This window comes from Notechis scutatus, chromosome 2 (assembly GCF_049901735.1).
Source record: "Notechis scutatus isolate UNSWTSFEM ecotype Mainland chromosome 2, rNotScu1.2, whole genome shotgun sequence".
Lineage (NCBI taxonomy): Eukaryota > Metazoa > Chordata > Lepidosauria > Squamata > Elapidae > Notechis > Notechis scutatus.
In genome coordinates this window covers 43,936,831-44,008,919 of record NC_142010.1, presented here as the reverse complement: position 1 = coordinate 44,008,919, position 72,089 = coordinate 43,936,831, and positions in this window count along the sequence as shown.

Below are 72,089 nucleotides of genomic sequence, written 5' to 3'. Positions count from 1 at the left end.
TCTTGTTATTATCTGCTTTGCCTGTATATTTTTTTAATGTACTGATCATGTAATGCTTTGGCTTTCTTTGCTTCCTTTTTGTACTTTATTTAGTTTTTTTTTGTTTTTTTTTTTGTAGGTTAGTTTGATCTCTGCAGTACTCAATAGGCCTTTGTGGTATACTAGCTTCAGTGCATTTTCTTTACTGTCCTTCAGAAATTCTTCCAATGCCTTTTTTTCTTCTTCAACTGTCTGGTGCATTTGCAACATTTCATACCCATCTATGCTCCTTGGTAAGTAGAGTCTGTCAACATCACTGCATGGATGAAGGATTCTCATTATTTCTTTGGTCTTAGTTTTGCTTTAGTTCAGCCCACTATTCCAGCTACATATCTAATGACTGGGAATGCCCAGGTGTTAATTGCTTGATAATATTTCATCTATTGAATTTGGATTCTAAGATCCCTTAACTTTCATGATGTATTTTCTTCTGACCTTCTTCTTGACTTCAGTGTGCTTGGTATCAACCTAAAAAATGTAAAGAGTCTTGATCCAGACTCTTGATATTATTTCTATAGGACATTTTGATCCCTTCATTTTTACTGTTTGCTCTCCAGTCCAAATTCAACTGCAATATTCTTGACCTTTATATACAGACAGTATTGAGCAGTAATTCTACTTCAAATTGTGTTTTCCCAAACAGCTTCAAATTGTCCATGTAAAGAAGAAGAAATAGCCTGGCAGATACTTTTGATGTTTGATAGCCAGGGCTTGACTTGTTCAATACTGTTGACAGAGGAATCAATGCAATGACAAACAGTAATGGTGATAGTGAGTCTCCTTGAAAGATTCCTTTCTTGATATTAACCTGTGCCAGTCTATCACTACTGACCAGCAATTGTGTCTTCCATTGCGCAATTGATCTTTGCACAAAGCATCTGATATTTCTACTGACTCCTGTTATTTCCAAGTAGTTGATTATACAATATGTGGCGGAGAGCCAAATGCCTTTCTATAATCCATCCAAATTTCATTCAAGTTTATCTTCCTTCTCTTGCAGTTTTCAAAAACATCTTGTCAGTTTGGAGCTCTACTGTAGCTGTTATTTTTTATTATTTCTTAGTGTTTCTTTAATTTTCTTTGTTTCTAGGTCATATTCCTTGATTAGTTCTCGACTTACAACAGTTTATTTAGTGACTGTTCAAATTTACAATAGCACTGAAAAAAGTGACATGACCATTTTTCACACTTACAGACACTGCAACATCCCCATAGTCATGTGATCAAACTTTCTGCAATGATTCACTTAACAGTGGGTAAGAAAGGTTGTAAAATGGGGCAAAATTCACTTAATAAAAGTTTCACTTAGCAACAGAAATTTTGAGCTCAATTGTGATCATAAGTCAAGGACTATCTGTATTCTTTGATCTTCTTGTTCTTCAGCTTCTTTTATTTCGCCTCTTCTAGCTTGCTTGCATCTTATCTTAACGTGCTAATATTATTCTCCCACCTGATCTTCCATTTTGGTGATGCACTATCTGTTTGTTTTTTGCCTTGTTTGTTAATTTTGCATGCAAAGTATTCAGTTATAATTGTAGCTATGATGAACACATTGCATTATTATTATTAATACGTGACATTATTCTTATAAAACTTGCATTGCAAAATTGAGAGAAGTTAAGGTTTGAAATGATAATTAAGTTTAAGATTATATACTAGTTCCAAAATGTGAAATCAGGTAAACTCACACTCTGTTGGGAACAAAACAAATTTCTTTCTCATTGTTAAGTAAAACAGAATGGCAATGAAACTATCATTGGCAGTAGTACATTAATATACTGGATATTCTAAACAATCATTCAGTGTTATATTTCACTGAGTGCAGAAAGATGTCACATAAATTACTTTTCTTTTCTGCTTTAGGGAAAGATAACTAGTAAAAAGTATTGAAAACTGGAATATATTTCAGTCCTTAATATTTCTGCATGTTTTTGGACAGGCCTGTTTAACTACTTACTAATAGGGCTGTCTTAACAGCATTATGGGCCCTGGGCAAAGCAGTGTACAACTACTCACAGGAATAAAAATGTAAATGGTCGATAAAATGAAACATATATTGATTTTATTGGCACTTCCAACAAAATTGGTGTTGAAACATTAAAAACATGCTGTGCAGCAACAACTAATCAACATGATAAACATTTGAACAATATACAAGTCTTGAAAAACACAACAATACTCACTAAGCCATACACTTGCTGTATGTATATGATACAAAGTGCATTGAAGGATTAACATACAGAGGTTAGTATGGGGCCCCTATATTCATGGGGCCCATGGGCAAGTGTCCATCAGGTCCATGTGTTAAGACAGCCCTGCTTACTAAGATTAGGAAACCAAATTATCAGTTACACAAAACTCTATTTCCTTCTCTCTTCCTCCTCTCTGCTTTATCTGCTTTGAAATGCTCTTTATTCAGAGAGCTGTTTCAGAAGAGCTTACTTTAATTCAATATCTCCACTTTTGTCCAAATCAGAATTTGGAAACCCCTCAATTTTAACATCCCAATTTAAATAGACAAAAATGATCTTTATTTTTAAAAGCAACATTAATCAACAAACCTGTTTTTTGACCGGATCTTTCCCCATACATTCACACATTAGGAAACTGCCATTGTTTCCTTGGAAAATGATGCTCAACAAAATATTTTTCAGTGTGTTTGCTATACCATGCTTCTATGTTTAGAAGCATTTCTATGACATCACATGCAAATAAAACCCCATATGATATGCAAAATGTGAGGGAGAATGTATACAGCTGACATGAAGCTACTTCAAGGAAACAACTAACATTGGTTCTTGTATTTTTCTTTCCTTGTGCTATTTTTCTGTCTTCTTTGTCTTCTACATTTTCAGACTGTTTTCTAAGACTCCCTTCTGCTGCAGTTCTAAGATTTAATACTGTACCTGTATTAAAACAATACCACATCAAAAATTAGCAATTTTCTTCAACCCTTTTACATCAGCTGTGTGAATTTATCTCCCCCTCTCTGAGATCATTAATGAGGTAAACTCACCCTATGAGCCTCAGGCAGAAATAGCTTAAGTTTCATGTGCTGGCAGTAATTAATTTATGGCAAATCTGTAGCTAGGTGCACAAAATATGTGAGCTTCTTTGCCTGACAAGTAACAATTTCACTCAGAAATAGAAAAATGGGCCTGCTGGGGTATGAATAATGCTAAAGGCAGCATTTTCTATAATCTCCTCTGGGAGCTGTGGCTTTTGTTCAACCTTTAGTAGCTCAAGTATGGTATATTTGGATCCCTTTCACTTCTTCCTTGTAGGGAGTACCTCAGACTATATTTTTCTATTACACAGCCTAATAATTTAGAGGATATTAGGGTCACAAAGATTCTGCTGGTAGAGTTGATCTGAAGGTATCACACAGTTCTTAAATTCTACAATTTTTTGTCATTGAAATAAGTAGGTGCAACTTCATGCATACAATTTATGACCTAATCCAGGGGTGTCAAACTGGTAGCCCATGGGCCAGATGCATCACACGCAGGCCATGCCCATGGATGCATCATGTGCAGGCCATGCCCACGCCAGCTCCGCGAATGGGAAAAATATTGTGACGCAGAGAATTTGATATGCAGGGAGTATGACTAGTCTTTAAATTTCCTGAGTGCTGAAAGGCAAACCATTTCATAATTGATTATTCAGTATTCAACTTCAAAGATAGGATATAGGGTTAGAAGTTCGGTTTGAAAAAGAAACTAGCTTCAGCCTATAATTGATCCAATAGAATATTCTTAAAAAATTTAGTTCAAGTTTCAGTTCAAAAAGAGATTGACTAGGTTAGAACGTCATGAATATATATTCAAAGTATGAGCACTAAACTACTGAGCTCCAGTTTCTACTTAGAAGAAATGAAATACAAAAATTCTTGGAAGAAATCTGTACCTGATAATCATAGAAATGGTTTGGTTGGATATTGGGAATATTCGTCACAAGAGTTCCAGCAATTTCAATGTTTTCAGGAACATATTTCATACTTTACATAAAGCAGGATTATGTAGTATTATTCTAGCAGAATGGTCCATCACAAACATAAAACATTATCCTATGAGATCATTTTCTGTGATCTTCTAACTCCTGTTTCCTGAGTTTTGGAGGATCTGGATGTACGGCTTCACCAGAGATCAAATGTGTAAACACATTTTTCTAAAAAGAAAAAGAAAAGTGGGGGCCCTACCCTGTTACCTGGAATGGGGAAGCACAGATATCCCAAGGCTAAGATATCTATAATTGCAATATATAAATCACCAATTGTACCAATGGTTTTTTAAACTTAGATTGTGTTAGTAATAGTCCAGTAAATTCAGACTAATGGCAAGCTTAGAACTATGCAGCTATTAGTCACCAAATAAATAAGGAAGGGTGAGAGAGCAATGGAAAACTTGATTTTTTCCTGCAGCAGTGTTTTTGCTGTTTTCACAACAGAACAAAGAATGTTCTTCCTGCACCAACTCAGAAAACTCAAACTGCCAAAGGAACTGTTGATAAAGTTCTACAGAAGAATTACTGAGTCTGTTATTAGTACTTCTATAACTGTCGGGTTTGGTATTACTACCAAAGAGGACAGGTGCAGACTTCAATGGATAATTAGGACTTTTTTAAAAAAAAAAACCAGTTGCAAGCAGTCTGCCTTCCACTGAGGCCTGTATATTGCACAGGTCAGAAAGAAGGCTGAGAAAATAGCTACTCCTCACTTCCTGGCCATAAATTGTTTCAACTCCTCCCCTCACGATGCGCTATAGCAGTGATCCCCAACCTTTCTTATGCTGCAGCCCGGTATCCCCAACCTTTTTTATGGCGCGGCCCGGTACCGGCATTAGCTGGGCACCGCCATCTTTTTTTGATGAAAAAGTGCTTCCGGTGAGCTTTCTACCCGGAAAAGCTCACCGGAAGCACTTTTTCATCAAAAAAAGATGGCGGCGCCCAGCAAACCAGCGGCCCAGTAGGACTTGTTCCACGGACCGGTACCGGTCCGCGGACCGGTGGTTGGGGACCCCTGCGCTATAGGGCATTGCATGCCAAAACAACTAGATACAGAGATAGTTTCTTTCCTTGTACCATCACTCTACTGAACACCCAATTACCATAGTTCTGTATTATGTTTAAGTATAATTAGTATGGCTGTATTACTTTTATCCTTCTCATCCGTTCCACTTCTTTTTTTACTTTATCATTATTATGATTATTATTACTTTAATATTATTATTATTACTTTGTTGCTTTACTTGTACAGTGAAAGCTTATGCACCAGAGACAAATTCCTTATCTGTCTAATCATAGTTGGCCAAAAAGTATTTTATCTAACTGGAGTTTGTGCTAAAGTTTCCTACTCATTAGCCTGCAGGATATAGACTAATGCAGAAAGCATTACAATATATCTAGAAAACTGAGGAAGTTTTCTACTGAAGGCTACCTCATATAACATACAGTAAAATATTAAAGGTGATTATAATTGTTATATTCAGTGCTTCTCAGTGAAACAGAAAGACATAACAGAGAGATATTTTTCAACCCCACAAAGACATATATCTTAAAGAGGGAAATGAATTATTCATACTATTTAATATAATACATTGTTTAATGCATTGTTTTAAACAATCTTGTATGCATGTCATCTTCAGCTAGATTGGTTATCCTTTTACAGTAAATTCAAAAGGAGTTTGTAATAGTTTAAAAGTAACCAAAATGAGTTGCAGACCACTCGTGGCTTGTTTCATTAGATATGCAGAATATCATTTTCAGTTAGGTGTATCAATTTAACTGTGGTTGGGAAACAGGGAGAAATGAGAAATGAGGATGCAGAGATGTCAACATTAAGAGTCAAAATTAAAGGTGGAAGATGGAACAGTGTAAATTATCTATTGATAATGGACACTCACAATTTGTTAGTGGCTAACGCTCTCAAATTAGAAAGGCCAATCAAAAATTTTGGCAAGAGGATTCATGATTTTGCTTTCTTCATTCTTTTTACTTTGCAGTACTAAAACAAAGAGGAGGAAGAAAAGGAGGAGGGTTACACTTACAAAGGGTATTCCAAGCCAAATATTAGGCATGAAGGTAGTTTTCAACTTACGACCTTTCATTTAGGGATTTTTCAAAGTTAAAATCAGGGGTGCGATTCAACTAGTGTTACTACCAGTTTGGTACTTACGTTTTGCGTGCGCATGCGTTCTGCGTGCTTGTAATACAATGAAAGCTGTGCCACCCGGACAGCTGATAAGTACTGCGCGCGGGTACGCAGTGTTTGAAAAAAGCCTTTTTTTACTGATTTTTCAGTCTCAGCTGTGCCACACAAAGCATCTGAGGTTGAAAAAGCAGGAAATAAAGGTCAGATAAGAGCCCAGGCGTGTGGGTGGGCCAAACAGCAGCAGACACAGAAACGGTTCTGTGTCTGCTACTCTTCAAAGCTACCGGTTCTACAGAGCCAGGCAGAACCGATAGCATCCCACCCCTGGTTAAAATGGCATTTAAAAAGTGACTTATAATTAGTCTTTGCACTTACTACCATGCACAGAATTCCCATGGTCATGTAATCAAAATTTGAGTGCTTGGAAATCAGCACTTATTTATGATGGTTGCAGTGTCCTGGGGTCATATGATCATCATTTGTAACATTCTTAGCCATCTTCTGACAAGTCAATGGGAAAGCAGGACTCACTTAGTGACTGTGTGGTTTCACTTAATACTACGGTATTTTGCTTAACAACTGTGGAAAAAAGGTTGTAAAATCAGGCCCGGCTCATTTAACAATTGCCTTGCTTAGTAGTGGAAATTCTAGTCCCCATTGTGGTCATAAATCAAGGTTTACCTGTAACCTAAAGCAACATCGAATAGCAATTGCACTGAACTAGATTGCAGGAATTTTCTGCATCTATTTCCATCCAGCAGCTATTTCTGAGTGTTATTAGGTTGCTAAGAGATAGAAGGATAAGAGAACATTGAGTTTCTTTCAGATACGTATAGATGTCCAATTATTTAATCATTTCCTCACAAGAGCTGTTCTTATGAAGCATAAATTTAAATAGGAACAAACACTACAGAAAGAAATAAAAGGATAGCAGGGGGGAATGAAAAATTGTCCTTTATCTGCCTTTTTGAACAGCTAGATTAAAGAACTGGCTGTTTTAAAATTCATATCAGTTACACTGAATTCTATCCAGATTTTTCAAAGATGGATTGTTGCATATTAATAGATTGAGATGGGGGAGGGGGTCGAGAATGGAATATAATAATAACCATGTTATGATCTTGTAAGAGGCTTAAAGAGCTCTTGGAAACAGCCAGCATAGGTCTATATAACTACATAAACTATATATAAGTATATATAATGTGGGAAAGTAACAGGAGTTTGGTCATAGATTGTACAAGCTGAAACTCTGAAAAGGAAAGAAAAATACATGATACTGTTTAACTGATAATGCCTTATAAACAAAGGTAAAAATAAATGAACCCAACTCTGAGATCATGACTTGCAGTGCTTGTAGCATGTTTATACTCCTGCTTAAAAAAACAAACTGGCCTAGATTGACAGGAAGTACTATCTGTAGTAAGGCTTGGAGAAGAACAAATAAGGTGGATCAAACAATGGCCATACTTTAATTCATAAGGGAAAAAAAGATTTATCAGATAATGGTTGACACATAAGACACATAAAAACAATCTCACACACCCAAACTCCAGATAACTTACACATCATAAGATGTGTTGAAATGTAAAAAATTAAAAGTCTCAGAAAGAAATACACAGCCCTAGTCTGAGAGTTTTACAAAACAAATTTGAAATGATACCACATTTTTTTTTAAACCAAGCATTATTACAGGACATATCAACAGCAACAATTTACTAAGATACTATGGCTATGAGGATAAACCTGATATAATGCTGAAAATGAGATAGGTTACTGACTATATCAGATTGGAAACTTTAACTTGAACAATACAACAATGGCAATATATATATATAGCAGAAGTTTGACTAAATTTAAAGAATGGTTTCCTTTTACATGAAGCAGCATGGTAAAGTGAAGCTCTTGGAGTATGGTTTATAAGAAGAAAAATAATTGTCCAAATAACTGAAATTATTAGCAATACATGAAAAATGTAAATGTTTATTGATATTGTAGATCAGTTGGATTACAATAAAGGAGATTAGAAAATTCTTCATCAATAAATATATTGAGCACTAACCTTGCAAGTTTCAGGACTTCTTTGTGTACTTATGGATATTATATCTTTGCATCAATAAACAAACAAAGTAAATAAATATTTTTAAAATAATTGAAAAATATCACAAAAGTTATCTGGTCTTAGCTCCTGCTTAGAGAAGGATCCATTAGATACATCTAGCCTCTCTTTCAAGAACTTTATCAATGAGACAATTCAGCATACCGTGTACATTTCCCACTGGTTGGCAGGTCATAAGATCAGGAATTTCCTCCTGATGTCTCCTTTGAACCACTTTCCTTGTGTCTTTAGGCCAACGGGTCTGGCTCTGCTTTCTAAGACCATGAAAAATAGCCCTGGTCTGTGTGTTGTATGTCAGCATTTCAGATATATGAATTATGTTTCTTTTTATCTCCTAAACCATTTCTCATAAGGCTTGGTTTCCAAACTCTTCATCTTGGGTAGCCTTACTATGTACTTACTCCAATTTGTCATTGCCCATTTTGAACTGCAATATTCCATATGGGATTTGATCAGAGCAGAATATGTGAGATTACTTCCCACAATCTGTTGTTATGATTGCTAATTGTACCCTATGACTATTATTACATGTTATACCTTATGATTTTTGACTCTTGACAAATGTATCTTTTCTTTTATGTACACTGAGAGCATTTGCACCAAGACAAATTCCTTGTGTGTCCAATCACACTTGGCCAATAAAGAATTCCATTCCATTCCATTCCATTCTTTTAATCCTGCAAATTCTTCTTAATGGATCCTGTTATGATATGAACAGAATAACCCTTGAGTAACAAGGATATGCACATGAAAACGTTTATGAGAGTAGTTATGAATAATTATTCAGCCACACACAACTACACTGAATTGAGTTAAAGTTTACTTTAAGAAATAGAACAGTCCAATAAACAGTCCAGGTCATATACGTTTTACAGTCCAAAGAATATCCAATTATAAAGTCTTCTTACCGGTTGCCTTTTTCATTTCCAGTAAACAAAAATATCAAAGTATAAGCACAACAGAGAACCTTAGATAGCAACAGAATGTCAGAGATACAGAATGTCAAAGAGAGAGAATGTCAGAGAGAGCAAGCCATGATCTCTAGCTCCCTCTTATAGCAATTCGCAACACAATCAAGCAATCAGAATATAGTACAAATCAACACAGTAACTTTGTCTTAAAGCTACAAACATACTTTGTTGGTTTATATATTGCCAACTCAACTAATTGGTGGACAGATTCCTAACATCCCATGATAGTATTTACTATTTTTAAACTATTGGCTCATTTTTAACTTATGGTTGGCCAAGATATTCCTATCCCTTTCATACTGTCATGTTCTGTCATATTCACTTTCCTCAAGTCTCACTGGTTCTTCATGAGTTCTCATAGATTACCAATAATAATTCTACAATCACTTTTGTTAGTTCTTTTAACTTTCTGGGATCTAATCCGTCTAGCCACAGAAATTTGAATTCATTTAAATTAGTAATTATTTTCTCTTTTACCCTCTCTTCATCCTCAACTGCCACTTCCACATTCCCTTACTGGATTCCACATTCATAATTATTTATGAGACCTTCTGAAAAAATGATAGAACAAAATAGGAGTTAAGGAGTTCTGCCTTCTTCCCATCATCCATTGCCACTTTGCTATTTTCTTTCCTCAATGGACCTATGTTCTCTTTGACTTTCATTTTCTTTCTAATACCCAAATAATCCTCTTTGTAGCATCTCTCCAAGCCCCAGGGTATTTTAAGCATTAGCTTAAAATACAGAGTTCCTATAACATTTGGAAACTACCCTGTGTTTTATTTTGGTTATGTTTCCCTCCTTCCAATTTCTCTGCATGGCCCTTTCCCCCTTTAATGGTTTAAGACATTTAAGGCAGCAATTCTCTGTCTCCCTCCCTCCCTTTCTCTTTTTCTCTTTTCCCTCTGAGGAATTGTTTGTGACTGTAGTCTCTCATTTTGCAGAATGCTCCCCTCCTTCTTGGACTTTTTCTCCTTCACAGTTTCAGGCTGTTAGATTTAATTTAATTTCTCTCATAGGTCATCAAAATCCTTTCTTCTGAAATCCAGTATTCACCCTGCCTTGCCTCAGTTCCTAAACTTCTCAACATCCAAAACTGAAATATAACATGATCACTTTTTTCCCAAGGGGCCAGTGCCTTCAGTCTTCACCAGTTCCTCCCTCTTGGTTCATATAGTACACACATAAACCCACACATCCTCCCCTTTTTACTTCTACTTTCTGAAAAATGAAGGAGGCAGCAACCAAGGACAAGAATCTGTTGAATATTGGAGTCTTAACAGACCTGATTCCCAGAAGATATCAGGATAATTGACATCTTCTATTATCACTTTGGTTCATTTGGGATATTTGAGCATTGTGGCTGAAAACCTTTTACCTCAAGTGACTGGCAAAATGATGAAAGAGTACACTGTGGACTTCGTTAACAACAACAAAAAAGCTAGAGGAAGAGTAGACAGCTCACAGAAGCAAAATTCTTTTTTCTTTAAAGAAACCCTGCTGCATTTTGAACAGGGAACATTCTGCACAGTTATAATACCCACAATTCCATTTTAAATACTTGCTGTTGTATTTGCCTATATGTGCATTTTTATTGTTTCACTTTGCCTGTTTAAATATACAACTTGATATCCATATGCATATGTCCAGGAAAACTCACTTTCAGAAAGAAAGAAAAAATGATCAGCAATTGTTTTTTCTGGAATAAGAAATTGGGAGTTAGGGTAGACATCAGTATGAAATGGCCTTTACAAGCCATTTGAACAATTTGCTCCCAGAAGTTGTGAATGTTCCAACATTGGAAGTTTTCAAGAAGAGATTGGATAACCATTTATCTGAAATGGTATAGGGTTTCTGTCTGAGCAGAAGGTTGGACTAGAAGACCTCCAAGGTCCCTTCCAACTCTGTTATTCTGTTCTATTGTCAAAGCATCTCAGTGCAGTCAGATTTTTCTTAAATCAGTTTAGACTCTAAAGTGAAGCCTGCATGAGCATAGAGGAGTGGCTTAAGGGAACAGTGTTAATACTGTCAAGGTCAGAAGGCTTACTGAAATTGCCAGGTCACTCTGTAATCAGTATGAGCCAGCAGCCATTTATGGTGGATGCAAATAGATAGCATTATCGCATACCCTTTGCCAAGAAGCATTGCTCTGGGTCAACCCTGCATTTCATTGATTACTGCTAGAGGCAGGGACTCTTCTTCATGTTCCTTGCTTTTCTGAATTGCTTGTGTTGCCAACATGTCTTCCTTATTAGCATTATGGTCATAGCACTTATTGCATGTGCGGAACATTCCAGTTTTAAAAACCCAATAGGAGAATTCGGGCTTTGAATGCCATTCAGAGTGGTCTTTAATTCACGTCAACCTTATTTTTCTCTTTTGTTAATCAGGCCATCCCTTCACCCGGTCCTTAGGGTTTCTGGATGATACTATATAAAGTTTCAGCTAACCATCCACAGGCTCTCTTGGTATGTTGTGATAGAATTCGTGTGATCCTGAAACTGAATCTCATTCAAAATAAATAAATTTATATTCCATGTCAAGCTTCAGTTCTGCTTTTCGCAGTTGCCTAGGTATCACATGCCCTCTTACTGGGGAAGATGAAAGCAACATTCAAGGGAAGGTAGTTCTACCTTTTCTTTGTTTTCCCTTTTCTGCCTTTGTAGCCATTTTTATTTAATGAAGCAGCCTTCAGCATTTTCCACTTTTCTCAGCTCATTGTAATTATTTATTCTACAATTGCTCCACATTACCTGTTTACATTTATCCTTGATGATCTGTTTCTTTTGCTTTCAAATCTTCACTAAGCTTAATATTCTATATGAATGAAGGCAAATATACATGTCCCAGGATAATGTTGCAGGATCCAATCTGAGTTGGTCATCAGATTAACATTCAGTCATATTGGCTTTTGTTGTACTTAACTTTTCTTAGCAATTATTTTAATATCTCCGTTTTTAGACATTCTTACTCCTCTCGGACTACTTTTTCTGTTAGTTTCCCCTACTTATCTTTATTCTGAATTCATTAAAATCTCTTCTTTTTTTAGTGTCCAAGTTATGTATTTGACTGCATTCAGCTTAAGTTATTCAGTAATTAAGCTGTTAAATAATTCAGTTTCAAAATCAAATGTTCCAGTAATGTTATCAATATTTCCATTTTTATTTTATTTTTTGGTTCTCTATTAGGAGCTATCAAGTCAAAGAAAGTTACTCTATTTTTCCATCCCATGAAGAAGAATGTTTTAGGTAAGACAGGTCAAATTTTTTCTGGAAGGAAGATCCTTGTTTGCTTGCCTGTCAAAGTATGGTGGAATAATTAAAATCACTCATGTCATCTTTCTTTGAAAGACAGGTAATTTGTTTTATGTGGAATTATATAATCTTGTTCTTACTTTGAAAGGTGGTAATTGATATGAATAAGCATATGACTTTGATGCATTGTTTTAGTTCTTACAGATCAAAAGCCTTTTACAGTATTGCCAAGTTCATCCCCTTTGGAATTTTGACTGTCAGATGTGCATTATTATTATTTTTTTAGTATAAAGGAACTTTATTGCTCTTATTGTAATATTTCCCAATTTATACTGCAAACCTTTTTTTCAGTATGAATCTATTGCTTCTTGGTCATCCTTCTCATGATGTTGGAACTAGATATTGTTACAATTATTTAGATAACTATTAAAATATTTTAATATTAACTATTAATATCAACTATTAATGATTTGAATAGCAATGTCCCATCTAGTGAACCTTGGAGAAGGAATGTGGCAGTTAGTTAAAAATTAAATTAAGCCTGGGAAAATAAGGCATTAGAAAGGGATCATAAGTCTCTTTGGTGTCTCTGACTTAAGTTTCTTTAATACAAGAAAGAGAAAGGGGAAAATGGCATCAGGCTTTCAAGATTCTGTTACATTGGCCTTTATCAATATACTTCTATTATTTCTTGTAGATCCAGCTTCCTGACCTGGCCTGCCTTGACAGACTGACGTCATCTCATTTTATTATTCTTGTTATTTTCCCAAGTTTCAGAAACTTCCCCAATTTTAGAATAATTCACAGATGATCTATTGTAAAAAAAGAATATGTTAAAAACTTGCAGAAAAGTAACTTTTCTGTAGAAGAGACAGAAATTACCTTAGGGGATAATCTTGGAAAGCAGTAAAATGCAAAAGACATTTAGATTATTTGAACTGGAAGACCTTCATAGTTAAACTTGGAAGCTGAGCAATTGTCCCATTTTACAGGATAGAGTGATACATTTTAATAAACCAGTACTTCAGATAACAGATATAGCATCTTTGCAGAAATTGTCTTGGGATAAATAAAAAATGCATAAGGGTTGACATTTGGTATGAGGGATACTATCCTTTTTTAATTTATATTTTTGCAAAGAGTTAAGTGTCAACTTATCCTCTTTACAGAATATTAAATCTCAACTGTCAGAAGGATATTTCTTTCTTTTTCCCCTAGATTTACAAAGTTAGTATGGTGGGAGTACAGTAAAATTAAAAAGTTTATATCTGGTTGATAGGGAGCTTAAAATGAGCTACTTTCAACAGTGCTATTTGAATACATTGCCATAATTTTGTAGAACAAATATAACTGCCATGACCAAAGAAAATGCCCTCATTTGTTTTTCAATAAGGAAGTACATTCTCAATTGGTAGCATATTTTTATACTAAGAAGAATTATACTAAGAGAGAAAGAGAGATGCAAAAATATAGAGAACATCACAATTCTGGGTCATAACGCAAATCTCATGTGCGCACTCATGACCAGTGAACCCCTTGTCAAAGAAAGTGCAGCCCACCTCTGAATTATTCCCGTATATAACCAAGGAGAGAAGCAACCTAGAACTAAGAAGAAATTTCCTGACAGAAGAATTAATCAGTGGTACAACGTGCCTACAGAAGTTGTGAATGCTCCAACACTGGAGATTTTTAAGAAAAGATTGAACAACCATTTGTTTGAAATGGTGTAGGGCTTCCTGCCTGAGCAGGAAGACTCCAAAGTCCTATTCTATGACTATTATTACATGTTATATCTTATGATTTTTGACTCTTGACAAATGTATCTTTTCTCTTATGTACACTGAGAGCATTTGCACCAAGACAAATTCCTTGTGTGTCCAATCACACTTGGCCAATAAAGAATTCTATTCTATTCTATTCTATTCTATTCTATTCTATTCTATTCTATTCTATTCTATTCTATTCTATTCTATTCTATTCTATTCTATTCTATTCTGGGTAATGATGATTTATTAGCTGACCAATGATTATTTATTAGCTGTAATGTTGTAATGCTGTAATACTGTAATGATGTGATAGTGATGCAATGGTAGCAATGAGTCAGCAGAGTTATTTGACTGCTGCCCCTTGAAGAGGCTGCAATATAAGAGAGACCCTGCGGGGGCATATCTCCCTCTCCATGTGTACTTTTGTGGTGTAGCTGATTACTGATTGCTGTTTGTTCAAGGACTGTATCAAAGTACTTGTATATATGCTTTTGTAGGGATAAAACCACTATATGTAAATACAAACCTGCGTGGTGTATTTGCTCCTGGGTTGTCTTACCTAGTCATACTGTGTGCACTCTGACAATTCTATTCTATTCTATTCTGTTTACATTGTTCATTCACTTTTGTATTCATTATGCATTCATTCAGCACTCATTTATATATATTTTTCTTTTGCTATACACACATCATCTATATCCATCCTGCCCACTGCATTCAAGTTGTGTTTATGTTTCTTTGACAAATCTAGCTCTCATATCATGAAATAAGAATTCCCTTTCAATTATGCAAGCAGAAAGTCTTTTTTATCCTGGAAATAAACAATTGAGTCCTACTCTACTCTTGTCCCCTAATTCAAAATTATTTCATTTCATTTTGACCCCTACAATTAAATCCAAATTCTTTGAAATGCTGATTATAAATATTGTGTATAAAGTAAGCATTTCCTGAATATTATTTTACGAAAACAAGCAAACATACTTTTTGTAAATATACTTGACAAATATCTTGGTCTTCATCTGTCACATGATTGTCTAAATCCTGATTCTGACAGCTTTTCAAAATTTTCAATAGGATGAAATGTTCATAAAATACACTCTTAGTTCCAAAACAATATGTGTCTTGATTAGGATTAAGAAAACATAATTAGTCACCAAAAAGTACAAAAGCCACATAAATATGGGTGGTCATATATTGATAGTTGATATGACAGCATATTTCAAAATGAATCTAATTGAAAATAAATTTCCAATCTACAATTTCTCATATTTTACAATTGGACCATTGACATTTGGACTGGTAAGGATTTCAGGCAATATAATTTCTGAAACAGTTTCCCTTAAACCCTAACATCATGATCAGAAAAGAAATAGTTTCTTAATCTTTGCCATTTCCCCCCTTTTATTTCTTTAAAAGTATCAGATTATAGAGCATGTTATCTCTTCAGCTAGTATCTTATCCAGTTAGTGTCTTCTCAGGGATACAGGTGGCATATAAAATAAATAAATAAAATCTTGCAAGCAAACAAGAAAGTAAATCATTTCTTCAGTAAGTCTTCAGACTATTTTAAGTAATCTTCCTAGCAATGATATGATATGATATGATTTTGAATTGTTGACTTTGAGCTTTTGTACTAGATGAAAAATATGACTTTTCCAAGTCCACCGTCACCACCGATTCATGATAGATTTTTAAAGATGTTCTTAAATAACTGCTCTGTTTTGATAGCAAACCAGCATTTCATTTTTTCCTTTCTTTTATAATGTGTCTTCTAATCTGTTTTTTTGAGTATAAACATTTGCAAATGAACAATTCCATACTTTAACTGACTACAATCTTTTGAGATTTTGACATAATTCTCTATTACAAATTCTCAATTATGATTTGATTGCTTATTGTACCCTATGACTATTATTAAGTGTTGTACCTTATGATTCTTGACTCTTGACGAATGTATCTTTTCTTTTATGTACACTGAGAGCATATGCACCAAGACAAATTCCTTGTTTGTTCAATCACACTTGGCCAAAAAATAATTATATTATTTCAAAGAATCTAAAACCTTTTTGAGGATACAACTTTGGATACTAACTGGAACAGCAAGTTTGGCATTGTCTCAGCCTGAACCACTGCATTTATTTTGGGGCTGCTTTAATCCATGTGTGGTCTAAAATGGAATCATTTTCTTCTGTCAATAAACCAAAATATAGTTTGTTCCACCTAGAAGTAGTTCAGGCTAGAAATGGAAAAAAGTGAAGGACAGCTGGGATGGCAATCAAGGAAAAATAAGGAGGAGGTTCTCAGAAGATAAAAAATGATAAATGATAAGGCAAAGCAAGGCAAGGCAAGATGATAACCTTTATTGTCATTTTTCACTGGGAGCACACTGGCACATATTAAAAATGAAATTCTGAAAAGAAAGTATATATCTACCCTTATGCATATATCATTAATCAATTTAGCCCTTGGACACATAATAGGCCCTTCCAACTGCCTCCCACCTGTAATTAACTCTATTGTTTTTGCTTCAGTCATGTTGGTCAATGGAGGTTTAACTCCTGTTGTTTCCTCCCTTGCCAGACCCAGCTTGGATTGCTTATCTTTAAGAAGTGATGTTAACCTGTCAGCTATTGCAATTTGTTGCATTGCCCGTGACCTTGTGGTCGGCCTGGCTCGTTCTTCATTATTCTTGTCTGTTTAGCTTTAGGCAGCTCTGCCTGGCTCCTCTGTATTTGGCCTTCATAGGATGAATCCACATGCCCAGGGGCGGTGTGTGTGTGTGTGCCATCGGTCTCTGCTTTCCAATGGGAAGTGGTCTCTGCTCCTCCTGCATATAACTGTAGTTCCGGAGATCGCAAGATGTCTGTTTCTTCTCTTACAAGTGTACCCGGAACTCATATTTTTAGAATACTTTACACACACACACATACATGCACACATACACATAACATACAAAGGCAACACATACAAGTAGTCCTTGACCTACAACTGTAAATGAGCCCAGAATTATGACCGTAAGTTGGGCTAGTCATTATGAGGGATCACCACATGACAGTGTCTGATTTTACAAACTTTTTAATGGTGGTTCTTAAGCAAATGTAGGGGTTAAAAATTGAGTGCCATAGTCATTAAGCAAATCCATAGAAATAAACCCTAGTTTCTGGTTTTTTAAAAAAGAGTCATAAATCAGTAGGCTACTGCAAATGGCTGTGAATGTAAGCTGGTTACTGAGCACCAAAATAAAATCACATGACCAGGAGAAGGGTGGCCATCAGAACTTTGAATTCAGGTTGTTAGTAGCCCTATGGAGATCTGTCATAACTTCACATGGTTGCTAAGCAACGAGTCATAAGTCAATGACTACATCAATCAGCTTTGTTCTGTTTTGTTTTGTCTAAAGCCAGGAACAACCAAAGCATTCTATATTTCTGTTCTGCAATGTTGTGTCTGATCTGAAATGATTTAGCAGAATATAATACGTAGGTTGATCTACATTTAAACCTTTCTTTCCCTGTCCTGATCACACCCTTGGTTTATAACAAGTTAACTTTTCCTTCTTAGACATTTCAAAATTATGTGTATATATAAACCTTGGCTTTATCAGTAGCTCTACAATCACTGCGCTATGCCTGGCTGAAGCACAGGAAAAGAGGTAGATTTAACAGCCCAGGGAGCTAAAGCATTGAAGGCAGTTCCCTACAACTTAGCAGACAAAAAGAAAAGGGGGCTCACTTGAAAAACTTTCAATTAAAGTGACCTTTTTTGTGTACAAAGCATCCAGATGTGGCTTATAGAGTAGCATTAGAGCAGAAAAAACATCACTCTGAATAATGAGCTGAAAGCTTCAAATTATTCTTTTTGACACTAGCAGAGGTACTCTGTATTGTTACTGGCATTTCTCAGCCCCTTAGGAGAGGGCAGATGGTTTGGAAAAAGGCATAACTTCTTACAGGCAAGATCTGGAAACTCTAGAGATCTTATTACGTCTGGCGGCCTAATGGTCAGCACTCCTGCTTTAAGTAAGAAATAGGGAAAAATCACTGAAGTGACTGAACTCATGCTTTCAATTTCCCTCACTGCTTTCATCAGTGTCTATGAAGGTTGGGAAACTAAATACTGAAGATTTCAATATACCTATTCATATATATTGATAGAATATATTAGACATATAGATATACATAGATATATTCATATATCTATTAAAGATAGTGGGATTGGTATTCCTTGTTTCTTGACAATCATTTCTCTCTTGCTAAAGGCTCAATTTGCCAACCTCGCTTCTCAAAGTAGACCCTGTCTGAAACAATGAAGCATCAAGATAGATTCTTGGTCAATGGAAATATTGTGAACCAGCCTTGTAGGCTAAATTCCTCAATGCTTATCACCAAGCCCAAAGACGAGTGGAAGAAAGTGTTACTTCAATCTATTGAAGGGAATGTCTACAGAGATTCTGTCATCCAGGTCATGGTTGTCCCAAAAGTGCTTTTTTCAAGAGGCAACCAGACTTTCTGAATTTTCTTTGAAGACTTTTTAGATAGATAGAATAGATAACTTTATTGTCACTTATAATCAGCATATATCAAAATGCAATTTCAGCTCTCAGCAGGTCACCACCTCCAATATAAACTACATAAACATGACAAAATAAATAAATAGATACAAAATTATGCATATATACCCAAATGTATTGTATGACACAGAGAAACAATACAGTCTAGTTTGGATGTATACATGTATATGATGAGAAAAATGAATCTTACGAATTTACCAGAGGAAACAAAGCTGTTACAGAATCTGGTAGTCCTGCTAAAAATACTTTAAAACCTCCTCCCAGAGGGGAGCAACAGAAACAGACTGTAAAGTTTTACTTCTCATCCAAGAAGCTTCTTCAGCTCTGACTGGATGGTGGGGAATGTAAGGATTTAATGGAATTAATAAATTAATAAGCCCTTCCATTCCCCACCATCCAGTCAGAGCTGAAGAAGCTTCTTGGATGAGAAATGAAACATCTTCAAAGAAAAACTAGAAAGTCCAGTTGCCTCTTGAAAAAAGCATCTTTGGGACTACTGAAGAGAAATATCTTAATGTGCCTGCCATTGATCCAGCCTGTCACAAGTGATTATGCAATCCTTCCAGAGTGTTTCCTTATCTTTTTTGTTTTTGGAATACAGCTGCGAGGCAGTGTACTGTATATAAAATGAAAGAGAGGCTGGGGTTTGGACAGACGAATAGGAAATAGAATCTGTATAAGTGCCTATAGAACTCTGGAGATACTCCATTTTCTATAAGTTTGTATAGTCATGCCCAATGCCAGATGTGCCTGTCATGACCATATTTGAAACAACTTTAATGGAAACACAGCCTATTTATCTTGAGTTGAGCTGATTATACCACCAGACTCTTCTTTTATTAAGCTGGATCTTGCTTGATTCATCTTGCTTAAGACATCTTGGTTGTTTCTGCTTCCAGGTTATAAGAAACCTGGGATTTGAAGATCGCAAAGTATGGGTCATCCACTCAAACCAAAGATATTCTGGTCTGACATTTTATATCCACTTCTATCAAACATTTTCCAATTATCATTTCTAACTGTGGTTTTTTATTTAATCCTCAGGGTTGGTCTTCATGTGCTTGGCTTGACCTGTGGAGATATCATGGGCCTGTGTTTGTTAACTATCATTGTTGTGCTATGATCTTTACACCCACTGGCACTGGTTCTTGATTGTCTGTTGTCTGATATTGACTCTGATAAATAACCTGTCATTGTGGCAATCATCCTGTGTGGCTGCTAGTCAATGAACATTTAGAATCTATAAGCAGCAAATGCTGTTTCTTTTTGCTCTTCACTTTGTTTGTAATGGAGATATCTTTCTAATAATCAATGATAAATAGCTTAGATGTTTAATTATATTATTTTGTTTGTTGTTTGGTGAGACATAGTTTATATAATAAGGTATTTATTGGTCTTTAAGGTGGCACCAAACTCTCTCTTGGTTGCTTTTGTAGCTTTTACTTTAGTAAAGATATCATGAGTAACATAGTCTCTTTTCTTGAACTTGCTGCTATAGATGTACGAAAGCAGAGGTATATCTCTTGGGCTGTGCCTATGCATTGTCTGCAAAAGCCTTAAGTTTTATCCCCGACATCTTCAAATAAAGCTAGCAAGTATTATTGTCTGAAAAACTAGAAGAATGCTGCCATTCATTACAAATAACTGGCAACACTATTGCTACCATTGTACCAGCATGTTAAGAAATGGGCCCTAAATTGAGGTGGGCCTCCAGAGTGATCGAATCGATCTTGTTTCTGTTAATCCTCATATTCCTGTTCTTCTCAAATAATTAAACTGAAGGATAACAAAGTAATATTTGTTATTTTTCAATTGGAAGGGATCTTTCAGGTTTTCTAGTCCAACCCCTTGCAGGAGAACCTATGCCATTTCAGACAAATGGTTGCCCAAACTCTTCTTAAAAACTTAAAATATTGGAGCACCCACAATTTCCGGAGGCAAGTCAATCCACTGATTAATTGTTCTAACTGACAGGAAATTTTTCCCCTTAGTTCTAGAGGTTGGTTCTCTTCTTGATTAGTTTCCACCCATTGTGGTTTGAACTACCTTCAAGTGCTTTGGAGAATAGCTTGACTCCCTCTTCTTTGTGGCAGCCCCTGAGATATTGGAATAGTGCTATCATGTTAACCCTGATCCTTTTTTTCATTAAATTAGAGATACCCAATTCCTACAACCATTCTTCATATGTTTTAGCAGAGCTTTCTTCCATGGCTGTCATCCCTTTCATTCAAGAGTGGGCAACTATGGCTGCTTTATGACCTGTGGACTTCAACTCCCAAAATTCCTGACCCATGCTGACTCAGGAATTCTGGGAGTTGAAGTGCACCGGTGGTAATTTGCCATAGTTTCTCACCTTTGTTTAACTCATCCACTGCCATACTCAGAGTTAATTTTTATCACTTACTGAAACTATTATTTTGTAAGTTAAGCAGTAGAAGGGCTGAGGGGCACCATTGTTGGATTGTGCTGAAGGCCAATCCAGTCCTGTCTTCACCCAGCCAAAAGCTGTATGGTCCTGCTTTTAGCCAGTGTGCTTTCTATTTCTGGAAGACCATGAACAGAGTTTGACTTTCTTAGAGATACAGGAGCCCTCAAGATGGCAGCAGCAGTAGAAGCAGCATGAGGAGCTCCAGTGGGCACAGGCAGTGCCAGGTGACAAGCCCTCTAATCCCTGCAGGTCCAGCTGGTGAGGTGGAAAGCCTAATGCCCAAGACTTGCTAGCAAGCCACAAAAGAGTTCCATTCCTCAGCAAACGCTCAATTCAAAAGTACTCGGAGATCTCCAATTCCTCCCATCCTTGACCAGCACGCCAGTAAAGAATTCATTCCTCAGTGGACACTAAGTTCAGGAGCGCTCTATTCAAAAGCGCTCCATGATCTGCAACTCAACCCATCCTTACTAGAAGGTAAGGTGGTGGGGCTCGCCAGTACCAGGGGGGCTCAATGATCATCCTTTCAGAGCGGTGAGACATCCTTGCAGGGCAGTGAGCACCAGGAGCTGTGAGTCGGTCTTCAGACGTTTGCAGCCAGGGTGTGAAACAGACTGCTTCCGCCCTGCTGCCCCTTCTCTCCTCTTCCCTCAAATTGCTAATCCTTCCTCTTTACTTCCTCTTTAAAAGGACAGCAACTTTGGACTTTCAATAAGTACGGAAGTATTGTTATAACTGAACTCTTGTGAAGATTGGAAGCAATTTTATTTCCTGTGATATAAGCAGAAGTATAGTACAGTATATTGAGTTATACTGAATATATTGAGTTTTGAATATACTGAATATTGAGTTATATTGAAGTATAGTACAGTATAATGAGTTTCCATATTTCTGCAAATCATGCAGACCCAAACTGGATCTGTCTGAAAGAGTTGATACCATCGAAACCATTGAAACATCCCCTACCATCGAAACCATTAAAACATCCCTCAACATCATAGTAGCATCCCTGGACGCCGTAAAAGAAAGAATATCCAACCTTGAAAAAAAAGACACAACGCAAAAACCTGAACATCCAATAGCTACAAACCACATCTCTACCAATCAACCACAATCCAATCCAAAACCCAATCCACAAATAAACACAACCCAGACAAATATTGATATCCCAATCCTCATCAGAGAAGCCGTTGAGCGTGAACCGAAACGTCCAAACGCCATCTTATTTGGTCTAGAAGACACCAATGTCAATGATGACATCACAACTGTCCGAAACATCATCAGAAATTATCAAGCATCAACCATCTCCGCTGATGAAATACTTGACATTTCCCGCATTGACCGAGAGCTCAAAAATAGAGACGGCTCTGTGGCCCCACGCTTGTGCAGGGTCATTTGCAAAAATGAATCAAGCAAACGTAAATTCATTTATACTATAAACTCACTCGCCAAAACCAACACCAACCATAAGAACCTCCGTTGCCGCCCTGACCTAACCATACAGCAACGTGCCCGCTCCCGTGTACTCCGGATCGAACTCAAAAACCGTCTAGACAATGGAGAGAAGGACCTGTACATTGACTACCATGCTGACTGTATCAAAAGTAAGCCACGCAACCCAATACTCAACTTTTACCCTCAACCACAACCCTACCTCAACCCATCCACCATCACCCAAGACTAGGCACGCACGCCCCCAACTACCTCAATTCCAACTACTGCCGGCCTTAAATGCAAACTACTCAATGCAAGAAGCCTCGTGAATAAAATACCTGAATTTCTCTTCCTCCTAAATATGGCTAACTTCGACATTATATTTGTCTGTGAAACATGGCTCAATGCATCTCTCCCGACTCCATTACCACAGTAAGAGACTATCATGTTTACAGATCAGATCGTGAAAATCGTCGAGGAGGTGGTGTTGCTATATTCTATAAAAAATCCTTACATCTAAAAAATATCCAAGTTACCCAGGAGCTTACCCTTCCTGAAACCATCATCTGTGAACTATCCTCAAATATCACAATTCGATTCTTACTATGTTACAGAGCACCTGATTATGACATCGAACATGTAAACAAGCTAAATACATTACTAACATGGGCTGCATCCTGCCCATACCCTTTTATCCTTCTTGGTGATTTCAATCTACCTCATATTAAGTGGACCCTAAATGATTGTACAACTGAAATCATACACACAACCTTCTACAATGCTATTACAAATCTGGCACTGGAACAACTAGTAATCAACAACACTAGACTAAACAACTGCCTCGATCTCATCTTCTGCAACAGTTTGAACCTAATTTACGGAATACAAACTAAAGAACCCTTTTCCAGTAGTGACCACAATACGATCGACTTTTGTCTCAACATACATCCACACAAAAATCACCACAATGATGTAATCCCCTATTGTAACTTCAAAAAAGGCAACTATGATCTTATAGACAACGATCTCTCATCCCTTGATTGGCAATCTCTATTCACTGGATGCAATACCGTTGAAGACCATTATAACATATTTTTACTTGAAGTCAAAAGAGTCATCAAACTATATGTTCCAACAACAACTCCCAAAACAAAACAAAAAAGCAGATTACCCATATCAATAAGGAAACTTCAATCCAAAAAGAGATCACTCTGGCGGAAAAACAAATCTGGTCATGTTGCCAATTTCAAAAACCGATACAAAAATTTATGCCACCAGATAAAGACTGAATGCACTAATTATCACATTAAACAAGAGGAAAACCTTCTAAGCACCAATTCCACCCGAGCTTTTTACAATTTTGTAAACAACAAACTAAAAGACTCAAGGTCCATCCCTCCCTTGATAGGACCTGATGGTAAAGACTGCAACGACGACACCATTAAAGCCAACATCTTTAACACATTCTTCTGCTCAGTATTTGTAAACAGCAATGGATCATGCCCAGTATTTCCTAGCCGTACCACAGATAACAACAATGATCTAATACATATCGATTTCACAGAAGACAATGTCGAAAAATCACTACGCAATCTAAAACCATCTCTATCTATTGGACCGGATGGAATATGTGCCTACTTCTTAAGAAAGCTATCCACTGCCATAGCCAAACCTCTAAGCATAATCTTTGAAAAATCTTTCAGGACCAGCTCCTTGCCTAACCTATGGTCACAAGCCACAGTCATCCCCATCTTCAAAAAGGGAGACCCAAGCCTAGTTGAAAATTACAGGCCAATCTCCTTATGCTGCGTCACCTGTAAAGTCATGGAATCAATTATTAACCAATCCATCATCCTCCACTTAGAGTCAAACAACCTACTCTCCAATAAACAATTTGGTTTCAGAAAAAAACTATCCTGTAATCTGCAACTCTTACACTGCAAAAACATATGGACGACACAACTCGACCAGGGCAAAGCAATTGACGCAATCTACATAGACTTCTGTAAAGCCTTTGATTCAGTGGTACACAACAAACTACTCCTAAAAATAAAATCCTATGGTATCTCTGGACAACTGAATAACTGGATAGAAGCATTCCTGTCAAACAGACAACAAATGGTCAAAATCGGGAGCGTTCTATCAAATCCAGTACCTGTCAATAGTGGTGTCCCCCAGGGCAGTGTTCTAGGACCAACTCTCTTCATACTCTACATAAACGACCTCTGTGATCATATTAAGAGCAATTGCGTTCTCTTCACTGATGATGTAAAGCTGTTCAATACCACAGACAATACTGCTACCTTACAAAAAGACCTTGACTATGTATCTGAATGGTCAAACAAATGGCAACTCCAAATCTCAACAAATAAATGCTCTGTCTTACATATTGGCAAAAAAAATCAGAAAATAAAATACAAGCTGAATAGTCAAGATCTTGTTGATGACCCAAGCTCTGTAAAGGACCTTGGAATACTCACCTCTAATGATCTAAGTGCTAGAGCCCACTGCAACTACATAGCCAAAAAGGCATTAAGAGTTGTTAACCTAATCCTACGTAGTTTTTCTCTGGTAATATCACACTACTAACCAGAGCATACAAAACATTTGCTAGACCAATACTCGAATACAGTTCATCAGTCTGGAACCCTCATTACGTATCTGATATTAGCACAATTGAGAAAGTCCAGAAATATTTCACAAGAAGAGTTCTCCACTCTTCTACTCGTTGTAGAATACCTTATGCCACCAGACTTGAAATTCTAAAACTAGAAAACCTTGAATTACGCCGTCTTCGGTCTGACCTAAGCATGGTATATAAAATCATACATTGCAATGTCCTACCTGTCAATGAATACTTCAGCTTCAACCATAACAATACAAGAGCACACAATAGATACAAACTCAAAGTAAACCGCACCAAACTTGATTGCAGGAAATACGACTTCAGCAATAGAGTGGTCAATGTCTGGAATACTCTACCCGACTCTATAGTCTCTTCCCCAAACCCCAAAAACTTTAACCTTAGACTGTCTACTATTGACCTCACCCCTTTCCTAAGAGGTCTGTAGGGGGCGTGCATAAGCGCACCATCGTGCCTACCGTCCCTGTCCTATTGTTTCTCTTATTCTTTTATTTTTCTTATATGTACCCATTTCATGTATTCACAACTATGTATACACTTATACTTATTATCTTGTAAACAATTGGCAAATCAAATAATAAATAAATAAATAAATAAATAAATAAATAAATAAATAAATAAATAAATAAATAAATAAATAAATAAATAAATTGAAGTACAGTATATTGAAGCCAGGAGTGAATGCTCAATACAAATCTGAGTCTACATAGTAAAAATATAAACTGTTCAAATTGCCAGTGCAAGACTATCTTTCTTTCTCTTAAAACCAACAAACTTTGAAAGTGTATTTAAATTAAGTAGGAGGGGGCCAGAAATCCCATTCATCAAGGGAAAAAAAACCAAAAAGTTTCCTGTTGCCTCCCAGTGAATTGTTCTGTTTATCTCTGCTGAAGAAGGGGCCAGAGATCCCCCCTTCAACATCTTTGTATCTTTACTATCTCAAAAACTGAATCTACAAAAAAAGAAAGAGAGTGTAAACCCTTGCTCATTGGTTGTTTTCAAACAGCCCAGGAAAAGAGACCTTCTGCCAGTTTATCAAGGGTTATAAACCTTTCTCAAATATCAGCAACAGCTAAGCAAAACAAAGCAAAGCAAAGCAATAAACCTTTACTTACCAACTCTCAATACTATTTCATACTACTTCATTACTTTCATTATCTCAAAAATCAATTTCTTTAAAATTAATTTTTATCAAATGATCAATTGATTTATTGTTTTTATTGCTTAGTATGATTGAGTGTTTAGTGCATATAGTGTAACTACTAAATATCTGATTAATAAAATCAGTGATTTAGTGAATTTAATTGACCAGTGTGTTTAGTAATTACTGTAATAAATTAGGCAGTTTGTTGCTTAGCAAAATTATTTGATTAGAATGATTTGAATAACCAATTGATTGATTGATTTTTAGTAATAAGCAACCTTACTTTGATTTGTTCTCTAACATATCAATTAACATTTATTAATTACCAACATTCATTAAGTAACTGTCTACTTATCACATTAACTAGCTATTGTAATTGATTACTGTACTATTGCCATTGACCATGCCAGCCAAAAACTCCAAACCAAAACAAAAGAAAAATATCTCTACCAATGACCTTCCAGACTCCTGCACATGTTTCAAATGTCTTGGAACCATCAATGAAAGCAAAATTTACATCAAATGCCACCTATGCGATACTCTAGCCCACCCAGCCTGCTTAAATGCAAACAAAAGCCTAGCTTATATGGTTAAAAATTCAGATACATTATTTTATCTATGTCCATCATGTTCTCCTAAGCTAAACAAACTGAGTACCCTACCTGACAGAGTTGAAAGCATAGAATCATTCATTCACTCAATAGAAGAACACTTAGCAACACGTTTTGAAACAACTATACAAGCAAGCCTAATTTCTCTTTAAAAAAAATACAGCACAGATAAGTGAGTACCTATCAGCTCAAAATCAAATCCCACAACAAACACAACCACTACCTCAACTACAATCACAACTACAACCAGAAATAACCATCAAACCACAGCCACAAACAATTACTATCCCTTCAAATAATTCCACAAATAATATCTCCTTACTCATCAGAGACACCATAGAATGTGAACAGAAACGTCCAAATGCCATCTTATTTGGTCTCGAAGACACCAATGAATCAGACGACATCACCAAAGTTTGTGATATTATAAGCAACTCAAATACAACAAACATCTCTGCTGAAGATATCATTGAAATAACCAGTGATGGCCCTGGGTACAAATACAATGACAGCTCTATGGCCCCAAGATTTTGTAGAGTTATATGCAAAAATGAGTCCAGCAAACACATATTCATTCATACAAGAAACACCATTGCAAAAACCAATCCCAACCACAAGAAACTTTGCTCAAGACCAGACTTATCCATACTGCAAAGAATCTGCTCCCGTGAACTCCACGAAGAACTCAAAAACTCTCTAGACAATGGAGAAAAGGACCTATACATTGACTACAGAGCTGATTGCATCAAAAGAAAGTCACAGAACACACAACTCCGCATCCAACCCCACCCCATCCAATCCAACATCACTCAAAACTAGGCACACACACCCCTAATTACCTCTATTCCAACCACAACTGGCCTTAAATGCAAGCTATTCAATGCAAGAAGCCTTGTAAATAAAATACCTGAACTTCTCCTCTTACTAAATATGGCTAAATTCAACATTATATTTGTCTGTGAAACATGGCTCAATGCATCTCTCCCTGACCCCATTACCACAGTAAGAGACTATCATGTTTACTGATCAGATCGTTAAATCCGTAGAGGAAGTGGTGTTGCTATCTTCTATAAAAAGTCCTTACATCTAAAAAACATCCAAGTTACCCAGGAGCTTGCTATTCCTGAGACCATCGTCTGTGAACTGTCCTTAAATATCACATTTCAGTTCTTACTATGTTACAGAACCCCTGATTATGACATTGAAGATGCAAACAAGCTAAATACACGACAAACATGGGCAGCATCCTGCCCACACACTTTTCTTTCTTGGTGACTTCAATTTACCTCATATTAACTAGACCCTTAATGAATGTACAACTGAACCCACACATGCAACCTTCTACATTGCAGTAACAAATCTGGGACTAGAACAACTAGTAACCAACAACACTAGACTTAACAATTGCCTCGATCTCATCTTCTGCAATAATTTGAATTCAATTTACGGAATACAAATTAAAGAACCCTTTTCCAACAGTGACCACAACATGATAGACTTTTGTCTCAACATACGTCCACACAAAAATCATCACAATGATGGAATCCCCAATTATAACTTCAAAAAAAGGCAACTATGATCTTATAAACAACGATCTCTCATCCCTTGATTGGCAATTTCAATTCTCTGGATGCAATACTGTAGAAGACCATTACAACATATTTTTACTTGAAGTCAAAAGTGTCATCAAACTATATGTACCATTAACAACTCCCAAAACCAGAAAAAACAAATTACCCCAAACAATAAGGAAGCTTCAATCCAAAAAGAAATCACTTTGGCGGAAAAACAAATCTGGTCACGTTGCCAACTTCAAAAGCCGATACAAAAATGTATACCACCAGATAAAAACTGAATGCACCAATTATCACATTAAACAAGAAGAAAACCTTCTATGCACCAATTCCACCCGCGCTTTCTACAATTTTATAAACAACAAACTAAAAGACTCAAGGTCTATCCCACCCTTGATAGGACCTGATGGTAAAGACTGCAACGACGACACCATTAAAGCCAACCTCTTTAACACATTCTTTGGCTCAGTACTTGTAAACAGCAATGGATCATGCCCAGTATTTCCTAGTCGAACCACAGACAACTACAATGATCTCATACATATCGATTTTACAGAAGATATTGTTGAAAAAGCACTGTGCAATCTAAAATCATCTCTATCTATTGGACTGGATGGAATATGTGCCTACTTCTTAAAAAAGCTATCCACTGCCATAGCCGAACCTCTAAGCATAATCTTTGAAAAATCTTTCAGGACCAGCTCCTTGCCAAAACTATGGTCACAAGCCACAGTCATCCCCACCTTCAAAAAGGGAGACCCCAGCCTAATTGAAAATTACAGACCAATCTCTTTATGCTGCGTCACCTGTAAAGCCATGGAATCAATTATTAACCAATCCACTTAGAAACAAACAACCTACTCTCTAATAAACAATTTGGTTTCAGGAAAAAACTATCCTGTAATCTGCAACTCTTACACTGCAAAAACATATGGACTACACAACTTGATCAGGGCAAAGCAAGAGACGCAATCTACATAGACTTTTGTAAAGCCTTTGATTCAGTGGTACACAACAAACTACTCCTAAAACTAAAATCTTACGGTATCTCTGGACACCTGCATAACTGGATAGAAGCATTCCTGTCAAACAGACAACAAATGGTCAAAATTGGGAGCGTCCTATCAAATTCTATATCTGTCAACAGTGGTGTTCCCCAAGGCAGTGTTCTAGGTCCAACTCTTTTCATATTTTACATAAATGACCTCTGTGATCATGTCAAGAGCCACTGCGTTCTCTTTGCTGATGATGTAAAGCTATTCAACACCACAGACAATACTGCGACCCTTCAAAAAGACCTTGACTATGCATCAGAATGGTCAAACAAATGGCAACTTCAAATTTCAACAAATAAATGCTCTGTCCTACATATTGGCCAAAAAAAAACACACAGAAAATAAAATACAGGCTGAATAGTCAAGACCTTGTTGATGATCCAAACTCTGTCAAGGATCTTGGAGTACTCATCTCTAATGACCTAAGTGCTACAGCCCACTGTAACTACACAGCCAAAAAGACGTTAAGAGTTGTTAACCTAATCCTACATGGCTTTTTGTCTGGTAATATTACACTAATAACTAGAGCATACAAAACTTTTGCTAGACCTATACTTGAATACAGCTCATCAGTCTGGAATTCATATCATGTATCTGATATTAACACAATTGAAAAAGTCCAGAAATATTTCACAAGAAGAGTTCTCCACTCCTCTACTCATTGCAGAATACCTAATGCCACCAGACTCAAAATTCTAGACCTAGAAAACCTAGAACTACGCCGCCTTCGGTCCAATCTAAGTATAGTATATAAAATCATACATTGCAATGTCCTACCGGTCAATGAATACTTCAGCTTCAACCCTAACAACACAAGAGCAAACAATAGATACAAACTCAAGGTTAATTGCACCAAATTTGATTGCAGGAGATACGACTTCAGCAACAGAGTGGTCAATGTCTGGAATACTCTACCTGACTCAGTAGTTTCAGTCCTGTCCAATACATACTTCTATTGATACATGAGGAAAATTGCTACTGTCATGCCCCATGGAGAGTACAGCAAAAAAAAATTGGCCACATTGTCTGCACTTGATACATTTTTAAAACTGAAAACATATTTTATACATGCATTCTGATCGTCATGGCACCATTGAATTCTGCTTCGCAAAACTGGAATGATGCATTTTGTAGATGAAACACATGGGAATGTATAGCACCAACCAGTGTATCTCTCAAGCACCATTAGACACCCATGAGTGAAGTCGGGTCAAGGCCATTATGTTCAGATGAACGCACTACAATACAGAGACAAAGAAAAAAAAGAAAGAAATTAGAGTGATAAACAGCCAAACATTGCTAGAAAGAATATGCAACCTCTCTAAACCCTCACCTGTTTATTATTTTGCAGTGCTATCAGGAGGGAAGAAAACAGACTGGTCTCTTGGTGATTCAGTGGTAGGGTTGTTGTTGAGGTTGTGTTGTGGGTTTTTTGACCACTTATAAGTTATTTGTTTCAGCCTAACTATCCCCATTTCCATCTTCTAAATGCAGCCTGTGAACATAGCCATTATTGCACTTTTATGAATGGGGGGAAAAATTATCTGCAAAGAATATGTACTTCCCCCATCAGTAATCTGCAAAGAATATGTACTTCCCCCATCAGTACTTCTTACTGTTTATTGTACCCAGGACCAGTTTATAGAGTTCCAGATGGCAGATATATACCTTTCTTAAGTCAGTTCTTACACAGGCCATTCCTCTTCATTACTGAAGGGGGTAATAAAGACTTCCTTCCTTTTCTGGCAGCTATGTTTCAGTGCCAGCCATTCTGCTTATTATATCAGGGCCTAGGAGAGATCCCGCATGCATATTGCCTGGTCTGTTTCAGTAATAATGCTAACATAATGGAGAAATTAAAGCAATTTAGCTTCAGCAGGCAAATCCACTGGTGACCCCAGCATTTATCTAGATTTGGCATGTTGGTAAGCAGTTTTGCAGGCAAGCCATAAAATAAGATTTTCTGACCTAGACAGCACAGGAAATAAATCTTTTCCTGGTTTCTTATTGCCTCCATTGTGCTGTGAAGTGTTTCAAATAAATATGATAATATTGAGAAGTGTTTTGAAGATTTCAGTAATAAAAGCATCTATGTATGTGTTCTGCCTTCCACCTGAGAGAGGAATGCTACCTGATGCTGCAGCAGGAAAGAGATTTTCTGCTACTAATAGTCAAAGAACATAGATGATGATGTTGGAAGCCGGCAATGTAAGATACCAACATTTCCACCCACCAAAACATTAGGGAGGGTGCTGTTTATGGCTAATTATCTCCACAATATGTGAAAAGGCATTTTTCTGGTTTCATTTTATTTCTTACTTTCAATCTGTTTTAGGTTTTATCCATGAAGTGGAGATATTTCTCCACTCTCTACATCAGGAAGTAGAATCTCTTGAGCATGCACAGCTTTTTTATATCTTCTTGATTTCTATTTCTTGGAGGCTAAAGATATGTTTGAGCTATGTTTTAGTATGTGTTTACATCAGTATTTTTTTCCAAACTTGACAACTTTACGATATGGATGTCAACTCCCAGAATTCTCCAGCAAACAAGGGCATTCTGGGAGTTGATATCCACACATTGTAAAGTTTATTTTATCAGGTTTGCCTGGTTTATATCATTGATCCTTGAGAGGAAGATTTTTCATGGAGCTAAGACTATAGTTAAGAATCCCCTTCCCCTATTTGAAATATCCTTATCATATGACATTTAAATTATCTGACCAATCTCAAGACAAAATAGCAATGATTGAACATGATTACATATTTTTTCTCTCTAAGATTACTGTACTTCAGAATAGATTGGTCATAGCAGTAAGCAATGAATAATTATATACAGAAAGATAAATATTTTAATAAATCAGTGACTATGCAGTTAGCTAACTACTGCTTGTAAGAATATTAACATTATTATTACATATTAAACACATGACAATTATTTTAATACTTTATATAAACACCTCTAACAAATTTTTAATTTCAAAATGTTTGAAATAATAAACAAATCATATATAATGAAGAGATTCAAATATGATGCATCATTACATTTGAACTATGTTTTTGTTTATAATTAGACTGTTTTTTTTCCTTTGAAAAATCATGCTGAAACTTTAATATGTTTTCCCCAATTTGGGTCTGAGTCTGGAGCCAAAGCCAATGGATGCCATACACAAGGTGCAGGTTTTCTGATTGCTTTTTATTGGAGTACTCCAAGGAAAAGGTCTGCTGGTCAAAATGCCAAGAGCCAAGAACAAAGGATTGGAGTAAGTTTTATACATTTTCACTAAAGAAGAAGGTGGGACAAAGAGAGATAATAAAAAATATCATCTAATAAACATTTTAGTAATAATTCTACAATTTGTTCCATTGGTCTCTAGCTGTCCCTATTCCCAAGTCTTAGCTAATGAATGCCCTAGGAGTTATCTAATACACATTTGATTTGCTGCAGGCCATCTCTATTCCCAACTTTTAGCTGAGGTCTGCAAGTTGTCTTTTATCAGCTTTCTAATTAGCCAGGATTGTTACAAGATTGGCATAGGAGAGATTGTACAGAAATTACTTTGTTTTCTTTTCTTCCACAATTGCAAAGCCTAAACTGCTGATACCGCCATACTCCTCTCAATGTGTTTTCAAAAAAAATGAATATGAATCATACTCCATTTTTTTTGCTTTATCACATGTCAACCATAGATGATAAAAAGTCCCCTCTTTACTTTTATACTTCCAGTATCCATTTGACATACCTTTATACATCTTAGATAACTTATCTGATGTTAAATACCAATGATATCCCTGTATTTCATAAAACACCTATTTATTCCAATTCTACTGCCTTTTTAAAATTCTTTTAAGTCAGCATTGACTCCTGGCAGTTGCCTGGACAGATTCCTTCATTTTCCTTGGCAAGATTTTGAAAGTGGTTCCAGTTGGCTTTGTCCCTAAGGCTGGACCAGAACTCATGGTCTCATGGTTTGTAGACTGGTGCCTTAACCGCTACAGTATACTGTCTCTTCCATCCAAATACTTTTTAAAAGTTCTAAGTTCCTTCTAATGACTGAATTCAGATTTTTTTTAAAAAAATAGCTCTGGTATTTCTCAGTATTTTTTCACCCAGAATTAAGTATATGAACCTTAGCTCAGCCAAAGTCAGTTAGATGCTGCCTTGGAGTACTGTTTCCATTATCTTCAAACAATTCTAGTCATCACAGAAGAGTTTAAGTAGCTAGTATATACTAACAGTAAACTTGTGTTATCATTCAGATCATATACAGAGACAGTCTTTTGTCCTTTATCTTTACCTATTTAGTTAGGAACTGAAAAAAGACTCCACTATTGGATGCCAAATTTAGTGTGAGTTAGTTTAGACTGATCTGGGTCCCTGCATGAAATCAGTATGCCTTTCCCAGATCTTTAAACAGAAGTAGGTCAGTCTATTTTTTGTTTACTATTGTTTACTACATCAAATCTTATGTGTATGGATCTAGTTTAAAAGGATGAATATGATCTGAAACACTAAAATCATATTCACAGATATATTTGGATAGTCCAGCTAATTCTCACATAAATACCCAGAATTGGTACAGTGGTTAAATGGGATGGCTAAATCACTGTTTCCAGTGATTGTATGTAGCCTTTTCTCTTTCTGTTATGAAAGCCAGTTCCAAACATTACATCACAACCTTAATAGCTGTTAGCTAAATTGCTGCAAAAGAGGGTTATTTAGTGGCAGATAAAGCTGTCCCTGATAGTTGATAATGATAGCTCGCTACAAGCTATAGGTTTAGGGACATAATTAGAGATAGTGTTCTAGTTAGAACTGTTTGTTTCCCTTTTTGCTTGGAGGTGCCTTAGAAATTAAAAAGAACTACTCTTGGAAACTCAGTGCTTGAATGGATAGACACTTTTCTTCTAATATTATTCTAACCACTCCATTATATTATTTTATGAGTAAGAAATAAGTGCCAAGTTAGATACAGCATATCATAGTTAGAATGGTTAAAGCCGGGGTGGGATTCAAATTTTGTAACAACCAGTTCTGTGGGTGTGGCTAACTGGGCATGGCCATGTGTGGCTAGGTGGGTGTGGTCATGTGACTGGGTGGGTGAGGCTTTTTTGCAGCCTCCCCATTTTTGGGGCCTTTTGGGCCTCAGGGAAGCCTCCAGAGGGGCATTTTTGCTCCCAGAAGGCTTCCCTGGAGTTCAGGAAGAAAAAAAACAGCATAAGGGGGGCACACAGCACCCCCTGCACTCAGTTTTGGGGCCTTTTGGGCCTCAGGGAAGCCTCCTGAGGGGCGTTTTTGCTCCCAGAAGGCTTCCTGGAGTTCAGGAAGGAAAAACAGAGCATAAGGGGCGCGCGCAGCACCCCTGCACTCAGTTTTGGGGCCTTCTGGGCCTCAGGAAAGCCTCAGGAAAGCCTCCTGGGGAGTGTTTTTGATTCCAGAAGGCTTCACTGGGGCTCAGGAAGGAAAAAAATGGAGCATTGGAGGGTGCAGCACCCCCTGCGCTCTGTTTTGGGGCCTTCTGGGCTTCAGGAAAGCCTCCTGGGGGGCATTTTTGCTTCCAGGAAGCTTCCCTGGGGCCAGGAAGGAAAAAAGGGGGTGGGGGGGCTGGCCCCTCTTCCATTTTTTGCCTTCCTGGGCCTCAGGGAAGCCTCTTGGGCGAAGCAGTAAGTAATGAGAGGAATCCTGGGACAGCTGATCATAGGAACAGTTGATCACTGGGAGGGAAAAAAAAGTAATACCTTAAGGAGTGACTGGGAGGGGAAGAACGCAGTCAGCTATGTCAGGCATGCCTACAAAGTTGCGGCATGAGTGATAAGGACTGATTGAGAGGGGAGGGCAGGGAGGGGCAGGGTCAGCCAGCAGCACAATTTACCAGTTCTCCGAAATGTGAAGAATCATAACAACCGGTTCTATAGAACCAGTCCGTACCAGTAGAATCCCACCCCTGGTTAAAGGCTAGATTTGGGGAGACTTTGAGGGAGACTTTGAGTTCTAGTCCCACTTTAGGTATAAAACTGAGTGACCTTGAGCTAATCATGGTCTCTCAGCCTTAGGAGGAAGGCAAACCTTCTGAAAATCTGGCCAAGCAAACTGCAAGCACTGGAACTGCCATAAGTCAAGATTGACTTGAGGCACTAAATAAATCAAAGATACAACTCTGAAAAATGTACTGTCTGGAGAAAAATTAAGGGTTCACTTCAATTTTATAGTCTTTCTTAGACAGTTACTTTGTGGGACGTTTGGTTTATGCCAGAGGTGGTATTCAGCAGGTTCTGACCAATTCTGAAATGGAAATTTTGAGTAGTTTGGAGAACCGGCAAATACCACCTCTGACTAGCCTTGCCCCATCTATTCTCTGCCTCCTGAGACCCAGCTGATTGGCTGGGCCTTCTTTTGTTGCCCTGCACAGGAAAATGGAGCTGGAAATCAGGTTAGTGGGGATGGAATTGAGGTTTTGCAGTTACCTTCCCCCAAGAGTGGGGTGGGAATTGAGATTTTACAGTATCCTTCCCCTGCCATGCCCACCAAGCCACGCCCACCAAGCCATGACATAACATGCCCACCAAGCCACGTCCACAGAACCAGTGGTTCCTACCACTGGTTTATGCATCTGTGGGGCTCAGGTGCAGAGACTTGTACAGGAGTCTGTTTCCACTACCAGAGTCTGATAATATAGACCAGAGTACAAGAACCTGTGGGAGAACCTTTGCTGGGTCACATTCTAGAGCACAAAACTGAACAGAGAATTCCCTAGGACTTGAGATAGAACCAGAAAATCTCTGGGGGAAAGATTAAGGAATGCTGCAATTTCATTTTCACAAGTTATGAAATGAAGCAAGTTTCCCATGCAATGCATAATATCACAGAAGACAGGGCACCGGTAGGACAATGCCATAAATAACCCATGTGGCAATGAGATTATTAATATGTCATTTTAAATGCAAACATACATTTTTCCCTTGCCAAAATGTGTGCTTGTGCCTATAATTTCAGACTATTTCTCTTGCACTTATATTTCTGGATCTTAGACTGCTCCATTCTTTTTGGAGAATTGCCCAAAGCAGAAGGGAAGGAAAGAAGGCAGTTTTCATCAGGCACTTATTTATGAGAACCTCTCTTTTACCTCATAAAATAAATTCTGGAAAGCTCACAGTGAAGTATTTCATATTTGAAGAGGCTTCTCTCCCCCTTCATGCTTCAACACTTCCCACGGGAAGTTAAAAATGGAAGAACCTCTCAAATAAAAAATATACAGTTTTATCCTCCTGCAATGGGCTGGCTTCTTTGTTTCCCTGCCTATTCTACAAATGCTAACATAAACAGTTTTAACAAAGAAGCCAAGAATCAGCCATAATTGCAGCCATTTCACTTCCATCAAAGAAATGCATTTTTATCATTTTATAGGTACGTGATGAATAAGTCACAAAGATTAAACCGTGCATCACAGTTGGTAGGCTTATTATAGGTTCTGTCATTTGCCTGATTGCAAATGCATACCAATCATATAAACAGAAGAAATGAGTTTCTTTTATGCTTGTGTCTTCCTGGCCACCTGCACATTTACTAATGATGGATTAATTGCTCAAATATGGATCTTGACAAGCTAATGACAGCAAATGCTTGTTTGGATTTCAATCCAGAATTCTTGATCTACCCATTCCCTGCAATAAACTTACTTATTAGATATGTTTGGTTCCCTCTCATTAGGGACAAATATTATCAATTCCCTATATATCTCCTGTTGCCTAGCATCTTTTAAGAAGCCTTTGGCCCTCCAATTTTGAGGGTTTATTTATACCTTTATGTGTGTATTCCATGCTGTTTGTAATCCATCTATATTTATGGTCTCTGGATAACATGCAACAAAGTAAAAATAGAGAATAGAAGCAAAGAGAAAAGCACACAGTTAATGGAAATTTGAAGATGACCATCAGAAAAATTTCCTCTTGGTTAGTCATGATGGAATTGGATTGCTTGAATAGTTTCATGAAATGCCAGGAGGAAAGCTACTGACCAAACTGCCAGGGACTAGATGTTTCAAAATGCAGAAGCCATAACATGGAAGACCTACTACATCTCTCTCCTATTTGCAGAGCTTGCTCAAAACTCAGCTATATCTGAACAATGTTTCAGATATATTTCAAGTCTTCTATTCCACTATGAAATCTGATGTTGATTTACATTTATTCAATATAAAAAGAATTCAACAATTGCACCTGTGCCCCTCTGCAGGTATTTCCAACTTTTCTCATAAAATTAAGCTCATTAGGCTCACATGAACTTTCAAAAATTGTTATTCTTTGTATCTCAGAGGATATTTAATTTAACCATACTTTTAAATGGGGTATTTTAAATCTATTTGCAGTATCTAATCAAATATAATCAAATGACTTTGAATGCCTTGGAGAAATTCAAAGGTGTTTTGGAGATTTAGAAAAAAAGAATAACAGAGTTGGAAGGGACCTTGGAGGTCTTCTAGTACAGGGGTCGCCAACCTTTTGGACCTCATTGACCACCAAACTCATAAGTTTAGATCCCAGGGACCACTAACCGGTTCTGTGGGCATGGCCTAATTTGTGAGTGTGGCTTGGTGGTCATGTGACTGGCTGGGCATGGCTTGTATGTAAATATTGTAAATATTTATATAAATATTGAATTTTTTAATAAAAAAGAGCAACTTTTACCCAAAATCAGGCAAAGCAGGCAGGCAGATTGAGTTGCTCACAGAATCACTGATTCATTCAGAGACCTATCTATTTGCCATTGGCTAGCTCAGTCTGTCACATAAAATTTGCTTGCAAGTAAACTCATAAAATTAATTCACAACACACCATGCATGTAAATATTGATTTTTTTATTTTTTAAAAAGAGCAACTTTTGCCCAAAATCAGGCAAAGCAGGCAGATTGAGTTGCTCTCAGAATCATTCAGTGATCTATCTATCTGCCATCGGCTAGCTCAGTCTCTCAAATTTGCTTGCCGTGAGTCTGCACTGAATTCGCTTGCAAGCAAACCTTCAGTCCTAAGGGAGGTTCAGCTGTGCTGAGCTAAAGATCTAAAGACTAGTTAGAAAGCAAGAAATCCAACCATTTCCTGCTTCCTAGCTAAATCTCCCGGCACAGCAGAACAGATGGTCGGAACAGATGATGGTCGGAAAAAGGAAAAATAGCAATTTAACAGGCAAGTTTACTGGGTAAGGAGTGAGTGGGTGGAAAAGGTTTCCATGGGCCATGTGGGTGGTGCAGCCTTGTGTTTCTGCCCTGGATTAATTGTTTTTTGGGGGGTGCTCTGGGGGTGAGATTTCTCTGCGGCCCACCAAAATTTTCTCATGGCCCACCAGTGGGCCGTGGCCCACCGGTAGGCAACCGCTGTTCTAGTCCAACCCCCTGCACAGGAAACCCACTGTCCCACTGCTCAGGAAACCCTATACCATTTCAGACAAATGGTTGACCAATCACTTCTTCCAGTGTTGGAGCATTTACATGTTCTGGAAGCCAGTTGTTCCACTGATTAATTGTTTTAACTGTCAGGAAATTTCTCCTTAGTTCTAGGTTGCTTCTCTCCTTGATTAGTTTCCATCCATTGCTTCTTGTTCTGCCTCCAGGTGCTTTGGAGAACAGCTTGACTCCTTCTTCATTGTGGCAACCCCTGAGATACACTGCTTTTATGTCACCCCTAAATATTCTTTACATTAAACTAGACATCCCCAATTCAAGCAACCATTCTTTATATGTTTTAGCCTTCAGTCCCCTAATCATCTTTGTTGGTCTTCTCTGCACTCTTTCTAGATTCTCAACATCTTTTTTACATTGGGGTCACCAAAACTGAATGCAATATTCCAAGTTTGTCTTACCAAGGCATTATAAGGTGGCATTAATACTTCAAGTGATCTTGATTCTATCAATTCAGCCTAGAACTTTTTAAGCCAAAAGTGTTTGCAGCACACTTCTGGTTCATATTTAAATGATTGTCCAGTAGGACTCCAAGGGCCCTCTCACAGTTACTACTATCGAGCTAGGTACCACATATACTTGCGCATTTTGTTTTTTATGCCTAAATGTAGAACCTTACTTTTTTCACCATTGAATTTCATTTTGTTAGAGAGTGCCCAATGTTCCAGTCTGTCAAGATCCTTCTGTATCTTAAGCCTATCTTGTGGAGTGTTGGCTATTCCTACCAGCTTGGTATTGTCTGAAAATTTGAGGAGTTCCCCATCTATCCCTTCATCCAAATCATTGATGCTATGTTGAAGAGTACTGTGCCTAAAGCAGAGCCACTGTATACTTCCCTCCATGTAGATGCAGTTCAGTTGAGGACTACACATTGAGTGTGGTTGGTTAGCCAGTTATGAATCCATTTGGTGGTGATGTTGTTTAATCCATATTTTTCTATCTTATCAAGTCATAAGTTGTGGTCTATTTTATCAAATTATATACACAGCATTCCTCTGGTCCACTAATTTTGTCACTTTTCAAAGAATGCAATAAGATTTTTTTGGCATGATCTGTTTTGACAAATCCATGTTGGGCTTTGGTTATGACTTTGTCCAGGCTTTTGGTGAGGATAACTGAAGATGATTAAGTTGTTTTTCCATATTTACATTTATTATTGTATATGTTTTCTTAGTTTAGATGCTGAACCATTCAGAATTGTCTGATGCTGAACCACTCAGAATTGTCTGGAATATAAATTTAAAATGTAAAATAAAATTTGTGATAGCAATTAGTTCAACATTTTAAGGGATCAGAAGATTATTCAACAATCTGGATATAACACAGAAGTAAATCTGAGTCCTCTAAATACAAAACAACTCTTTTTAATTCTATGATTATTCCAATGGAATATATAACTCTAACAATATCAGACACCTGTTTTCTTGAAGTATGTTCATAAGCACATGGCTATACCATCAATTCAAATTCCAAAGCTCTCCTGCCAAATTTGCCCACTGGAAACCAGTGGAAGTTGACCAACAATTCCGTTTTTCTGCAGCAGCCAATTCACGTTAGAAACTCTGTTGTCCTGCCAGCTGTCATAATGCAAATCTTTCATCTTATCCTATATCTTCTCCAATGTTGTCCCTTCCCTATTTTCCATTATCATTCTCTTATTCTTTGTTTGTTTTGTTTGTTCCATGACTCATGCACTCCATGTTTTGTCTCTTCCCATGGCTTGACCACTGCTTTTATTCCAACAGTGTAATCTTTATGTGCTTCCTGTTGCTTTTACTCTTCATCCATCCCTTCATTCATTTCAATTTCTATCTTTTTCTAAAGATCTTTCTGTTCATTGCTTCCCAATGGCAATTTTCTCAATTTCATTTTCTTTCTTAAACCTTACACAAAAGCAAAGGTCAACTATTCCTCACCTTCCTATGTCTCTTCATTTTACAATCAGATAAAAAATCTGTGGTCTAGCCCACTTGGAAGAGTTATGTTTTGCATGCAGAAACCATGCATAAGGAGAAAAGAGACCAATATTCCAACTGCATAAAACTACATTCTCAGAATTTAGAATAGGAGTAGGGAATTGATGGCTCTCTTTATTACCTAAGATTTCAATTCCCAGCAGTCTGGATTGGCATGACTGTTGGTTAAGACCAGCAAAATTATAGCTTAATAACATCTGGAGGGTCACAAGTTTCAAATCAGTGATCTAAAATCATTTGTAACAGAGTTGGAAAGAGAAAATTCAACATAAATGTAATTAATAATGTCTCTGGAAAAAGAACTTTATTTGAAATATACTGGGCCCTACACGCATAGTTTTGTGCAATGTTATTATTATTTTTTCTTTTAACAGAATTCAAAACAAAAGCATTTTCCCATAGGAAGGATTCCTTGATTAATCCAAAAATCTTATTTCAAATTTAACTGGACTTCTAGTCAATTTGTAACTAGAATCAAAGTTTTAAATCATCTTTTGATGTTTATTAAAACTAATTAAGTACTTAAGCTTTTTATCAAAATTATTTTTGCTAAAGATTGAAGGAAACTTATCCAGTATTTTCAGATTTGCTTATCCAAAGGTTTCTAACAGCTAAAAAGCAGTTAACAAGCAATTAAAAAGGAAGTATGCAAACTTAGTGTTGCGTCGCAGGAAAAGAGACTCGAGACCCAGTTAACTTTTTCTTCTCTTTATTTTCTTCTAGGATCTGAACGCGGAGAAACCGCGGCAGCCTTTTTTGTAGCCGGCTGCTCGTGGCTCGTGGCCAATGATGGCTCTTCAAATCTCCTGCCACCATGGACCAACCCATCATAGGTAAGTATGCAAATATATAACACCCCTTCCCATGTGGCCCAGTCTAACCAATCCAGGCCCCACCTATACTACGTAGTCACATAGGTAGGCGGGGCTCTTATGGTTCTGACTAGACCTGCGCAACTCAGTCATGAGTTCACCTCTGACCTGTTCGGATGGGGTTGCTGTTTCTCCTGTCCTTTTCCGTGGAGCCTCCTGGAAGGTAGAGTCAGCCATGCCGCTCCCGCCAGGCCTTTCTTGGCTGGTTGAGTCGGCTCAGCCGCTCCCACCAGAAGTGGCTTCCTGATGGTTCTTCGAAGCTTGCTCCAGTCTCCCCAAGTTGTTTTCTTCTTCTATGCTCTCAGGTACATGTTTACGACTTCCAATTGGGGCTAATGTTAGTATTGGTTGTTGTGTAGTTGTTAGGGTTTATTTTGTCAATTCTTCTATCTGTGGAGGGTCTCCCCCTCCCCTTCTGTTTGTGTTTGAGGGGTCTCCCCCCTCTCTGGTTGGGTTAGTTTTGCTAGAGGTTTGTGGAGGGTCTCCCTCTCCCTTTCCACTTGTGGTTGATGGGTCTCCCCCTTCTTCTTCATGATTGTTTGTGTTTCTCAGTGTGGTTCTCAATCTGATTTGGTCGATGTGTCTTCTCCAGTTCCTCCCATCCTCGGTGTCTACCCTGTATGACCATGGCCCTGTTATTTGGGTTATTTTTGCCGGTATCCACAATGGTTCCCCTGTGAGGTTCTTTGCATATACTAGGTCCCCTGTTTTGAATGTGCGGCACTTACTGGAGGAGTCTGCTGGCTTTTCTGGGCTATATGTGGGGTGTAGCCTGTCTAGGTTTGATCTTAGTTTTTTTCCCCATTAATAATTCTGCTGGGCTTTTATTTGTTGTGGTGTTGGGTGTCATGTGTTGTATACTTAGTAGTTTGTCTATTTTTTCTTGTATATCTCCAGGTCCCAAATTGTGTAGTGTTTCCTTTGTGTAACGGACCATGTATTCTGCCCGTCCGTTCGTAGCCGGATGTCCTGGCGTTGTTAGTGCATGCCTTATCCCTTGTTCTACCAGGAACCCCTCGAATGTTATTGCCGTGAATTGTGGTCCGTTGTCGGATACAACTAAATCCGGCAATCCATGTGTTGTAAAAAGTTTCCTTAGTTGTCTAATAACAGCTTCTGTTGTGGTTGAGTGCATGATGCCTACCTCTAGCCAATTTGAGTAAGCATCTACAACTATTAAGAATGTGTGTCCTTTAGTTGGTCCTGCAAAATCAATGTGTATTCTAGACCATGGTCCCCTAGGTGTTTCCCATTCATGTATAGGTGCAGAAGGGGGTGTAGGTTTAGATTCCTGACATCGTTTGCACGTTGCTACCCAGTCTCCTTTGTCTTTATCCATCCCTGGCCACCATACATAACTACTAGCCAGGGATTTCATTCTGACAATACCCGGGTGACCCTCATGAAATAATTCAAGTATTCATTTCCTTAATATGTTCGGTATGACCACCCTATCCCCCCATAGTATACATCCCTTTAAGATTGATAGTTCCGTTTGCCTATTTCGAAACGGTTTAACAGTCTCGTTGCTTGCAGTCTCTGGCCACCTTTTACCTACCCAATTTAAAATCCGCGCCAGGTTTCTGTCTCTCGCAGTTTCCATAGCAATGTCTGTTGCTGTTATGGGTAGGTTTGCCAATGTCTCAATATGAAGGGTTGATGTGGTTGGTGCAGGATCATTGTCTAAGTCGGGTAGGCGGGAACGGCTCAGTGGCGTCAGCGTGTGTTATGCTCTTTCCTGGTCGGTAGATCAAGTTGTAGTTATAGGAAGCTAGGAATTCAGACCACCTCGTCATTTGCAGTGACAGTATGTTAGGTGTAGCTTTCTTTCCTGCGAGGATTCCTAGGAGAGGTTTATGGTCTGTGACAAGTGAAAAAGGTCTACCATAGATATATTCATGGAAGCATTTTATTCCTGTTATTGCAGCCAATGCTTCTCTGTCTAGTTGGCTGTAATTCCGCTCCGGTTTAGAGTTTTTGAGTAGAATGCGATAGGTGCTTCTCTTCCATCGGGTAATACATGGCTGAGTATGGCACCTACGCCGAATAGTGATGCATCACATGTTAGTGTTATTGGAAGGGTCTCGGTGTATTGTATTAGCACACAGTCTGATGTAAGTAAGTTTTTTATTTCCTCGAATGCTATTTCTTCTCGTCGCCCCCAGGTCCAGGTAGCTTTCTTGTCAAGCAGTGGTTCTGCTATTGTTGCTTTCTGTGGCAAGAATACATTGTAAAAATTAATAAGTCCCAAGAAGGCTTGCAAGTCTGTTTTATTTTTGGCTCTGGGAGCTTCCTTTATTGCTCTGATTTTGTTTTCAGTGGGGTGGATCCCTTCTTTGTCTATAAGGTATCCCAGGAATTTGACTTTGTCGGTGGCTAATTGGCACTTCTCATTTTTCACTTTAAGTCCCACCTCTTTAAACTTTTTAAAGACCTCCCTTAGGCGGTCTTTCAGTTGTCCTTTGTCCTTGGCTGATACTAATACATCGTTAAAGTATGGCACCACCCCCTTTGTTCCTTGCAATAGATGTTCCATTAAACTCTGGAATACCCCTGGGGCCATGCTAACTCCGAATTGCAGTCTGTTGCATTTGAATGCCCCCCTGTGTGTCACAATTGTTTGTGCTTCTGCTGTTTTGGGGTCAACTAGTAATTGTTGGTAGGCTTGCGCAAGGTCCAATTTCGCGAAGATTTTACCTCCCCCTATACAATGTAATAGGTGCTGTACCACCGGAACTGGGTGTGTGCTTTGCTGTAGCGTGTGGTTAAGGGTTACTTTGTAGTCCCTGCACATACATACTGACCCATCTGGTTTAATAGGGGTAACAATTGGGGTTTCCCACCTTGCGTGGTCTGTTGGTTCTAAAAACCCCTGTGCGATAAGTTTATCTAATTGTTCATAAATTTTTGGTTTTAACGCAAAAGGGACTCGCTTTGCCTTTAGTCTTATAGGGACTATATTTGGATTTAAATTAAATGAGATAGGGGACCCCCGGTACTTGCCCAATTCTCCATTGAAGACATCCTGGAATTCTTTCATCAGGTCCTCTTCTCAGTCTGTCTCAGTAATGCTGTTTATTCCAGTTATTTCGATTCCTAATGGTGCAAACCATTCAAGTCCCAATAGGCTGGGTTAATCCTGGTCGACTATTGTTAATGGGAGGACTTTAGTGTGTTTTTTGAATTTAACTTTGAAGTGTCTGGTACCTACTACAGGAATTCTGTTTCCCTGGTAGTCCTTTAGTGTGAGCTTTTGTATTTCGAGTTCTCCCTTGTTTATATCAGGTGTTAGTCCTTTTAGGATATTCCACAATACCATTGATAAATACGAGTCTGAGTCCACCTGAGTTTGAGTCTGAGTTTGAGTGCCCAATGGTTATTGTTTGATGTGTTTCCTCTTTTCTGTTTACTTCTTTTCCTTGCTTGTTTCTGTGCTCTTGACTCCAACGGCTCCCTATTTGCTTTTCCTTATCCCTGGGTGTGTGTGTGTTCCATCTTTGTGTAGAGCCATAGTTATTTCTTGTTCAGCATGCCCTAGCTATGTGTCCCCACCATTCACAATATCTGCAAATAGCATCAAAGAAACGGCATTCGGAACATGGATGGTTTCCTCCACACCCGGCACAACGAAATTCTGACCTTCTTTCATTTTGCTCCCGTCTACCTTTTTCCGACCGGAGTTGATTTACCTCTTCTTCTTCCTCTTCGTCTTCTGATAGGGATTCGATGTCCTTGTGGTGTGTTGTGGTGGTGAGTTTTTGAGCTTCCTCTGGTGTCTTACTGTGCGTTTGATTAGTGGCTTTTGGGGTTCCTTTGGTATTTTATTCATTTGTCGCATGGTGGCTGCCGATTTCTGTGTGGCTTCAGCTGTGGTGGCTTCTTCTATCGCCTTCTTCAGTGTTATCTTAGGTCTTGTTAGTAGTTGACCCTGTAGTGTAAGGTCCTTTAATCCCAGGACCACGCGGTCCCTCATGGCTTCATCCATGTTTAGAAATTTGCGTGCTCTGCCAATGTCTCTTAGTGCTGCAACAAAATCTCCGATACTCTTGTCTTCCTTTTGATCATGCAGATAAAATTTGTGTCTTTTGATGAGGCATGAAATGGTTGGTGGGTAGTGAGCTCGCAGTAATTTCTCTAGGTACATCCATGCCATCGTCTTTACATCGGTGGGTGCCGCTAATGCCTTTGCCATTTTGAACACTGCTGGACCGCAATGGGTGAGGAAAATGGCTCTCTTTCTATTTTCGGATATTTCGTGGAGGTTGTTCCCTTCTAGGAACATGAGGAAACGGTCAACGTATGATTCCCAGTCCTTGATTGTTGGGTTGAACAATGCGGGTGGCGAGTTGTTCCTGGCCATTTCGTCTCGCTCGGTCTTCGTTGCCATGTGCTCAACTGGGCTCCTTTGTCTCAGAATCCCATCCTCGTTGCCAGTGTTGCGTCACAGGAAAAGAGACTTGAGACCCAGTTGACTTTTTTTACAAAAAAGGTTGCCACGGTTCGTGGCCAATGACGGCTCTTCAAATCTCCCACCACTACGGACCAACCCATCATAGGTAAGTATGCAAATATATAACACTGAGTGTCCTTTCAAAAAAGTGAACTAAGCAATTTGGTTATTTTGTCTTATGCCAGAGGTCTAAATCTACCAGAGACTTCTGTCTTGTGGCCTCCTCTTGTGAACAACTGTCTGGAGTACTTGCAGGTGAACTTATGTCCTCTTCTTGTCCAGAGAGGAGTTGTTGAAGATCAATCCTACTCGCAAGTTCTTTATTCTGCTGTAGTCATGGTCTCTACTTTTTTGGAGTCATCTTCAGTCTGCTATTACTTCTCCAGAAATCTTGCTTCTTTCTGATTGGCTCCCTCCTATAACTGTTTTGGCATTTATTTTACTAGAACAGCAGGGGTAGGATTCTGCCGGTTTGGACCAGTTCACGCAAACCCCTAGCTCCGAAGATCAGCTGGGAGCGAACTGGTTCACTCCAACGATTATGTGGGCCTGCCTGCCCACCCTTGTGCTATACTGACCTTTATCGTCCCAGCTGATCAGCACGGAAGACCGGATTGCTGCTCTTCAGCTGTATTACTCCCACAAAGTAACATGGCAGGTAAGCACATGATCAACAAACCGGTTGTTATACCGGCAGCATCCCACCCCTGCAGAACAGCATTTCAGAGATGAAAAGTGCAGCCAAACCATGAAAATGCACAATAGAGTTAATTTGAATACATTGGCATGGGGGGTGGGACTAACATCTAAATATCTCAATAATTCTTCATAGCAATCTCCAAACATATATGGAGAATAATGACACCTCATCTCCACCAAAGAAATGGAACTGCTGTCATGCCCTTAGTAGAGTCAGACTCTGAGGGAGAGGAGGAACAGCCGATAGGGAGTGGAGGTGTGGCTCTGGAGGTTGTGGAGGAGGCTGGGGAAGGGCAGAGGCTGGCTGGGCAGTCAGAGGAAGAACCAGGCCCATTCCCTTTGCATCCTAGGACACGCAGGGAGGAACAGAGAAGGAAACAGCTTGGCTTACGAGAGAGGAAGCGGCCATGATCCTCCGCATTGGTTGCAGCTGGGAAGACTAATATATAAGAGAGATGATTACAACACAGCGTTGCCAGAAGTAAAGCATGTTTTATCTTGGGCTGAAGTTTTCTTGGTTGGCGTCCTTCCAACAGACTGTGCCTTGTTATCTCCTTGAATTTGGTAATTACTTATCCTGTTCCATTGTAGAAATTTTGTCATTGTACTTTGTTTGATTTTTTTATTTCACCTATATCTGCTCATTAAGTTTGGACTGTATTGCTTTCTTTTGAAGACTATTTTTGAGTACGTTTTATCTCCAACTGAGAATTATTGAACAGTGGGGTCAAGTTGGAGGCATCAAAGGACATTTATTTACATTTTAGATTTTGTGACATTTGTGTTACACTCCAGGTCATCACACTACTGTGATTTGTCTGTTTTTGTGCAAATTATGAGAATAAAATGAAAAAATATTATAATATATGACACTGGTCTTTATCTTAAAATTAATTACTGTGCAGTTACCAATGGTATACCATTATATTGGAGTCCTTTGACAAGCTAGCTTTAACCTTTACAGGAATATTACTCAGAAAGAAAATAACTTCTTGTGACAGTTGCAACCTACACTTTGGCGACAATATTCTTTTTGTAATCAATAGGAAAAAAACAGAAAAGTGAACTATGATGGTTTTCCCAGGATTGTCTGCATGTTCTGGTGGATGATTATTTTTCCCAGTAGAATTCAGTATGAAATATTGATATAACAGAAATGGTCTTTTTTTAAAAAAAATGGTTGTGTCCTGGCTTGTTGTCCTTCTCACTCTTCTTGCACATTATCAGTGCTGTAAGCACCATACAGGGATGCTCTGAGTAGACCGTGGGATAAAAAATAATGTTGCTGAAGCAAGAAATGAGTTACAGATCTCTCCTGATATATCAAGGTCCCATGGAGCACTGTAAATTGTCCTAGAACAGGGATTTTCAAAGTTTTTTTCAGCTACAAACCCTGTAAATTAAAAAAAAAAAAAGGAATCTCAGGATTGTTAATCTAGAGACAGCACTTTAGTGATAGAAAACTGGAAATAAAACAACACCGGTGCTTATTATTTATGTATGCAAATGTGTATTAAAGTCCCTTCTGAGTACCCTTCTGTGAGTTATGTCATTGCCCAGTTTGTGTTATCTCTTCTTCTTTGTGTTTACCATTGTTGTGTGCATTTTAATCTGTTTAATCCCATTCAGAGTGAATGGGAGCAAGATGATACAAAAATGTAAGAATAAATAAAAATAAAATACACCAAATAAATATTAAAAATAAAATGCACCAAATAAATATTGGGCCATCTCTGTTTAGATCAAAACATTGCAACTGCTGCCTTTCTAGTACAAAATGCAGTTGCCAGGTAAAAAGCACCTTTCAAGAACTCAAGGGCAGAACAGAAGCATGTTTGCAGCATGCAAGGAAGAAAGAACAGCTGGAAGCATCAGCTGACTTGTCCATGTAGTGGGATGGGAATAAGAAACAAAACAATGAAGATAGAGCAGTGATGGTGAACTTTGTGGGCTCGGCATCTCAAAAATTCAGAAACTTCCTACCTTGACTCTAGGTGTGTCACACACACATCCTCACTGGACAAAAGAGGCTTCTCCAGAGTTCTAGAGCTCTGGACTCACCCCTCCAGAACTTCTAGAAGTTGCACTGGAGCAAGGCTGTCAAACTTCCAGCCCATGAGCCAGATGCATCATACGCTGGCCATAGTGAAGAGGAAAAAAGTCCTGATACATTACATGATGCTGCTGTAATGATATGAGTTTGACATTCCTCACTAGAGGCTCATACTCTGATGGGGCTTGTGGAGTTTCAGAAAATTGCAGTAGAATGCACTCACTTTCCACACGCTGCAGGGGTTGTGTGAGTGCAAACCTTCTCATGAACTTCCAGAGAGTCTGTAGTCCTGATGTGTCAACAAAGCTGGCCAACTATGTCACCTGTGATATGCATGTCAGATTCTCCATTGCTGTAAGACAGCATGCTCAATGTTTGCAGAATGCTGAATGGTGAAAAAGGCAGAAATCATGGTAGAGATGAATAGAACAGATTGTGGTTTATGGGTAGCCAGAACTTCCACTTCTTCAGAGAGGTTGTTTCAGCAATCACAGGGCTGAGAATGGTGTCATGATGTCATACAGGTATAGCAAGGCAATGTTTTTTGTCTATTTTCTTGTTTAAACTTATTTTCTTTTGCTTTGGCTGATCTGAAGATCTAAAGATCTTTTGCTTTGGCTTCTTTCCTTAGTTTTCTTTTATAAATCAGCTGGAAATTCTGCATTGCTTGTTGGTGATTTGTTGGTGAGTTCAAGCAGGGCAATTTGAGAGATCTCTGGGGAGGGGAGTTCATGGCATGGGGTGGGCAATCCAAAAGCCAAGAAGGCCATGCCCCCATACAATGGATATAGAAAGTCCACACACCTCTTGTTAAAAGGCCAGTTTTTTAAAATGTAAAAAAGTTGGACCAAGGTAAAAAAAAACTTCTACCTTTAATATACATACAAGTTGTACAATTCAATGGAAAAACAAATATTTTTAAGGGGAAAATAGCAATAAAAAACATTTAATAACATAGTGTGCCCACTCATTTATCTCAGGATGTCTCTGTGTTCAGAATCAATCCATTCAAATTGATGTTAAATATAGTCAGTGCATACCTGCCATCAATTAAAGTGACTCTGATCAAGCCCATATAAAGTTCAGCAGTTCTACTAGGACTTCTCCAATATTTACTACACTTCCTGTTACAGCAAAAGCTATGGCCTTCAAAATGCTTACTAAACATCAAAGGAATTCATTGTTGGAAGATATCAGTCAGGAGAAGGGTATGAAAAAATTTCCAAGGCATTAAATATATCACGGAACACGGTGAAGGCAGTCAACAAGTGTAGAAAATATGGTGCAGCAGTGACATTACCAAGAACTGGATGTCACTCCCAAATTGATGAAAAAAACAAGAAGAAAACTGGTCTGAAAAGTTGCCAAGGGCCTTCAGCAACATTAAAAGAGCAGCAGTAATTTCTAGCCGGTTATGTCTTGGCAGTGGGATAGAGTGGCAAGATGGAAGCCCTTTCTTACAAAGAAAACATCTAAGCACAGCTACATTTTGCAAAAACCTACATCAAGTCTGACAAAAGCATGTGGGAAAATGTATTATGGTCTGATGAGAGCAAGGCTGAACTCTTTGGCCATAATTCCAAAAAGCACGTTTGATGCAATAGCAAAACTGTGTTTCTCCAAAAGTACACCATACCCCCAGTGAAGCATGGTGGTGGCAGCATTATGGTTTGGGGCTGCTTTTCTTCAGCTAGAACTAGGACTTTAGTCAAAGTAGAGGGAAATATGAACATTTCCAAATATCAGTCAATTTTGGCAGCAAAATCCTCAGGCTTCTGCTAAAACAGAGGATGAATTTTATTTTTCAACATGACAACAACCCAAAGCAACATTAACAACAACAACAAGGCTTCACTGGAAGAAAAAAAAATGGAATGGCCCAGCCAGAGCTTGGACTTGAATATTTGTAGGGTAACCTGAAGAGAGCTGTGAACAGGAGATGCTTTTGCAGGGAAGAGTGGACAAAGATTCCCAAGGCAAAATGTGTCATGCTGATAGGCTACTACCCTAAAAGACTGAATGCTCTCATAAATCAAAAGATGCTTAAACAACAAAGTTTTAGTTTAAGGATTTGGCTTCGGGTTATACCAATATGGCAGCATGGCTGGTTGGAGAATTCTGAGAATTGAAGTCCACGCTTAAATTGCCAAGACTGTGAAATCCTGCAGTACAGGGTATTCTGAAAGAGATTGGCAGCTTGCATGAAATTCTCAATAACAGGTGCCTCCTTTTGCTTCCAATTACATATGCTGTACAATTAATTCAAATCTACTTAGATATTTAAAGTAACTAGTATTTAATATTTAAAGTAACTAGACTATATTTATACTCCTTGCAATGTTTTGAGCTCTTTGTATATAGCCAATCAATACATTGCATGAGAAATAAATCTGACAATCAATATAATCTCTCAGATGAAATAAGGACGCAGGTGATTTTTTTATAATGCTTTTTCTTATACGTCCTACTGTTGGCTGCTGTACCATTTTTCTAAAAAAAAAAAAAAAGGTTGGTGTCACAATAGTGAAACCTTGAGGGGAAAGACCTAGTTTCTATATTAAATCTCTTGCAATTGATGAAAATCCAAGTGCCTCCAGAAAAAGAAACTTACACGAAACATGTAGGTAATTAGAGCATTCTCCAGAGTTTTAGATTAGTTGGGAGAAAAGGCAAGTGAATTGGTCTTTCTGAAAACAATGTACTACTGATTCAAACATCCATTTGTTAGTTCAATTTTATCATTTTCAGGGACCTTGTAAGGAGGAGGAAATGCATATACCTTCCAGATGCGCTACTTTTCCAGGAATTTCCTGGCAATAGAAAAAACATTTCATAGATTATTGGTACGGTAGCCTTGAGAGGATATAGTTATTGGTAACAGAAAATGAGAAATTTGTCCAGGACTTTGTGCTTATTGGAAACTCCTCTCTTGGGTGAAGAAAGAATGTGAAACCATCTTGTTGAATCAATTTGCTCAGCCTCCAGGGGTGTTTTCTTTAAGAGTGCTTTCCCTACAGCAAGTTCAGGCAAGATCGTACAAGACCCATTTGTGCTCTTTCTTGCACTTTGGTCTCTATGTTGCAGTGTCCCTCTCAGTTTGTCGAACAGCATAAATCTATTTGCTTCTCTTCTGCTCTGGAAAGCAGAGCAGAGCAGCAGTCATCTTTCTGATTGGCATCAGGGTCATTTTTCACTTTTCTTCAGGAAGCCAAAGATGACAGGGCCTCTTCTGTTCCTGAGGTATTGTTGGCAAAGAGTAATTCACTTCTGTCTTGTTCAGAATGCAAATATTTATTAGAAACATCACAATCAGAGGCTGGCTTAAATGGCTCTGGGCAGGGAAGGCTACAACCTGTGTTTGTACAATCAATCTCACATCTCATCTTGTGCCTCAAAAAGAAAAAAAAAACAGATTTTGTTCCCTGTTCTTTTTCAATTAGATGAAAAAGACTTTTTTTGCTTTGTTTTGCTGATTTCTGTGATATTGTGTCAGGTGTAGTATAATAGGAAAGGCATGTATACATGCCTTCCTTTTCATTGCACAGTTGTTTTTTTCTTCTTTGTTTTCCATGATTCCTTGAAATCTCAAGCGGAGGCACCAGGAGGGAACTTTTTCCACAGGGCGTTTTTCCAGTCAGGAAGTGTGACAGCCAGGAGGCTTCAAAAGAGAAGGGAGATGTATAACAAAAAGTGGTCCTAGTAGCAGCACTTTCTGTTCCCACCAATAAGCACCCAAGTTCTAAAATAGCTCTAAAATAGCTCTAAAAGCATCACCTACATGCATTAAAAACAGGTTCTGAGGCCCTCTGAGAATAAGGTGGAAAAATATAGCTCCCTTTCATAGGAACTGAATTTTTAAAAGAAATTATAAGACAGATTTTTTTTTAAACAAATTTTATTAATTTTTAAAGACAAACAAAACATAAGACATAGGAACATAAAACCTCCTTTCTAAAAGCTACTTACAGTTTTAACAAAGCAAATGAAACATTATTTTGTACAGCATAGTTCCAAATTATCACATTTCCATTTAAGCACATATATATCTTTTCCAAATTTCTCGTTATTTCTCCCTTTACTTTTATTCAATTATATTTCTTTCTATCAAGGTTTTTTTAATTCTCAGTCAAACATAAACACACAAAATACAAAACATAAAACATAAAACTTCTTTTTGGAAAGTGGCTTAGCCCCGGGTTACATCTTTTTTACAGACCTAAATCAAATTCATGCTCACCTTATATACCATCACTTATCTTATTTACCATTCTATATTTTCTATATAACTTCTCCCCTCTTTTCACTCTCTTAATTATATTTTGTTTATTTCATCTTAATTTAAATGATTATACTTTTATCTTTTGTCCGTTCTTTTCCAATTATCTATTTACCTCTTCTCTTTAACAGAAAATTTCCCCTGTAATCACTGGTTGAAGTATGACGCCTTCTATCTTTCCCCTTAATTTAACACTTGAAATAATGCATAATTTCCATTCTGATTCTGCTTAGTAGATTCTACATGTTACATTTTAAAATAGGAAAATGATAAATTTGTAATATAGTTAAATATATAATTTCCATTCTAATTCTACTTAATACATTATTTTTTTTAAAAAAAATGAAGTGATAAATTTATAACATTAAAACAATAGCAGATAGTTAAACATTTTACACATTCCCTTTAATATTTTATTACATATTGAAATCTATCATTATTAAGCATTTTAATATTTTAATATTTTGTTAGAACTTATAATATTCCAGTTTTCTATTTCAAATACAAATACTACAATACTATCTTATGTACTTTGCAGAATCTTTTTTAAATTGTACTTTACCCTTTGTCTCTAAAAAAAATCTGCTTTTTTCCATCTTGTTTCAAGCCTTTGTGGCTTATTTTCCCCTTTTCCTTCCTTTCTTATCCAATCTGGCCTTTTTACCCCCCCATCTCCTAACCTCCACCTTTTAGCTTCCCCTCTCTGTTGTATTCCTCTTTTCTGTTGCTTTTTGACATTGTATCAATTTTTCATCTTATTTTTCTCTTTCTTGGTTGTTTTTTTAACTCTTAAATTCTCTATTTTCCTTCCCCTCTTCCTCTTTTCTTTCTTAATTAAGATTTTTTGTCCATTAAAGATGGCTTCTTCTTCTTCTTCTTCCCAATCCTCTTGTTGTTGTATTTGCTGGTAGGTAGAAATCGTCATTTCTAAAAAATAGAAAACAGCTCCCAAAGAGCCCTTGCTTTCTTGTTCTTCTTCCTTTAATTTTTCAAATTCCATTTTTAATTCATCCACAGATAATGCCATTGTAAAAGCTTTTTCTTCTTCTTCTTCTTCTTTTTTTAAAACAACCCAAATGTTTTTAATCTTAGAATAGTTTCCAAAAGTCCCAAAGTCATCAAGCAATCCAAACAGACACAAAATGTTTCATCTTCTTCCCTTTACACTTTCTCCTCCTGGGGCAGTATCAGTTACAAAGTCCCAAAATGTATTTTAAAGCCTTATTACAATTAATTTCTGGTCTTATAATCTTCAAGCGTCTCCTCCAACAAAGTCTTAGTATATATATATTTTTTTGTCCTCTCCCTTCCCACTTATAACAAAGAGCTTTTAATTTTTACCTTCTATGTAAAAGCAGGTTTTTCAATGTCCGTTTGCTATCTCTGTAAGGAAGGAGAGTGAACTTTCCCTTTCAGCACTTTCATTCGCCGCTTTGACAGTCTCCTTTGGAAACAATATATCGTTCAAAGAGTCAGATTTTCAGGGTGTTTGGATATATCTTAATGTCCAGGTTTAGCCAAAAAACTTTCACTTTCAAACTCTTCCTCCTGCACAGTCTTAACCGGTTGAAGATTTCTTTGTGGCGGCCATTGCTGACCGCCGCTCCACCACCTTAGGAAAAAGGAGTCTAGCCGGCTGGGGAAAGGGGTTGCGATATCCCCAAACCCCTGCCCGGATCTCCTCTGTCTTCCGTTACCTCTCCAGGGTAACGACAACCCCCAAATCCGATTGGATCGGGGGTACTTCAGCGGCGAGCGCAGCAGGGACCCGCAGAGTCGCGGATTCCTGCCGCCGCCGAAGCCTTGCAACCGGAAGTTCCTCAAGAAATTATAAGACAGATTTTTGTTACCACAAAGTAATCCTCAACTTACAACCATTTAATGACAATTTGAGGTTACAACAACATTGAAAAAAGTGGTGTATACAGTCACATCATCAAAATTTGGGCATTCAGATGATCAGAATTTGGATGCTTGGCAATGACAGTTGAACAACCTAAGGTCAATTGATCACCATTTGCAACTTTCTCAGGGAGCTGCCAACAAGAAAAATCAATGAGGAAAGTCAGATTCACTTAACAACCATGTGATTCACTTAGCAACCAGTGATCCACTTAATAACTGTAGCAAAAAAAGTCATTAAATTGGGTGCAATTCACTTGACAACTGTATCACTTAGCAACAGAAGTTCCAGGCCTATTGTGGCCATGAGTTAAGGACATTCTCCTTCCTAACAGGACACTCACTGGAAAAGTGGAAACTTTTATGGCTCATTCCTCTCCAAGGGCAGTGTCAAAAAAGTCAAGATGGCAGCCAGAACTAAGTGATCAAAGCTTTGTCAATTTTTTTCATGTGTCATGCATGTCATTCATATAAAAAATGTAAGGGCTGTCAGAATATTCATGAACTGGCAGATACATGGAAACAAGGTCAGCCAATGAATAGGCATGGCACCTGGGTCAGCCAAAGAGTGCTGTTTTGGAAACAGAAACTTAAGAAAGGAGTCTGCAACATTTGTTGTCTGTTTGACAGGAATGCCTCTGTCCAGTTATGCAGGTGTCCGTAAGATACCGTAAGATTTTAGTTTTAGGAGTAGTTTGTCGTGTACCTCTGAAGCAAAGTCTTTACAGAAGTCCATGTAGATTGCATCTATTGCTTTGCCCTGATCAAGTTGTATAGTCCATATGTTTTTGCAGTGTAAGAGTTGCAGATTACATGATAGTTTTTTCCTGAAACCAAATTGTTTATCAGAGAGTAGGTTGTTTGTTTCTAAGTGGAGGATGATGGCTTGGTTAATAATTGATTCCATGACTTTACAGGTGACGCAGCATAAATAGATTAGTCTGTAATTTTCAACTAGGCTGGGATCTCCCTTTTTGAAGGTGAGGATGACCGTGGCTTGTGACCATAGTTTTGGCAAGGAGCTGGTCCTGAAAGATTTTTCAAAGATTATGCTTAGAGGTTCGGCTATGGCAGTGGATAGCTTTTTTAAGAAGTAGGCACATATTCTGTCTGGTCCAATAGATAGAGATGGTTTTAGATTGTGCAGTGCTTTTCCAACATTGACTTCTGTAAAATCGATATGTATTAGATCATTGAGTCTTTTAGTTTGTTGTTTACAAAATTGTAGAAAGCACGAATGGAATTGGTGCGTAGAAGTTTTTCTTCTTGTTTAATGTGATAATTGGTGCATTCAGTTTTTATCTGGTGGCATACATTTTTGTATCGGCTTTTGAAGTTGGCAACGTGACCAGATTTGTTTTTCCGCCAAAGTGATTTCTTTTTGGATTGAAGCTTCCTTATTGTTTGGGGTAATTTGTTTTTTCTGGTTTTAGGAGCTACATATAGTTTGATGATACTTTTGACTTCAAGTAAAAATAATGGTTGGTCTTCTACAATATTGCATCCAGTGAATAGAAATTGCCAATCGAGGGATGAGAGATCGTTGTTTATAATATCATAGTTGCCTTTTTTAAAGTTATAATTGGGGATTCCATCATTGTGATCATTTTTGTGTGGACGTATGTTGAGACAAAAGTCTATCATGTTGTGGTCACTGTTGGAAAAGGGTTCTTTAATTTGTATTCCGTAAATTGAATTCAAATTATTGCAGAAGATGAGATCGAGGCAGTTGTTAAGTCTAGTGTTGTTGGTTACTAGTTGTTCTAGTCCCAGATTTGTTACTGCATTGTAGAAGGTTGCATGTGTGGGTTTAGTTGTACATTCATTAAGGGTCCAGTTAATATGAGGTAAATTGAAGTCACCAAGAAAGAAAAGCATGTGGACAGAATGCTGCCCATGTTAGTGTATTTAGCTTGTTTGCATCTTTGATGTCATAATCAGGGGCTCTGTAACATAGTAAGAACTGAAATGTGATATTTAAGGACAGTTCACAGACAATGGTCTCAGGAAGAGCAAGCTCCTGGGTAACTTCGATGTTTTTTAGATGTAAGGACTTTTTATAGAAGATAGCAACACCACTTCCTCTACAGATTTCACGATCTGATCGGTAAACATGATAGTCTCTTACTGTGGTAATGGAGTCAGGGAGAGATGCATTGAGCCATGTTTCACAGACAAATATGATGTCGAATTTAGCCATATTTAGTAAGAGGAGAAATTCAGGTATTTTATTTACAAGGCTTCTTGCATTTATTTATTTATTTATTTATTTATTTATTTATTTATTTATTTATTTATTTATTTATTTATTTATTTATTTGATTTGCCAATTGTTTACAAGATAATATGTATAAGTGTATACATAGTTGTGAATACATGAAATGGGTACATATAAGAAAAATAAAAGAAGAATAAGAGAAACAATAGGACAGGGACGGTAGGCACGTTGGTGCACTTATGCACGCCCCCTACAGACCTCTTAGGAAAGGGGTTGAGTCGCGAGTCGCTTGCATTTAAATCTAGTTGTGGTTGGAATAGAGGTAGTTAGGGGCGTGCATGCCTAGTTTTGAGTGATGTTGGATTGGATGGGGTGGGGTTAGATGCAGAGTTGTGGGTCGTGTGACTTTCTTTTGATGCAATCAGCTCTGTAGTCAATGTATAGGTCCTTTTCTCCATTGTCTAGATGGTTTTTGAGTTCTGCGCAGAGTTCAGGGGAGTGGATTCTTTGCACTATGGATAAGTGAAGTTTTTTGAGTGAAGTTTTTTGTGGTTGGGATTGGTTTTTGCAATGGCGTTTGCTGGACTCATTTTTGCACACAACTCTACAAAATCTTGGGGCCACAGAGCTGTCATTGTATTTGTACCCAGGGCCATCTCTGGTTATTTCAATGATATCTTCAGGAGAGATGTTTGTTATATTTGAGTTACTTATGATATCACGAACTTTGGTGATGTCATCTGATTCCTTGGTGTCTTCGAGACCAAATAAGATGGCATTTGGACGTTTCTGTTCACGTTCCATGGTGTCTCTGATGAGTAAGGAGATATTATTTGTGGAATTATTTGAAGGGATAGTAATTGTTTGTGGCTATGGTTTGATGGTTATTTTTGGTTGTAGTTGTGATTGTAGTTGAGGTAGTGGTTGTGGTTGTTGTGGATTTGATTTTGAGCTGATAGGTACTCACTTATCTGTGCTGTATTTTTTTTTCAAGAGGAATTAGGCTTGCTTGTACAGTTGTTTCAAAACGTGTTGCTAAGCGTTCTTCTATTGATTGAATGAGTGATTCTATGCTTTCAACTCTATCCGGTAGGGTACTCAGTTTGTTTAGCTTAGGAGAACATGATGGACATAGATAAAAGAATGTATCTGAATTTTTAACTATATCAGCTAGGCTTTTGTTTGCGTTTAAAATGCAGGGTGGGGTAGATTATCGCATAGGCGGCATTTGATGTAAATTTTGCTTTCATTGATGGTTTCAAGACATTTGAAACATGTGCAGGAGTCTGGGAGGTCATTGGTAGAGATATTTTTCTTTTGTTTTGGTTTGGAGTTTTTGGCTGGCATGGTCAATGGTAATAGTACCGTAATCAATTACAATAGCTAGTTAATGTGATAGGTAGACAGTTACTTAATGAATGTTGGTAATTAATAAATGTTAATTGATATGTTAGAGAACAAATCAAAAGTAAGGTTGCTTATTACTAAAAATCAATCAATCAATCAATTGGTTATTCAAATCACTCTAATCAAACAATTTTGCTAAGCAACAAACAGCCTAATTTATTACAGTAATTACTAAACACACTGGTCAATTAAGTTCACTAAATCACTGATTTTACTAATCAGATATTCAGTAATTACACTATATGCACTAAACACTCAATCATACTAAGCAATAAAAACAATGAATCAATTGATCATTTGATTAAAAAAAAACTTTTTGTTTTGTTTTCCCTTGATGAATGGGATTTCTGGCCCCCTCCTAGTTAATTTAAATACACTTTCAAAGTTTGTTACTTTTAAGAGAAAGAAAAAGAAAGGTAGTCTTGCCCTGGCAATCCAAACAATTTATATTTTTACTCAGATTTGTATTGAGCATTCGTTCCTAGCTTCAATATACTTCTGCTTCTATCACAGAAAATAATATTGCTTCCAATCTTCATAGAAGTTCAGTTATAACAAAACTAAGTTACTGTCCTTTTAAAGAGGGAGTCCAGATTAGCAATTTGGTGAAGAGGGAAGGAGGGGTGGCAGGGCGGGGGGAAGCAGTCTGCTTCACACCCTGGCTGCAAATGTCTGAAGACCTACTCACAGCTCCCGGTGCTCACCACCCTGCAAGGATGGGATGAATCTCACCATCTCACTGCCTTACCTTCTAGTAAGGATGGGTCATATATATATATAATATATATATATGTATGGATCTTTGGTTATTCGTGTTTTCTCCCGCGCAAAATTGGAAGTATCTTGGCAACGTTTCGACGAAATCTCATTCGTCATCTTCAGGCTTGTGTCTTCAGCTTTGTGCTTCTCGGAGTAATTGCTCCAATTTTTTGCAGGAGAAAACCCGAATAACCAAAGATCCACATACAAATACCCGTGAAAACCTCAGAAAACATATATATATATATACACACCATATATATATATATATATACACACACACCAGAGCTGAACAACAAACCAAAGCAATTTGATCAATAAAGACATAAATTGGCATTTACAGTCCCAAGGGAGTGGTTGTTCCAGTATTTATTCTTTTATTACATAAGAGTAACAGAATAGAGATAGAAAATAGGATACTAGGTGATCCCTCCTCTGTTCTGTGTTATGAAGAAATTATTTGGTCAATGGGGATGATTTATCCAAAAGTGAGAAACTGCTGTTTATTAAGAAAGATTCAAGAATTTGGGCATGTCTGGCCTTGAGAAAAGAAGTTGGGGAGTGGGTGACATATGATAACTCAAGAACCATTTTCCATCATTCCAAAATGGATGACACAGAAAAATGCCTTTAATTGAAAGTTGGTGTGTATGTAGGGAGAAACCTGACAGAGCAAGAACCATTTTGACCATGTAGAGCAATTACCCAGGGAAATGGCAAGCTTCTCTTTTCTGGATTTATTCAAGTGGAAAATCAAGACTTTTTTTTAAAGTGCTTTAATCCTGAACTGAGCAAGAGTTAGATGTGATGACTGAATGGTCTCTTCTAACTTTGTGATTCCATTATTCCATAGTAGATGTACTATTGCTCTGATCAAGCAAAGCTCTTATATTCCCACCACTGTTCTTAGGTCTCACATTAAATTCTTTCTACCTGATGTCTTGATTTTATGTTTTCGAGAAGAAGCATTTATTTGGGGTCATATTTTGGGTGTCACTACTTATTATTTTCTAGCCTTCTTGAGGTTTTACCTGACTATTTTACATTTGATATCAACATATGTTCTTTGCTATAAGTGAAATCTGTTCACAACTATAGTTTTGCCTTAATTTCCTCAAATCTCTTTCTCTTTCTACCTTAAGAAAGTAGAAATGTTTCCTCTCCTTATCTGTAGCCTGCTTTGCTTTATTTTAAACATTTCTGACCTTGGCTAAATACTCCAAGACTTATAGAAACAGAAGGGTTCCCCTTTCTAAGATTTGTGAGAAAACTATGCTTTTAGAGAAAACTACGCTTCTGAAATATTTTCTGATCTTGCCAATAAGCTTCACTTAGTCCCAGGATCTCCTCCCAACCTTCAGCAGCTATACACATTTGAATACTGGTCAAATGGGCAACTTTCTGATTCTTTCACCCAAAGAGCTAGACTGAAAGCTATAATTAGTTAACAAATTGTTATCAGAAACATGTTGAGAATATAAAAATCCCAATAAAATTCTTATTAAAGCAGTATGACCTAGCTGATGCTCAACCAGAATAGAATATGGTAACCTATTCACATCCATTAAAATTGAAGTTATGAGAAAGAATGACTACTTGACACAATGTTCTATATTACCTTGAGTAACAGAGGCAGTAAGAGGACTATTATTCTCATACCTGGAATCCTATTATAAGATCTGGGCTTCCAAGAAGTCTTTGCTTGTCCACAGTGGGAAAAGAAAGCTGAAGTAGGCAGATTAATAGCCTTTCCAGTTGGCTGTCATGTCCATATACATGTCTGAATCTTCTAGGGAAGCCTATTAGTTCCATTTACATTTTTTCCCCATGCCTTTAAATTGACCCATGCATTAATTATTGTGTTAATTATTTTTCCCTTTTTTAAAAACATGTTTTTTCAGCCTCCAAAGGGACTCTCAGCTACATACATATTTAAAATTGAATGTTTTATGAAATAAAAAAAGGATGGAAGATATCAGTTTCAAAGGGATACTTTGATTCAACTAAGCTTTGGTCAAGTCACCTCATCAAAGCAGATTTGGAACTGAAAGAGGCTGGGTGGGTAGAAAAGCCTTATTTAAAGTCATGAACCAACTCAGGTCGCTATTTCAAGGCGTTCTTTGGGGAAATGGTGCAGACCATCAGCAAAGAGGCTGTTTTATCTTCCCTGTATTCCCAAGAAAGCTTTTATTACAAGGGAAAAAAAAACCCTTTCCTAACCTCTAACTCAAAACTTATCACTAAACGTATGCTGTACTAAATAAACTGTACTTATATTAGTGTAAGTAGATGGTATACTTATCTACACATCTATCTCTCTGTGTTAATTCCTCAATGGTTGTGGAATTGTGGAGTTGTGGAGTTGTGGAATTGTGAAGATTTATGTTCTTTTTTATTCCTGAGCTTGCAACAAAAACTTCAGCACCATTTAGCCCTTAGTCAGACTGTTTTTGTTACTTTCTGTTGGCTTTGCAGTTTCTTAGTCTGGACTGGGGTGAGAAAGCAAGGAGCTTGACCAGTTGCTGGCTTGGCTGGTTGAGGCTCTCCATGTCTCTGCTGAGGTATGCTACATTCAGTTTGTCTGCTGTTGGTTTGCTGAAGTCCAGATCTGTTCTTCCGTCACTGGCAGTTTTCTGCTGAGCTAACAGCTGCTATACTCTCTCGATTGTAAATTCTTCATCTTTGCTCTCCCACACAACAGAAATCATCCTCCAACACCCACCCACATTCAGGCACTTATCCGTGTTTTCCTTTTATATTAGAAACCAGGTGTGGTGCAATTTTATTCAGGTTGCCTTAATGTCCCAGGGGAGAAAACAAAGAAAAGGAATAATTTTTGCTGGGCCCTGCAAAACTCTTGTGGACTCCTTTGAAACCCTTTGTGGGGTGCGATTATTCTCATGGCTGGAATGAACATCACTTTGTACCTGCTATTTATTTATTTGTTTGTTTGTTTGTTTGTTTACATATGTATTTATATTATACAATTTGGGATGAAAACTGTTTAAATGGTGTGGGAGTAGGAGTGGATTTCCAGAGAAAAAAATTGCAAACTACAGGAACCAGGAGCATTACTCAGGTGACCCGAGGACACAGATAAACCTCCAAGTGCTTCAGAACAAGGGTCTTCAAACTTGGCAAGTTTAAGACTTGTGGACTTCAACTCCCAGAATTCCTGAGCTAACATAATTGGAGGAAGAATTCTGGGAGTTGAAGTCCACAAGTCTTACAGCTGTCAAGTTTGAAGACCCCTGATCTAAAAGGATGCAAATGACCAGCTGTATTCAAAGACTATAAATCCTTCCATTCCCCACTGTCCTGTCAGAGCTAAAGAAGCAAAACGTCTTCAAAGAAAAAAACAAGCCCAGTTGCCTCCAGAAAAAGCACCTTTGGGACAACCATGACCTGGATGACTGAGAATCTCTACAGACACTGACAATACAGACACCTGCAGTCAAAGAATATTTGTTGAAAAAATTAGGTTGTGTTCTTGCAGGAGTCTGCAATATATGGGCATTCTGGAAAGATATTGCTTCTGGTATGCAAAACAGCCATTATAAAGCTTGAGAGTGCAGAGTGTGAGTTCTAGTCATTCATCTGGCTATTTGACATTTCTCTGACCTTGATCTCCTGCCAACCTCATAATAATGTGCAAAAAATTCTGAAGTAGTTTGTTAACAAGATAATTTCACCCCAACTTTATGGACTTTAGTAAGCTGATTTTTAATTTTTAAAAACCCAACACCATAAAAGGCAATGTGGACATCTGAACCTTTTCAGTACTCAGCACCCAAACAAGCATGATATAAATATGTGACTTGAAGCTGATACTCATTTTATCTTTTACCCTAAAGTAAGGGTCTAATTAAGTGTCTGAGGTTCATGCTGAGTTCTTCTTCTCAAATCCTTTGCTTTCTGAAATCTGCCTCCCTCTCTGAAAATGGCTTTATCTACTAGAATGTGAGGCAGAAAGCAAGCATTAAAAATCTACTTGATAAACAGATGAGCATGGTATATAGAGAATGTGTGGTTCAGGGTGGGGAGGGTATGAAGAGATGTGCAAATGGCTGGTTGTAGTACCAGAACAAATGCCACCAGACTTGAAATTCTAGAACTTGAAAACCTTGAATTACGCCGTCTTCGGTCTGACTTAAGCATGGTATATAAAATCATACATTGCAATGTCCTACCTGTCAATGAATACTTCAGCTTCAACCATAACAACACAAGAGCACACAATAGATACAAACTCAAAGTAAACCGCACCAAACTTGATTGCAGGAAATACGACTTCAGCAATAGAGTGGTCAATGTCTGGAATACTCTACCCGACTCTGTAGTTTCTTCCCCAAACCCCAAAAACTTTAACCTTAGACTGTCTACTATTGACCTCACCCCTTTCCTAAGAGGTCTGTAGGGGTGCATAAGCGCACCAACGTGCCTACCGTCCCTGTCCTATTGTTTCTCTTATTCTTTTATTTTTCTTATATGTACCCATTTCATGTATTCACAACTATGTATACATTTATACTTATTATCTTGTAAACAATTGGCAAATCAAATAAATAAATAAATAAATAAATAAAGGGATTGGGGGAAGGTGCATGTTACCAGAGCAACTTGCAACCTTCCTTGCCAGCTTCTCCATTGACTTTCTCATTGTAGGCTTCCCACAAGCAAAGTCAGTAGGAAGTCAGAAATCTCACCTCTCCCACCTGTGGTTATTCTGTTTAAATAAGCATCATTGAAATGATGATACAATTGAAATGGTTTGTGCTTCCTTAATTAGGCCTATTTGAAATAAATATAAACTATATGTCTGACTTGTAGCAATTCTGGATACATGGTTTTCTAAATAATCAGATCTATTAAGCTGTACTGATAATATGGAGAATATAGAAACTTAAAAGAAGTACAGAACCTCATGGAATCCATCATTCTCCAGTTGGATTAGTTTTGCTCAGATGGGTACAGCATAAATAAGATGGAACAAATTAATGACATTTTAATTGAATTGAATTAAAAAGGGGGGGATTTGATGGGTCAATGGTTAAAGATGCTGAGCTTCTCAGCTGGAAAGCTGCTAGCCCAGGTTCAAGATCCGAGCATCACAGAACACAGCTCCTGTTACTTGCCTCAGCTCCTGCCAACCTAACAGTTCAAAAACATGCAAATGTGAGTAGATAAATAGGTACCACTTTGGTAGGAAAGTAACAGTGCTCCATGCACCTCAGCATATAGTCATGCTAGCCATATTAACAACAAAATGTCTTTGGATTACACTGGCTCCCTCGGATAAGAAATGGAAATGAGCACTGCCCCCTAGAGTTGGACATGACTGGATGGGGAAATCTTTACCTTTACCTTTAAATAAAAAAGGGGACAGGATGAAAATACATTAAGGAAGGAAGAGGAGGAAGAGGAGAAAGAGAGAAACTTACTTTTTGTGTGGTTATTTTTTTGCTCAAGGTAAATGAGTAATATCTCAGTGTACTAAAAGAAAAGATGATATCAGCCTCTGTCATTTAGGCAACCCATCAGAAGCAATCAGGCAATAGGATGATGTGACTAAAAGAGCTTCCTAATACATTCTTAATGCAATTTTCCCCTCTTTATATCTTAGAAGAGGTACAGTAATAGTTTGAAAGCAAATTATTTTACTTAGTATTTCCTGTAACCTCTTACATGGAAAAAGGTGGACTTGGAATGATGGCTAAGTATTGATCTTTGATACTTAACATGTCCTCAGATGGAATTCTTAACACTCTTTTTGGAGCTGAAAACCTATTAAGCATTGAGCTTTCTTTTCCAGCAGCAACTGATTCTTATGGGAGCACCTGATCCTGAAGTTTGGTTTACTATAAGAGATATATAGAGAAGAAGCATCAAAGGTCATTAAAAAGGCCCAAAATGTCATCTTTGGGGTATATTTCTTTAAATATAACACACTTCTTGACTGTATCTCAAGAAGGAGTCCTTAATATGGCACAGTCAAGAAAATTATGTTAATATGAGATCAGCTGAACTGGTTGCATATTTGCTTTTGAGCCAAATTCAAAGGCTGTTGTCAAGCATTCTTATAAATCAGATTTCCTACCCCCAATTTCACTGGAATAACTTATATTATACATTTGTGTCTTACTGGTTCAGAACTTGTTTCTTTAGACAAATGCTACTGGATTAGTTGGGAGAGAAGATATTTACACTGATTTACACAAGATATCATTAAATTGACAAGAATACACAACAGAGTATTTTCAGGGCTGGTTGCTCATTTAGGGAATTCTCTCTGAAGAGTTTTTCCTCTGGGATAGCTCTAAAGAGGTGGTTTCATCTGGCTCAGAGGTAGGGTTTATTTAACTGTTGCTTTTGGTTTGGAATAAATCATTGACTAGATTGATTTTATGTCTTATATGCAGCTGGGAGATTGGAGGGGTCTTTTATTAATTGGACTTTATGTTATAACTTTCTGCTTATGAATGTTTTACTGTTTCAAAAGAAAAGGGGGAAAACCCCTGATTCCCACCCAAAAGATATTTCTGCATGATAATATCTCTACAATTGTGCCTATATAGAAAAGTTGGACTAAGGAAAAAAAAACAGTCCGATTTATGATTTGAGAATATGTAAGTCATATAAAAAGCCATATAAATGAAATCAGTAAAGAAAGGGGAAGTTTGTACATTCTAGAAATATTGACATAATGTCCTTCAAATATACTGGGCTGGCAAATACCACAATTCTTAGCCAGTATGAATTCTGAAAAACACTACCCGAATTTTCTAAGGATTCTGGGTCAGGACTTTATCTCAAGATTATGTAAATATGCATGTAACAAGTTACCTCCTGGCTCCTGCAAACATTTTCCATTTCCTTCTTTTCATTCAAAACATTTATATGAATAACCCTGGAATAACTCATATTATACATTTGTGTCTTACTGGTTCAGAACTTGTTTCTTTAGACAAATGCTACTGGATTAGTTGGGAGAGAAGATATTTACACTGATTTACACAAGATATTCAGTGTAAATATCTTCTCTCCCAACTAATCCAGTAGCATTTGATACTTGACAGATATCTAAATTTTTAGATATTTGACAGATATTTAAATTGAATATTATTTCATGATGAATTATGCATGTAATATTTGCACAGATTTTGCCAAGCTTGATGATTGGGTTGCATTTTTTTATCACATGACTAAAGGCTAAGCCTCAAGAATTAAACTACCTTTTATGGATACATTTTAGTTGATTTTCTATCTGCATTTTAGACAGAATGAGATATTGTCGGCACAAGTGGAAACCCATTAATGTCCTTTGAATGCTGTCTACATTGGCTGTCTTATAGAACAATTCTATCTAAGAGGGGATTTTATGTTATAGAAGCAATTGCTGCCTCTGCTATGCTGTCTTGCTAAAGCTGTGTAGGTTCCTCTTTCTTTTCTTCCAGCAACGTTCATTCCCTCTGATGAATACAGTGAATGTAAATTAGTAAAATCAGCATAGTTCTGGTTGGCAATCCAGTGGCATGCTGGGAAAATATTAGAATGATCAATCATGTACAGTAGTTTCTGTAAATTTTAGACACTGTCATCACTGGATATCATTCTGCAATTCTAAAAATGGAAAATAGAATTAAAAAATCATTGATTTTGAAAGATTTTCATAGATGCATTTCTCTAATGTGTTCATTTTATGACAGATCATTTTCTATACTCCATTTATAAATGTACATGATTCAAGTCTACCACATCAAATTTCTCCATTATTATGAATTCGAATTAGGCATGATGTCTATGGAGATTCTCAGTCATCCGAGTCATGGTTGTACCAAACATGCTTTTTCAAGAGGCAAATGGACTTTCTGGTTTTTCTTTGAAGATGTTTCTCTTCTCATCCAAGAAGCTTCTTCAGCTCTCACTTCCATTCCCCACCGGCCCAGTCAGAGCTGAAGAACTTCTTGGATGAGAAGAGAAATGTCTTCAAAGAAAAACTAGAAAGTCCAGTTGCCTCTTGAAAAAAACAACAAATTAGGCATGACTTATTATTTATGGAATTGCATGGTGGAGGTCTTCCTTCAGGTTTTCTTCATACAAAACTATTGGCCTGAAAGAGAATGATTGACCTATCTTTCTTAGTGACGACACCTCACCAGTTGATGTTGACCTGAACTAAGGTCACTCTAACTCTAGTCCATCTCAATCATCACACTGCAACATTGTAACTGAATAGATGTGTGTTATAAGCATCTGAATGTATATAGTGGTATCTAGGGGATAATTGAATTTTAACAGGAATTCTGAAGTAAGTCACTGTCAGCCAAACAAAATTTCTGAACGTTTACTGACTGGAGATTTCTTTCCATATACCAAAAAAATCTGTCCTGCACTAGGACTCATTTTCTAAGAGCATAGTAGATTTCTGCTGGAACAAATTAATTCTGGGTTAAAATTGTTCTACTGTTTGACATGAAAAAGTTTACAATTGTCTTAATCAACAATCCTGCTAAATACCAGTAAATTAATACTAATGGATACTAATGAATTCAGTGGACTTCCTTCCTTAATAGCAACAATTGAAAGAATAACTCCCAATCAGATAACCAAGAGATTCAGATCCACTGAGGAGGGTGAATAAAATGAGTATATATATATATAAAATCCACCCAGTTTGAGCTGTATTTTCTAAAAATGAAAAGCCACATCAGATATGGTACCAAATACATCACTGAATTACTACAATTCTCTGCTAAAGTTGTTGCTGTAGACAGGACAATTTTCATCAGCAACATGCTGCAAGGTAAGAGGGTGTCTCCCCCTGCAATCGGCCTGGCAAACTCACCCACAATGGTAGCTATTATCCCCTGACAGCTAACACTTCAAATGACATATTTCACAGCAGGTCCAATTGAGCCTTAAATCTACAATTGTTATATGTTGTTTTCCATTACCTTCATGGATGGCATGTGTAAAAATGAAAATTGAGATCTTCAACATTCTTCACAAGTGGTGTTCCATAATATAAGTCACATTTTACACCTAAGTTCCAACGCTTTGATTTTTGCTCTTTAATTTTAATCCCTTAATACTGAACCTGCCAGAAAAATGGAAAATATAATAACCATTTAAAACTCTAAGGAAGAAATCACACTAGAACAGGTGTTCATTACCAGTGTTACGGGGCTTTCTGTTTTTAACCTCCCTGCATAGAAAATAATTGTTGGTTATGAATTTTTCCATAATGCAATAGTTCTACATTCAAACATCTTCTATGTGTAATACCAATACCACTCCATTCTCCAATTCCATTCAGGAGAAAGACTAGGTCTAATTCTCTTTAACAACAATTGATAATTTGCTGCAATGAAGGCACTATATTCTTTAGCAACCTTAGATTACAGTCTTTTGGGTTTTATTCTCTTTCTTTCTTATTACCTATAAGCAAAATTATAAGATAGGGACTTTTTCTTTCTTTTGCAAGTGTTTCTAGCTCAATGTATTTTTAAATGTCCAGGCATCTGGAGTTTGTTATACTTTAATTCAATTAATATGAGATTCTCACTATGTAGCACCTTAACAGTAATTTCCTACCAAGTACTATTTTGAGAGTACCTCTAAAATGTTGACAAATACTGTAGTGTGCTTTAGATCTCAACCCAATCTTCACAAAACTTCCAATACATATTCAACTAAATTGCAGATATTGCAAGGATGCTAATTCTGTTTCAAGAACAGCTACACAGCTACACCATATATTCTGAGGGGTTCCTGATGCTCAACAAGTTTGGTTGTTTTCTTGCAGATGTTTCATTACCCAAACTAGATAACATCATCAAAAAAACATACTCTTTTTGAGACTTTGCAGGTGAAATGGGAGGGAAAGACATTCACTAATCATTCTCACACTCTTTTTCTCACCTAACAACATTGGAAGGACAGATGGTTAGAAGAACTCAACAATTCTGCTGTAGTTAAGACTTTGGAATACTGCATCCAGTTTTGTTACCAAAATATTAAAAAATCTGTTGAAACTCTAGAAAGAGTACAGAGAAGAGCAAGAAAAGTTATGTGGAGACTGGAAACTAAAATATAGAAAGAAAGAATTGGGTATGTTTAGTTTAATGAAAAGAAGGACTGGGGGTGACATGATAGCAGTGTTCCAATATCTAAAGGGTTTCTGCAAAGAAGATGGGGTCAACCTATTCTCCAAAGCACCAGAAGGCAAGACAAGAAGCAATGTATGGAAACTAATTAAGGAGAGAAGCAACCTAGAACTAAGGAGAAATTTTCTAAAAGAACAATTAATCAATGGAACAACTTGCCTCCAGAAGTTGTGGGTGCTCCAACACTGGAAGATTTTAAGAAGAGATTGGATAACCAGTTCTCTTAAATAGTATAGGCCAGTGGTGGCTAACCTTTTGGGGTCCTGTGCCAAAAATTGTGCTCGCACTTGTGCATGCTCTCTCACGTGCCAGCACCCAGAAGGCAATGCACTCAGCCCCCCCCCGCCCCTTTACATGTGTGTGCAATCCCACCCACTGCCCCTTTACCTGCACTGCAGATGCACATGCCTCCCAGCTGATTTTTGGGCCTTTTTCAGCCTCCCAGAGGCTCAAGGGAAGCCTCTGTAGCCTTTGGAGGCTGAAAAATAGGCTCATTTCATCACTTCTGGTATTTCCAGAAATACAGGAAGTGATGAAACAGGCCTGTTTTTCAGCTTCCAAAGGTGCAGAGGCTTTTCTCGAGCCTCTGGAGGTATGCTGGGAGGTATGTTCATGTGCAGGGAGGTAAGTTCGCCTGGGGCTCGCGTGCCCACACAAATGGCTCATGCCATAGGTTCGCCATCATGGATATAGGCTCTCTTGCTTGAGCAGGGGTTGGACTAGAAGACTTCCAAGGTCCCTTACAACTCTGTTACTCCATCAAAGCAACATTTTGGAAATAGGAAAATGTCTTTCCATATTAAACTTTATGAGATGCATGCCGATTCAATTATTGTAAGTTTAATTCACAGTAAATACACAAACAGTGTTTCCCTATCAAACCTTCCGCTTTTATTTGCACAATGCACTGCAATATCATTATCATTGTCAGTTTATCATTCATTCAAGTTTGGAAAGCAATGGGGTTCAACTGCTAAGAAGGATGAAATCCAGTAACTAGCTGGACCAAAATGTAGAAAGTCATTGTTCCTGATTGGATCAAAAGGTATATATTTTAACTCAGTTTCATCTTTGTCTCATTGATAACACTGTTCAGTTGTGTTATGCTTCTTTATTCTTTTTTCATGGAACCATAATTAAATAAAAATGTGTGCTAAATCAATTACAACAAGAACAATACATCTTTAATTGTTTTGTTTGCATAGTAATACAATCCAGTGATGATTTTGTAGTCTTTTTAATGTGTGTATTAAACCTGATTTTGTTAATTTAAGATATTATGAAACCTTTCTGAAACATGTTTTGTAATATATTAGACTGAGCTTTGGTTCTGATTTTTCCTGAATCTGGAATAAAAATATAGTCTCTCTGAACATACAAGGAGTTTAAGGAATTTCAGATCAGTATTAGACACAAAGCCATATGTCCTTTCACATTATAATCACTTTCTACCTTATGCTATTATATCCTATACTCCCCTCCCTATTTGAAACTTAATGCAAGTCTCTAAAGTATTGCTATTTTAATATGATTGGTTTGCAGAAATCTTTGCTGATCTAATGAAAACCAACATGGGTCCTTCTACTATATCCCAATAGACTTTGTTTCATGCTGTATTAGATAAATGATAAATATAACATTATATTTGAATGAGCTTGAAGCTCAAGCACTGATCCTGTCTACTTATGCACTTTGTGAACTCCATTTTTCTTCTGTAAATCTCTCTTTCTCCAAAGTGAAATTGCCCTTACAAAAATTTCCATGCAGAATATATTAGTGCTGACCCTAAAAGTAAATGCATCAATTAGTAATGGATTGTGTACTTCAGGAAATCTTCCCTTTTCTGTGACGACAGCAATAAGAAAATGAAACTTACTGTTGAAAACCTTTATGCCATCTTCCTGCCCTGCTCATTGTGCAAGATATTTATTAGCTGTAATTTAATTGGTTTTCAGCTTTCCCAGATATTTGTTGCAATACAGGGCAAAAGTCTTCACTAACTTCTGACTGTAACTATAGCAACGATGAAGTCTAAACTCATTAGAATTTTTCTCATGAGGTTTGTACAAATGCAACTGTTACTTTAGGGAAAAATACTAAAAAATT